At 40.7% G+C, this 72,089-nt stretch overlaps 2 protein-coding genes and 1 non-coding gene across 6 annotated transcripts in view; all 3 read right to left on the bottom strand.

The window, feature by feature from the left end:
• The window catches only part of STOX1 (storkhead box 1), a 51,778-nt gene extending 43,704 nt beyond the window's left edge, over positions 1-8,074 (bottom strand). Inside the window, exon 1 of one of the 2 annotated variants that reach the window (XM_060768884.2) lies at positions 7,599-8,074. In XM_060768884.2, coding sequence (XP_060624867.2) covers positions 7,599-7,923 — 325 coding nt within the window. In that variant the 5' untranslated portion in view covers positions 7,924-8,074. The remainder of the gene's footprint in view (positions 1-7,598) is intronic. The other variant, XM_060768883.2, reaches the window with a different exon arrangement.
• A 19,693-nt stretch (positions 8,075-27,767) lies between these two features.
• Positions 27,768-69,096, bottom strand: CCAR1 (cell division cycle and apoptosis regulator 1). 3 transcript variants are annotated; one of them, XM_060768887.2, is made up of 25 exons: positions 68,968-69,096; positions 65,706-65,818; positions 63,053-63,222; positions 61,549-61,593; positions 60,879-60,911; positions 58,975-59,168; positions 57,195-57,309; positions 56,918-57,110; positions 54,597-54,726; positions 54,204-54,365; positions 53,309-53,534; positions 50,440-50,553; positions 49,906-50,072; positions 49,002-49,212; positions 48,092-48,175; positions 47,226-47,411; positions 44,678-44,869; positions 41,611-41,844; positions 40,171-40,282; positions 39,726-39,808; positions 37,191-37,337; positions 36,283-36,403; positions 34,374-34,559; positions 32,308-32,513; positions 27,768-28,989 (listed from the first exon to the last, which is right to left on the bottom strand). In XM_060768887.2, exons 2-25 carry the CDS (start codon positions 65,776-65,778, stop codon positions 28,930-28,932), a joined length of 3,444 nt encoding a protein of 1,147 aa, XP_060624870.2. In that variant the 5' UTR covers positions 65,779-65,818; positions 68,968-69,096; the 3' UTR covers positions 27,768-28,929. The 3 variants fall into 3 exon arrangements, with proteins under 3 accessions (XP_060624870.2, XP_060624872.2, XP_060624871.2); XM_060768889.2 differs by having other exon boundaries at positions 60,879-60,905; XM_060768888.2 differs by having other exon boundaries at positions 54,597-54,723; positions 68,968-69,095.
• On the bottom strand, positions 50,228-50,290 carry LOC132772462 (small nucleolar RNA SNORD98). The gene has a single exon (XR_009631195.1). It is a non-coding gene; the product is annotated as a small nucleolar RNA SNORD98 (small nucleolar RNA).
• Positions 69,097-72,089: the final 2,993 nt, after the last annotated feature.

Raw genomic sequence — 72,089 nt, 5'->3', positions numbered from 1 at the left:
GGCTTTCATGGCCGGAATCACTGGATTGTTGTCACTGGTTTGTCCTCACAACCTCTGAGGATGCTTGCCACAGATGCAGGCAAAATGTTAGGAGAGAATGCTTCTAGAACATGGCCATACAACCCGAAAAACCTACAACAACCCAGTGAAACATACACACTTGCCACAAGCAGACAAAAGTTCTTTCTCCCAGCCTATACTACTTCGATATATAAACCTAACTTGCCTAGTTTCCAGCAGACTTCACAATCTCTGAGGATTTTTTTTTGTCGTGTCAGGAGCGATTTGAGAAACTGCAAGTCGCTTCTGGTGTGAGAGAACTGGCCGTCTGCAAGGACGTTGCCCAGAGGACGCCCGGATGTTTTGATGTTTTATCATCCTTGTGGGAGGCTTCTCTCATGTCCCCACATGAGGAGCTGGAGCTGATAGAGGGAGCTCATCTGCGCTCTCCCCGGATTTGAACCTGCGACCTGTCCGTCTTCAGTCCTGTCGGCACAGGGGTTTAACCCACTGCGCCACCGGGGGCTCCTTATCTCTGAGGATGCCCAAGGACATCAGACAAGCCCCAACGTTGGCAGTCTTTAGGAAGAGCTTGAAGACCTGGCTGTTCCAGTGTGCCTTTCCAGAACAGGAAACTCCCAGCATCATGTCCCAAACGCACTTTATTAGAGATTTAAGATTGTCTGCACATCGCACCACCCTAAAATCCTTACATTTCACCTGTCATGTCCAGCACTTTTAATTTTATTCATTACATTTGGCCCGGCCCTTAGTTTTTAAATGTGTCATGATGTTATTGTTTAATATTTACTGTTATTGCTTAATGTTTATTGGTTTGCTTTCTGAGTTTTATTGTTGTATTTGTTACACTGTTGTTTTATTGAGGGCCTTGGCCTTTGTAAGCCGCACCGAGTCCTTCGGGAGATGTTAGCGGGGTACAAATAAAGTTAATAATAATAATGCCTGCCATAGATGTGGGCAAAGCGTCAGGAGAGAATGCATCTGCAACATGGCCCTACAGCCCAGAAAACTCACAGCAACCCAATCAGAGAAGTTCCAACAAAGAACTCTGCAATCAATGTCTTAATGTATTCCCAGCACTTGAAACGACTTCCATGCCTTCTTGCAAGAAATTCCAAAGCAGCGAACACTGCATGGATTGTATTAATCCACAGCTGACTTCCAACAACAGTGAGTGCAGACACTCAAGGGTCTCCCACATGGATCCAATTTCAGGATCAAGGAGATAGCTGTTAGGTGAAAATGTACAGCAGTGTTTCTCAAATACTGCTTTTGTAGCCACTTCCTTTAGGTGTTGGCTTTCATGTAAAAAGAACATACCAAGGAAAGTACAATAAAGAAAACGGCTACGTTTATGGAAGCAGTAATTTTTTTTCTACCACATACAGGTGCCACAAAATCCACACAATTTGCAAACCTCAGACAGATTAATATTCAACAAAATGAAAACACATAAAAATAAATATTGAGGGGTCTGCGTTTAAGGTGGAAAAAATAACACAGGAATTCTACTTTTACTAAAACAGCACAAAGACTACTAACATCCCAATGGTCAATATGGACAACGGCATCCTCCTCCAAAGTCTTTTTTGTTAGTTGTTTACTTAGAGGGCATTTGGCTTTCCCCGAGAGGAGATTATTTCTCTCTGGAATAAAAGACCTGGCTCCCTTTTCAATTAAAGAGAAGCATGTTCGCCAGCCCCACACAGGCAGAGAAAAGGAAAAGATTAACCTTTGTAGCACTCTACATTGTACCAGGAATCCTTGTTTACCTTCTCCCTGTCCTTCCATCTCCCCACAAACAATGGGGTGGTCACAAGGTTGTGCCCCACAGCGAAGGCACCCTCAGGGGCAATGAAGAGATTAGGGTCAAAATGACACCCACAGCAAACACTGGAGGATTGAGGCTTTAGTCGGTGAAACCCAGGGAGGATGCATATCCTAGATGCCAATCTCCACTACTTAAAATATGTATGTTTGTGTCTTTTATACACATTGGTCTCATAAGAGGCAACAGCTCACTTGCTCTGTCTTTCTTCACACTACACAAAGGGAGCAGAATTATTTTTATTTTCCTTTATTTTCTTAAAAGAAAACTAATTCCAGATTAAATTTAAAGTTATAATGTTATATTTACGATGCCATGAAACCTTCCAGCAGCATGCAGAAGAATGAGGAAGTACTCCATCAAAGTATCCATTGTCACAAGTGGACGGTGAAGCAGCACCTCACTCTGTGGCCAGAACCAAGCATACCCTCATGAAGCCGGAAAAGCTGGAATGTCAAATTGCCTCTATGTCTGTCAATATAATATTGGATAATATTATGTTATACAATATAATGCTACTAAATAATAACATTATAATTATATATTTTATATTAAATGTAATATTACAGAATAATGTTATAGTACAATGTGATATATAATATTAATATTGTGCTATGGTAATCATATGATATATTGTATTTACTTGTTACTTGTAAGCCACTCTGAGTCCCCTTCGGGGTGAGAAGGGCGGCATATAAATGTCCTAAATAAATAAATAATACACACACTTCATCACACTAGAGAATGAATCCACTTTACATCTGGTTGCAGAATTGTGGGGTTTGTAGTTTAGGGAGGCTGTTAAAGCAGGCAAATGTTAGTGTGCTGGAAGAAGCAAAAACCACCAGCACTGAAGCCATGGTCCTCCGCCATCACCTCCACTGGACCGGCCACGTTGTCCGGATGCCCGACCACCGTTTCCCAAAGCAGTTGCTATACTCCAAATTCAAGAACAGAAAAGGGAATGTTGGTGGGCAGGAAAAGAGATTTAAAGATGGGCTCAAAGCCAACCTTAAAAACTCTGGCATAGACACCGAGAACTGGAAAGCCCTGACCGTTGAGTGCTCCAGCTGGAGGTCAGCTGTGACCAGCAGTGCTGCAGAATTTGAAGAGGCACGAATGGAGGGCAATAGAGAGAATCGTGACAAGAGGAAGGCGCGTCAACCCAACCCCGACCGGGACCACCTTTCACCTGGAAACCAATGCCCTCACTGTGGGAGAAGATGCAGATCAAGAATTGGGCTCCACAGTCACCTACGGACCCACCGCCAGTATACCAAACTTGGAGGACAATCCTACTCGGACAATGAGGGATCGCCTAAGTAAGTAATTAATTAAGTACCAGAATGCCTCATTTGGCATGACACAAACCAGTCAGTTTCACAAGTTCTGACTCTGTCTCATGAAATCCAGATCAAAACCCACAGCAAACCTGGCACCTGTGACAAAGGCACCCTCGAGAAAATCTTCGTATGGGGCTAACATTCAAATAAGTAGGAACAGGTTGGTGTATCCCTTACTCAAAATTCTTGGGACCAGAAGCTTAAGTAGCTGAGGGGGAAAAGGAAAGGCCTTGAGGCTGTTAGGAATTGGGTGAGACGAAGTCCAAATCACTTGAAGGGCCTGGTCTACACTGTGGAATGAATGCAGTTTGATACCACATTAACTACCGTGGCTCAATGCTATGAAACGGGTTTCTAATTTGGCCAGACACCAACCTTCTTTGGCGGAGGAGGCTAAACACCTTGTCAAAGGAGAACTCCCACAACTCCTTGAGCAGCGGCAATTACAGTGGTGTCAAGCTACACCCTCAAATCGCTTAGGATCATAAAAATTAGAAGGGACACCAGTTGTTGGTCATCCTGAGGAACCATAGAATGATAGAATCCTAGAGTTGGAAGAGACCTCATGGGCCATCCAGTCCAACCCCATTCTGCCATGAAGTAGGAATATTGCATTCGAATCACCCCTGACAGATGGCCATCCAGCCTCTGTTTAAAATCTTGCAAAGAAGAAGCCTCCAGCACACTCCGAGGCAGAGAGTTCCACTGCTGAACGGCTCTCACAGTCAGGAAGTTCTTCCTCATGTTCAGATGGAATCTCCTTTCTTGTACTTTGAAGCCATTGTTCCATTGCGTCCTACTCTCCAGGGAGGCAGAAAACAAGCTTGCTCCCTCCTCCCTGTGACTTCCTCTCACATAATTATGCATGGCTATCATATCTCCTCTCACCCTTCTCTTCTTCAGGCTAAACATACCCAGCTCTTTAAGCCGCTCCTCATAGGGCTTGTTCTCCAAACCCTTCATCATTTTAGTCACCCTCCTCTGGACACATTCCAGCTTGTCAACATCTCCCTTCAATTGTGGTGCCCAGAATTGGACACAGTATTCCAGGTGTGGTCTATTTATTTATTATTATTGACAATATTTATATACTGCTTTTCTCACCCCTAGGGGGACTAACCAAGGCAGAATAGAGAATGGGTAGCATGACTTCCCTGGATCTAGACACTAGAGTTTTTTTTCATATTTAAATATTTTGGCTTTCAGTAAGTGTGATTGCCATGAACAGTATGGATTGCGGCTTCCTAATTGGGACTATTCTAGGGTAATGACCAAATAAATGGCTTGCAGATTACATTCTGTTTGCGATCCCAAGCGTTAAACAAGCTGCACCCAAATGCTTAGACCAAAATGCACTAATGGTAAGAATGTCGCCGGTGGAACATTACAGGCCAAAGTACATTTGCCACAGTTTCTAGAACTTGGCATGTCAGTCCAATCTACTTATAAGCAGGAATTCTAGATTCCTCCCTTCTCATTGTTTTTTTTTCCAAAATGATTTTTATTGGTGATTTTCCAAGAAAACATAAAATAACATAGCAATGTTTTTTAAAAAAGAAAAGAAACCATCATCCATCATTTATCTACTCTCTATCACACATAAGGCTATCAATCTGTCTCCATATACAAAAGAAAAAAGAGAGGAGAAAAAAGAGAGAAAAAGAAAGAAAAAGATAGTAAATTAAACTTGGTGACTTCCGTCCTTCTTCCATTACCTTTTCTCTACTTTGATTCTAGTTCTCTATTTCCTCTCTCTACAGGAACAGCATCAAATACAGATAGGGATAGAGATTTTTTTTAACATCCATTTTTCCCTCCAATCTTCTAGTTTCCCTGTTGATCTCATATTTATTCAATATTCCTTTTTCCAATAGTTCTCTAAAACTTTCCAGTCTGTTCTTTTCATTCCTTTCCCATTGCTATATCTAAGCCAAAATGTCAATTCATCCATATCCTTAATTTCCATTATCTTATCCAGCCATTGCATCTTCGAAGGAGTTTGTTCTTGTTTCCATACCTTAGCAAATGCAATTCTGGCCGTTGTTGCAAAGAAAATAAACAATTTTTCTGTGTTAATATCTTTAAATGTCTCTGATTCGAACATATCCAATAAGTAACATTCTGGATTCATAGGGAAGTCAATCTTTAGCAGTGTTTCTCAACCTGGGGGTCGGGACCGCTGGAGGGGCCGTTAGAGGGTATCAGAGGGGTTGTCAAAGACCATCAGAAAACAAAGTATTTTCTGTTGGTCATGGAGGTTCTATGTGGGAAGTTTGGCCCAATTTGGTCATTGGTGGGGCTCAGGATTTTCTTTGATTGTAGGTGTACTATAAATCCCAGCCACTACAACTCCAAAATGCCAAGGTCTATTTTTCCCAAACTCCACCAGTGTTCATATTTGGGCATATTGAGTAGCCGTGTCAAGTTTGGTCCAGATCCATCATTATTTGAGTACACTATGCTCTCTGGATGTAGGTGAACTACAACTCCAAAATTCAAGGTCAATGCCCACCCACCAAACCTTTCCAGTATTTCCTGTTGGTCATGGGAGTTCTGTGTGCCAAGTTCGGTTCAACTCCATCCTTGGTGGAGTTCAGAATCCTCTTTGCTTGTAGGTGAACTTAAATCCCAGGAATCACTACTCCCAAACGACAAAATGGACAAAATGCACACACACACACACACACACACCCCGAACCCAGCAGTGTTCAAATTTGGATGTAGTGGGTATTTGTGTCAAATTTGGTCCAGTGAATGAAAATACACCCAGCATACCAGATATTTACATGACGATTCATAACAGTAGCAAAATTACAGTTAGGAAATAGCAACGAATGTTATGGTTGGGGGTCACCATCCCATGAGGAAACTGTATTAAGGGGTTGAGAAACACTGCTCTAGACTCCTATTGATGCAGGCCAGGAATGACCAGCCACTGCCAAAAGGGACAGAGAGTTTCATCTATGCTGATGATCGTGCCATTACTGCTCAAGCAGGGAGCTTTGAGATGGTTGAAAAGAAGCTCTCCGAAGCTCTAGGTGCTCTAACTGCCTATTACAGGAAAACCAACTGATCCCTAATCCATCTAAAACACAGACATGTGCCTTTCACCTTAAGAACAGACAAGCATCCCGAGCTCTGAGGATTACCTGGGAAGGAATCCCACTGGAGCATTGCAACACACCCAAATACCTGGGAGTCACTTTGGACCGTGCTCTGACCTACAAGAAGCACTGCCTGAACATCAAACAAAAAGTGGGCGCTAGCAACAACATCATACGAAAGCTGACTGGCACAACCTGGGGATCACAACCAGACACAGTGAAGACATCTGCCCTTGTGCTATGCTACTCTGCTGCTGAGTATGCATGCCCAGTGTGGAACACATCTCACCACACTAAAACAGTAGATGTGGCTCTTAATGAGACATGCTGCATTATCACAGGGTGTCTGCGCCCCACACCACTGGAGAAAATACACTGCTTAGCCGGTATTGCACCACCTGACATCCTCCGGGAAGTAGCAGCCAATAGTGAAAGGACCAAGGCAGAGACATCTCCAGCTCATCCCCTGTTTAGGTATCAGCCAGCATGTCAACGACTTAAATCAAGACATAGTTTTCTTAGATCTACAGAGACACTCGCTGGAACACCCCAGCAAGCGAGAGTCCAAAAGTGGCAGGCCCAAACCCAGCACCTCAATTCATGGGTGATACCAGATGAGAGACTCCCCCCTGGGCACACAGAAGGCTGGGCGACTTGGAAGGCGCTGAACAGACTGCGCTCTGGCAACACGAGATGCAGAGCCAATCTTAAAAAATGGGGCCACAAAGTGGAATCCTCGGCATGCGAGTGTGGAGAAGAGCAAACCACTGACCACCTGCTGCAATGCACCCTGAGCCCTGCCACATGCACAATGGAGGACCTTCTTGCGGCCACCCCAGAGGCACTCCAAGTGGCCAGATACTGGTCAAAGGACATTTAACCAAATACCAAATTTGCAAAATCTGTGTGTTTTTTTTCCTTTTCTTTTTAATCTGTGTGTTTGTTTTGCTCTGTTAGAATTGTAACACAATGGTTGCTGAAGACACGATAAATAACATAAGGCCAGGGAGGATGACTCTCTGCACATTCTCAGGAACACTTGGGATGAATTTTGCATTCAAATCTGACCAAGACAAAGCTGAGGTGGACGTGTGCGTGCGTGCAAGGGATGAATCTGGCCAAATTGGAGGCAGGCGTCACCCACGGCGCTTGGGATGAATTCTGCACATGCTCAGGAACTAAGTAATTAAAGAAAAGGGCTAAACCTGAGTAAAGTGGGTCTGGGTGTGTGTGTGCGCGCGCGAGAGGGGCTGGTGAATGGCGCGCGATGCGAGCCCTCCTCTCTCAGGCGGACTGACTCACCGACGGCGCGGATGAGGAAGCCTTCTGGCGGGCGCAGCGCCCTCCGGAGCCAGGCCTGGCGCAGCCTGTGGAGGGGCCCCGCGGGGCCCTGGAGGAGCAGCACGCCGCCCCGCAGCCAGCCCTGCAGCCGCACCCGCCCCACCGCCCGCGACACAGCCGCGTCCCAGTAGCAGGCGCCGTTGGCCCGCACGAACGCCGCGAACACGGCCGCGCCCGCCTCATCCTCGTCGCCCTCACGCTCTCCTCCGCGGGGCCTCTGCTTGAGGCGGCGCAGCACGAGCGCCAGCGACCTCGGGGCCAGCTGCACCAAAGAGCCCGGCGCCATCCTCCCCTTCCCGCCCAGCGCCTCAGAGCCGCTGCGCCTGCTGCTCCTGTGCGGCTGCCAAGGGAACCAAAGGGCGGGGCCAAATAGGAAAAGGGGAGGGGCTATATTCTCCTGCCGCTGTTGTGCGGCTGCCGAGGACCCGAGGGGGCGTGGACAAGGGAAAGGGGGCGGGTAACGGGGAGGAACCACCTGCTGCTGCTGTGTGGCTGCCAAGGAAACCAAAGGGCGGGGCCAAATAAAAAAGGGGAGGGGCAATTTGCTCCTGCCGCTGTTGTGTGGCTGCCGAGGACCCGAGGGGGGCGTGGGCAAGGGAAAAGAGGCGGGCAAAGGGGAGGAACCACCTGCTGCTGCTCCTCTGTGGCTGCCAAGGGAACCGAGGGGGCGGGGCCAAGGGAAGAGCCAGTTGTCGCTGCTACTGCAGCTGCTGTGTGTGCCAAGGGAACCAAGGAGGCGGGGCCAAGGAAGGGGGCGAGGCCAAGGGTGGAGCCATCTCCTGCTGGCTATTTATTTATTTGTCGTGTCAGAGCAACCAGTCAATTATATTACATTTCTAACAGAACAAAGCAAACAAACAGACAAAATACAAAATTTGGGAGTTTGGTAGTTGATTAGACGTCCAGCCACATGCACAATGGGGGACCTTCTTGCAGCAACACCAGAAGCACTCCAAGTGGCCAGCTACTGGTCAAAGGACATTTAATCAACTACCAAACTCACACATTTTGTATTTTCTCTGTTTGTTTGCTTTGTTCTGTTAGAAATGTAATATAATTGACTGGCTACCCTGACACGAGAAATAAATAGATGTCCTTGACCAGTATCTGGCCACTTGGAGTGCTTCTGGTGTTATTTATTTATTTTATTTATTATTTATTTACCTTACTTATATACTGCTGTTCTCAGCCCGAAGGCGACTCACAGCGGTTCACAACAAATACGAACAGCAAAAATTCAGTGCTACAGTATAGAAACAGTTAACAACCTAACACATTACACAATTAATAAACAGTTACTACAATACCCATTCACTGTCGTCTCGTCATCAAAAACATGTTCCAGATTCGTCATCCATTGTTCCATTCCAGTGTTCATTAAGCAATCATTGCACTAATTATTGGAACACCTGCTCAAACAGCCAGGTCTTCACCTTTTTGCGGAATACCATTAGAGATGGTGCTAGTCTAATGTCCGTAGGAAGGGCGTTCCACAGCCAAGGAGCCACCACCGAGAAGGCCCTATCTCTCATTCCCGCCAGCCGAGCTTGAGAAGCAGGCGGGATCGAGAGCAGGGTCTCCCCGGAAGATCTCAAAGTCCTGGTGGGTTCATAGGCAGAGATGCGGTCGGATAGGTAGCTTGGGCCCGAACCGTTTAGGGCTTTAAAGGCCAACGCCAGCACTTTGAATTCAGCCCAGTAGCAGATCGGTAGCCAGTGGAGTTGGGGCAACAGGGGGGTTGTATGCTCCCTGCGCTCTGCTCCTGTTAAAATCATGGCTGCTGAGCGTTGGACTAGTTGGAGCTTCCGAGCTATCTTCAAAGGCAACCCCACGTAGAGAGCGTTGCAGTAGTCTAAACGGGATGTAACCAGAGCGTGGACTACCGTGGTTACTATAAGGTCCTCCATCGTGCATGTAGCAGGGCTCAGGTCGCATTGCAGCAGGTGGTCTGTGGTTTGCTCTTCTCCACACTCGCATGTCGCATGTCGAGGATTCCACTTTGTAGCCCCATTTCTGAAGGTTGGCTCTGCATCTCGTGGTGCCAGAGCGCAGTCTGTTCAGCGCCTTCCAAGTCGCCCAGTCCTCTGTGTGCCCAGGGGGGAGTCTCTCATTTGGTATCAGCCATTGATTGAGGTTCTGGGTTTGAGCCTGCCACTTTTGGACTCTCGCTTGCTGAGATGTTCCAGTGAGTGTCTCTGTAGATCTTAGAAAACTATTTCTTGATTTAAGTCAATGACGTGCTGGCTGATACCCAAACAGGGGATGAGCTGGAGATGTCACTGCCTTGGTCCAGGCATGTAGCCGGGGGGGGGGGGGGGGGGGCTTGAGGGGCTTCTCATGGTGGTTCGCGAAAAGGCCTTACTGGTGCATTATTTAAACTGTTATGTTTATTCATATCATGATCTGATCACCATACTCAATATATCCCATATGCATGATGGGGTATTAGGGTAATGATACAAAAGGTTTGCTAGGCTAGACTCTCTTTCACTCAGACTCAGCCCCCCCAAAACTCACCCCCCCCCCAAAATCCCCCCTGAAAAAAATTCAGCCCCCCCCCCCCCTGAAACGAAATCCTGGCTACGGGCCTGCCTTGGTCCTTTCACTATTGGCTGCTACTTCCCAGCAGATGTCAGGTGGCACGATACCTTGCCATATTTGGTTCAATTCCATCATTGGTAGAGTTCAGAATGCTCTTTGATTTTAGGTGAACTAAACATCCCAGTAACTACAACTCACCTATGTCAAGGTCTATTTTTCCCCAAGAGTGCCTCAAGAACGCCCCTAGGCAAAATCTATACTGCAAATGCTTACTTTGCGTAATGGGTTGAGCCGCCCGTCTGTGCTGATGATCGTGCCATTACCTGCTCAAGCAGGGAGCTTTGAGATGGGAGAACAGAAGCTCTCCAAAGCTCTAGGTGCTCTTACTGCCTACTACAGGGAAAACCAGCTGATCTCTAATCCATATAAAACACAGACATGTGCTTTTCATCTCAAGAACCCACCAGGACTTTGAGATCTTCTGGGGAGACCCTGCTCTCGATCCCGCCTGCTTCTCAAGCTCGGCTGGCGGAGACGAGAGATAGGGCCTTCTCAGTGGTGGCTCCTCGGCTGTGGAACGCCCTTCCTACAGACATTAGACTAGCACCATCTCTAATGGTATTCCGCAAAAAGGTGAAGACCTGGATGTTTGTGCAGGCATTTGAGTAATTTAGTGCAATCTGGTAATGGAACATAGGAATGGAACAATGGACGACGAACCTGGACTACGCTTGGATGATGAGAAGATTGGGTACGGTTGTTTTTTGTAATAATTGTGCATTGCAATTGCTTATTGGTAATTTATGGATAATGTGTTAAGTCAATTGTTATATGTTGTATGGAACCACTGCTGTTTCTACTGTTTGTGAACCGCTGTGAGTCGCCTTCGGGCTTGAGATACAGCGGTATATAAGCAAAGTAAATAAATAAATAAATAAGAACAGACAAGCATCCCGAGCTCTGAGGATTACCTGGGAAGGAATCCCACTGGAGCATTGCAACACACCCAAATACCTGGGAGTCACTCTGTACCGTGCTCTGACCTACAAGAAGCACTGCCTGAATATCAAGCAAAAAGTGGGTGCTAGAAACAATATCATACAAAAGCTGACTGGCACAACCTGGGGATCTCAACCAGACACAGTGAAGACATCTGCCCTTGCGCTATTTATTTATTTATTTCAAGCATTTCTACCCCGCCCTTCTCAACCCCCAAAGGGGGACTCAGGGTGGCTTACAAAAGGCACAATTCGATGCCAGCAATACACATAGTAAGATAAAATACATAGCAGCAACAATTATAAAATAATGAAAACAATCCAGTTATACAATACAACTAATAAAAAACTCTGCTGCTGAGTATGCATGCCCAGTGTGGAACACATCTCACCACACTAAAACAGTGGATGTGGCTCTTAATGAGACATGCCACATTATCATGGGATGTCTGCACCCTACGCTACTGGAGAAATTACACTGCTTAGCCAGCATTGCACCACCTGACATCCGCCGGGAAGTAGCAGCCAATAGTGAAAGGACCAAGGCAGAGACATCTCCAGCCCATTCCCTGTTTGGGTATCAGCTAGCACGTCAGCTACTTAAATCAAGAAATAGTTTTCTAAGATCTACAGAAACATTCGCTGGAACACCTCAGCAAGCGAGAGTCCAAAAGTGGCAGGCTCAAACCCAGAGCCTCAATCAATGGCTGATACCCCCTGGGCAACTTGGAAGGCGCTGAACAGACTGCGCTCTGGCACCACAAGATGCAGAACCAATCTTAAGAAATGGGGCTACAGAGTGGAATCCACAACATGTGAGCGTGGAGAAGAGCAAACCACTGACCACCTGCTGCAATGTGACCTGAGCCCTGCCACATGCACAATGGAGGACCTTCTTGCAGCAACACCAGAGGCACTCCAAGTGGCCAGATACTGGTCAAAGGACATTTAATTAACTACCAAGCTTGCAAACTCTGTGTCTTTTGTATGTTTGTTTGTTTGTTCTGTCAAAAATGTAATACAACTGTTCGGTTGCCTGAATAGAGAGTTGGAAGACCAAGAGCAAGATGGATGGATGATATCCTTGAAGTGACTGGATTGACTCTGAAGGAGTTGGGGGTGGTGACGGCCAACAGGGAGCTCTGGCGTGGGCTGGTCCATGAAGTCATGAAGAGTCGAAAACGACTGAACGAATGAACAACAAAACGTGCTTGCTGATAGGATAATAGGCATATTACATGGGCAGTTCAAAAAAAGAGTGGCTATCATCATTTGTTATGACACCATTATTATAACATGCATGCGTCCATATTTAATATTCCACTCTTCCTTGCTATTAGTTCTGTATAACTTAATCACTTCAAATTGGCACCCAGATTTCACTGCTTTACAGAACACTTAACCGAATTTAACCTGAACATCATCTTCTGAAGATGACAGGCTTTTTAAAAGCACATTTTACTTACTATAGGCATACATAAATGCTATTTTTACAGTGATGGCTATATAAAACGTAGCTGCGGCTTATTTCTATCCAACTAAAGATTATGGACTTGCAATGTACATTACTGCATTGTAGCTTCCATTAAACTAATCTTCTTTTAGAAATCTATTGACGTAATATATAGGATCTGAAATCTGTTTTAGATGGATTTACGTTCTTATGGAATAAGAATGTTGAGCCTTTACTTAAACAATAAATTTAGTGCACTAAATTGTGGCACAAAGTTGTGTTTATTTTGAAATTATGTATGCAAATAACAGTTTCCAAGGGCAAAGTGTTTTGTGCAAAGAGTGTAGTTTTTCTGCAGAAAAGACAATTTTTGTACAAAATATATGTTTCTGAAATCAGTGCAGGAAAGCCTTGCATGTAAAATATTTTCACCAATAATAATAATAATAATAATAATAATAATAATAATAGAAATTGAATTGAAAAGTCGACAACAGATCCCTAATGTAGACTCTGCAAGGAAGCAGATGAAACAATAGATCACATCCTCAGCTGCTGCAAGAAGATCGTGCAGACAGACTACAAGCAGAGGCATAACACCGTTGCTCAGATGATTCATTGGAACTTGTGCCACAAATACCATCTGCCTGCGACAAAGAACTGGTGGGATCACAAGCCTGAAAAAGTTACAGAGAACGAACACACCAAACTCCTCTGGGACTTCCGGATTCAGACAGACAGAGTTTTGGAGCACAATACTCCTGACCTCACAATCGTGTTAAAAACAAAGTATGGATCATCAATATTGCAATCCCAGGTGACAGCAGGATTGCAGAGAAACAACTGGAAAAGCTGACACAATATGAGGATTTAAAAATTGAACTGCAAAGACTCTGGCACAAACCAGTCAAGGTGGTCCCAGTGGTGATCGGCACACTGGGTGCAGTGCCTAAAGACCTTGGCCTGCACTTAAACACAATCGGCGCTGACAAAATTACCATCTGCCAGTTGCAGAAGGCCACCTTACTGGGATCTGCACGCATTATTCACTGATACATCACACAGTTCTAGATACTTGGGAAGTGTCCGACGTGTGATCCAATTCAACAGCCAGCAGAGTGTCTGCTGTGGACTCATCTTGCTGTGTTTCAAATAATAATAATAATAATAAGCCTAGAGAAGACAATGATGCTGAGGAAAGTGGAAGGTAAAAGGAAGAGGGGCCGACCAAGGGCAAGATGGATGGATGGAATCCTTGAAGTGACTGGACTGACCTTGAAGGAGCTGGGGGTGGTGACGGCCGACAGGGAGCTCTGGCGTGGGCTGGTCCATGAGGTCACGAAGAGTCGGAGACGACTGAACAAATGAACAACAACAACAACAACAACAACAATAATAATACACTTTATTTGTATCCTTCCCCATCTCCTCAATGGGGACTCAGGGCGGTTAAGAACATACATACTTAACCGTGGTCCAAGCTCTTGTTACATCCCGGATAGATTACTGCAATGCACTCTACATGGGGCTGCCTTTGAAGACTGATGAACCAACCTGGACACAGCATATTATTTGATAACACAGAAATGCTGGACCACTTAGTTCAACAGGCTGTAGCCAGATTTCTAACTGGAGTGCCATACAGGGAACATACCACCCACTTGTTGTGTCAGCTCCACTGGCTGCCAGTCCACTTCTGAACCCAATTCAAAGTGCTGGTTTTGACCTATAAAGCCCTTTATGGTTCTGGCCGAGCTTACTTGTCCGAACGCATCTCCCTCTATGTCCTGCCTTGCAGTTTAAGATCATCCAGGGAGGTCCTGCTCTCGCTCCTGCCAGCGTCGCAAATGCATCAGGGATGAGAGACAGGGCCTTCTTGGCTGTAGCCCCCCACCTGTGGAACTCGCTTCCCACTGAGGTAAGATTGGCATCATCCCTCCTGTCTTTTAGGAATAAATTGAAATTGTGGTTCTGGAACCAGGCTTTCAGAAAGCATGAATAAATAGCACTTTGGTTGTGCAATTTGACTGGATTGGTGATACAGCTGTTAATATTGTTTTTATAGTTTTTAATTCATTGTTCTATTTGTTGTTTTTAACTGTTGTTATATTGCTTTGTTATATGCAGTGGCATTGAATTGTTGCCAAATGTAAGCCGTCCTGAGTCCCCCTCCAGGAGTTGAGAAGGACAGGATAGAAATACTAGAAATAAATAAATAAATACTAGAAACATATAGCAGCAAACATTCAATACCAATAAGGTGCAAGCAACAAATAATCAGACTAGCATAAATTAAATAATAACATCCCACACCACCCTAAATTTATATCCTAATACCACGAGTTGTGTGAATGACAAGCAAAAACAAGTATTTTCCCCAGATTGGGAGAAAATTACATACATTATTTGTCCTTGCATGGGAGTGTGAACTGAAGATGTACATTCCTTGAAGGAGCAAATGAATTGTTGCCCAAATAAGTGTTGTTTTTGCCCTTTTTAAAACCATAAGATCATTAAGTAAAACAGAAAAAGAATAAACCATTGTGTTTTCTCCTTCCCCCAAGGAATCTATTGTTAGCTCACTGAGAGTGCGGCTACACTGTAGCATTAATGTAGTCTGACACCACTTTAACTGTGATGGCTCAATGCTATGGAGTCATGGGAGTTAGTTTGCAAGGCCTTTAGCCTTCTCTGTCAAGAGTGCTGGTGCCTTGTTGTTTTTGTAGTAGCTCTTTGTGACCTCATGGACCAGTTCACGCCAGAGCTCCCTGTCAGCCGTGGCCACCCCCAGCTCCTTCAGAGTCAATCCAGTCACTTCAAGGATATCATCCATCCATCTTGTCCTTGGTCGGCCCCTCTTCCTTTTTCCTTCCATTTTCCCCAGCAACATTGTCTTCTCTAAGCTTTCCTGTCTTCTCATGATGTGGCCAAAGTAATTCATCTTGGCCTCTACTATCCTTCCCTCCAATGAGCAGTCGGGCTTTATTTCGTGAAGTATGGACTGGTTGGATCTTCTTGTTGGCCAAGGCACTCTCAGAATTTTCCCCCAACACCACAGTTCAAAAGCATCTATCTTCCTTCGTTCAGTCTTCCTTATGGTCCAGCTCTCACATCCATAGGTGACTATGTGGAATACCGTTGTTTTAACTATGCGGGTCTTCGTTGCCAGTGTGATGTTTCTATTCTTCACTATTTTATCAAGATTGGACACTGCTCTCCTCCCAAGAAGTAAGAGTCTCCTGATTTTCTGGCTGCAATCTGTGTCTGCAGTAATCTTTTCGCCTAGAAATACAAAGTCTGTCACTACCTCCACGTTTTCTCCCTCTATTTGTCAGTTATCAATCAGTCCGGTTGCCAGAATCTTGGGTTTTTTATGTTAAATTGCAACCCAGCTTTTTCACTTTTTTCTTTCACCTTGATTAGAAGGCTCCTCAGCTCCTCCCTGCTTTCAGCCATCAAAGTGGTGTCATCTGCATATCTAAGGTTGTTAATGTTTCTTCCAGCAATTTTCACCCCAGCCTTGCATTCGTCAAGCCCCGCACATTGCATGATGTGTTCTGCATACAAGCTGAATAGGTTGGGTGAGAGTATACCTCACCAAAATACAAATCCCAGGATTCCATAGCATTGAAGTAGAGTCAAACTATATATATTCTGCAGTGTAGATGCCCAGCGATTCTGCTAATTTATGCAAATCTGAATGAGAATAAATCCCACTGACGTTCCCAGTAAGAATGGCCATTCAATCACAGCTAGCCTACCCAATATTAAGAAGTGGTAGGAAAGTAGTCCTTCAGCATCTGGAGGACTAAAGGTTTCCTGGCTCTCGTATACAATTGTGCTGTATGTCCATACCCTTTACCACATTTATAACGACTAAGTCCTATTCAATTCAGTAGGATTTATTCTCAAGCAAACATGCTTACTTTGGGTTTATAGCCACCATGAAAAAACGAGTTACAACCAGAAGGGAAGAATCTAGATACAGTAGGAATTCCTGCTTATAAGTAGAACTGACCATGGAACAACATACTGGTTCAAGATTGGAAAAGGCGTACGGCAGGATTGTATACTCTTGCCCAAACCTATTCAACTTGTATGAAGAACATAACATGTGATGTTCACGGCTTGATGAATGCAAGGCTGGGGTTAAAATTGCTGGAAGATACATTAGCAACCTTAGATATGCAGATGATACCACTTTGTTGACCAAAAGCGAGGAGGAGCTGAGGAGCCTTCTAATCAAGGTGAAAGAATTAAGTGCAAAAGCCGGGTTGCAGTTAAACATAAAAAACCAAGATTCTGGCAACCGGACTGATTGATAAATGGCAAATAGAGGGAGAAAATGTGGAGGCTGTGACAGACTTTGTATTTCTAAGTGCAAAGATTACTGCAGATGCAGACTGCAGCCAGGAAATCAGAAATCTTGGGAGGAGAGCAATGACCAATCTTGATAAAATAGTGAAGAGTAGAAACATCACACTGGCAACGAAGATCCGCATAGTTAAAGCAATGGTATTCCCTGTAGTAACCTATGGATGTGAGAGCTGGACTATAGGGAAGACTGAGCGAAGGAAGAGAAATGCCTTTGAACTGTGGTGTTGAAGGAAAGTTCTGAGAGTGCCTTGGCCCACAAGAAGATCCAACCAGTCCATCCTCCAGGAAATAAAGCCCGACTGCTCACTGGAGGGAAGGATATTAGAGGCCAAGATGAAGTACTTTGGCCACATCATGAGGAGACAGCAAAGCTTGGAGAAAATAATGACACTGGGGGAAATGGAAGGAAAAAGGAAGAGGGGCTGATCAGGGGCAAGATGGATGGATGGCATCCTTGAAGTGACTGGATTGACCTTGAAGGAGCTGGGGGTGGTGATGGCCGACAGGGAGCTCTGGCGTGGGCTGGTCCATGAGGTCACGAAGAATCGGAAGCGATTCAACGAATAAACAACAAAAGTAGATTGGCCTGACATGCCAGGTTCTAGAAACTGTGGCAAATGTACTTTGGCCTATAATGTTTCACCGGCGACATGCTTACCATTAGTGCGTTTTGGCCTAAGCACTCGGCTACAGCTTGTTCAACGCTTGGGATCTCAAACAGAATGTAATCCTCAAGCCATTTATTCGGTGATTACACTAGAATGGTCACAATTAGGAAGCAGCAATCCATACTGTTCATGGCAATCATACTTGCTATGAGCATTATTGCTTATTGCTGAAAGCAAAAATATTTAAATATGAAAAAAAAATGTCTCAAAACCTACGCAACTATGTAGATCTATACTGTAAAGATATGATGTTCAATAGTGTCACAACCACATTCTACTTCTGTTTTGCCATTTTCCACCACAAATGCCATTGTACGAGTAAGTGGCCGATCAACTGCTTGTACATAATTTGAATTGGCACAAACATCCCAGTCCTGAAATGCACTCAGTTGAAAACAAGCTCCATGGTGTTGGAATATATAACGTTTGCAATTAGGGGAATATACACTGAATAACAGAATGCTGAAAGATGGAGATCACAGAGGGAATGTTTTGCATGGACTATCACTCTTTTGTGAGTCTGTTTCTTTATGTCAGTGGCCAGTGTGGGTAAGGCACGATTGTGAAAAACTAATAGCTAAATTTGTGGCATGATGTCAACATCTTGTTTGCACTCCCAATTGCTACGCTGATAGATAAAGCTCCACTGCAGAAGCAAAAGGCGCTTCCTGTGGGTTACTTTAACCCCTATGCCCATCCGCACGACAAAATGGCTCAGACACAATTTAGCTTGCTGTGGAGCTTGTTCTACGCCTGGCACATTCCACATACAATGTATGCATTTGTGTGAGACAATTGCCTATATGGGTCAGATGTGGGCATATATTTAATGACCTACTCCACAATGAAAGAGGTTTTTTGTTTCGTAAGAAAAGTATTGTTGGGTCCCTTTCTTTTTCCTTTCCTAAGTATTTCCATTCTAATCAAGACCTAGCCGAAATGAATTGAAACGTTTTGTTTTCTTTTTCCCGTTGCCCTACTTAAAAATGCTATACTATGACATTATTTCTTCCATCCTATCAAAAGCGATTGAGGTATCCTTTCTATTCCGGTCATGCACCATACATATTAGTTAACTGTTTTTTTGGTTTTTTTGTTTTTGTCATGTCAGGAGTGACTTGAGAAACTGCAAGTCGCTTCTGGTACGAGAGAATTGGCCGTCGGCAAGGACGTTGCCCAGGGGACGCTCGGATGATTTTTTTGATGTTTTTATCATCCTTGTGGGAGGCTTCTCTCATGTCCCCGCATGAGGAGCTGGAGCTGATAGAGGGAGCTCATCTGCCTCTCCCCGGACTTGAACCTGCGACCTGTTGGTCTTGCCAGCATAGGGGTTTAACCCACTGCACCACCGGGGGCTCCTAGTTAACTGGTGATATATCATCATCATCATCATCATTTAATTACTTATTAATCACCCTCCATCCAAGATGTTCCAGGCGATTTACAAGCCAAATTGCAAAGGATAAAAATACATACATACAGATATTGATAAAATTAACATAGATCAAATGCTCTAGTAAAAAGCCAGGTCTTAAGTGCTAGAGTAAAAGGCTCTAACTCACGCATGGCTCTCATATAGGGCAGCAAAGAATTCCACAAGGCAGGGGCAGAAATAGAAAAAGCCCTGTGTCTGGTCCTTTCCAAGTGGACCTCTCTAGGATATAAAGTAAGTCATGTTGGGATGGTCATTGTGACCTCCGATGATGGGAGAAGGAGAGACGGTCCCTAAGATACGATGGGCCCTGGCCGTAAAGGATCTTAAAGGCCAGAACTAGCATTTTATATAGACCATGGTAATCAGTTGGAAGCCAATGCAAATTTATTTATTTATTTAATTTATTTGGAAGATTTCTATACCGGCCTTCTCACCTCAACAGAGGGACTCAGGTCGGTTTACAGCATATATGCAATTACAAAATATACAAATACAACCGAGTACAACATCATTAAGGATTAAAACAACACAGTAAAATACAATAAACATCATCATTACAATTACCCAGGCCAAAACGTCAATACAATCACAGTCGTAGTCGTAGTCACAGTCCATTAAAAGATTCAGTCCTCAAAAGCCACATTCCAGAGCCAGGTCTTTAGTAATTTCCTGAAAGTCAGGAGGGAGGGGGCAGATCGAATCTCCAGTGGAAGGGAGTTCCACTGGAGATTCGAGATTCAAATGCCGCAACACTGGTGTTATATGGCATTTCATGGGTGTTCTTTTGAGTAGCCTGGCTGCCGCATTCTGAACGATACGGAGCTTTCGGGTCGTAGACATCGGAAGGCCAACATTCAGGGCGTTGCAATAGTCCAGCCTAGATGTGACCGTGGCATGGATGACTGTTGCCAGAGCCTCATCAGATAGATAGGGTGCTAATTGCCTCGCTTGTCGTAGATGGAAAAAAGCCTGTTTGCTGGCAGCAGCGACCTGAGCTTCCATTGTCAGCTGCGAATCCAAAACGACACCCAAGCTCAGTAGACGAAGGAGATAGGGCAGCACCATCGAAGGTGGGTAGCAAATGGGTCAGACCAATCGATAATATATAATTATCGGTGACTTATATTTTGGGTAATGGGTCAAGTCCATATGCAGAAAGGCAATGTTGTGTCAACGAACGTAGAGTGAAAATGTGTGGCAACAAACTGGGCTTTGATATGCAAATGGCTGTGGGCCAATCTTTCTCAAAGGAGAGGAGTATTGCGGAGAATAATTTGTAAAATGAGTGTCTTATGTATATGCAGATGCACTGGATGCCAAAAATGGGGAAGGCGGCAGAGCTGGTGGATACAAATACAACCAAGACTGGTGCTGATGTATGCATTAAATATGGTTTTTTTGTGTGTGTGTCAGGAGCAACTTGAGAAACTACAAGTCGCTTCTGGTGTGAGAGAATTGGTCATCTGCAAGGATGTTGCCCAGGGGATGCCCAAATATTTTACCATCCTGTGGGAGACTTCTCTCATGTCTCCGCATGGGAAGCTGGAGCTGACAGATGGGAGCTCACCCCACTTCCCGGATATTTATTTATTTATCGTGTCAGGAGCAAACCAAACAGTTGTATTGCATTTTTAAACAAACAAACAAACCAAACACAAAGTTTGCAAGCTTGGTCATTGATTAAATGTCCTTTGACTAGTATCTGGCCACTTGGAGTGCTTCTGGTGTTGCCGCAAGGAGGTCCTCCATTGTGCATGTAGCAGGGCTCAGGTTGCATTGCAGCAGGTGATCTGTAGTTTGCTCCTCTCCACACTCGAATATTGTGGATTCCACTTTGTAGCCCCATTTCTTAAGGTTGGCTCTGCATCTCGTGGTGCCAGAGCGCAGTCTGTTCAGCACCTTCCAAGTCGCCCAGTTTTCTGTGTGCCCAGCGGGGAGTCTCTCATTTGGTATCAGCCATTGATTGAGGTTCTGGGTTTGAGCTTGCCACTTTTGGACTCTTGCTTGCTGAGGTGTTCCAACGAGTGTCTCTGTAGATCTTAGAAAACTATTTCTTGATTTAAGTTGTGGATGTGCCGGTTGATACTCAAACAGAGGATGAGCTGGAGATGTCACTGCCTTGGTCCTTTCACTGTTGGCTGCTACGTCCTGGCAGATGTCAGGTGGTGCAATACTTCCCGGATGCAAACCACTGACCTTTCAGTTAGCAGTTCAGCTGGCAAAAGGGTTTAACCCATTGAACCACTGGGGGCTCCTACTAAATGGGGTGAAGGACTGCATACTCATGCCCCTTTCAAGGTCAGCAACCACTGACTTTAAAAAAAAAGAGCAAGGTAAGGCTAGCAAGCCCACAACTTTGGTTAGCACTGCTTTCAGTTCTACTGGGAATCCAAGGGAGATGGGATGGAGAATGGCACAAACCATCCTTGGCAGAACATGGGACTCTTCTTTTGCAGTTGAAGAGATCAGAGAAAATATGGCAAGAAGAACTGGCCTTGGAGGAGTGTCTCTGAGCCCACATTCACTCCATTGTGCTGAAAAGATTATTTCAACTGGATGTATATGATGACAGAAACTGGTCTGTTTTTAATGCCTTTAAAAGACAAATTTCACAAACCTATTCCACAAGGCACCAATTGAACTTCATATGGCAACCTAAAGGAACCTAAAATATTCTCCTGCCACAGCAACATGGAAAACCCCGTTATCATCAGGGAACTGAGAAACTTACTACAAACCTGAATTTGCAATTCTGCTAAGTATTTTACCATATTGTCACACTTCAGGGACAATCAATGTCATAAAAGTCTAAAAGGCACCTGCATTTGCTTACAGATGCTAAAAAAAAATGCTTTGATGTGACTATCAGTCTTCTCAGTATCACATTTCACTCTGATCACATCTCCTCAAACAATGTAACTGCCTTTATACCTGAGGATTGAAAACATCACACTCCATCAGTGTATTTGAGGAACCAAAATTCACTCTGAAAAGCTTGTGCTAAAATAATGATGCGGCGAAACTCTTCTATCCTTTTCTTTATTTGTATTCCGAACTAGGCTAATATGACTGTTTCTTTGAAAACTGAAAACCAAAAGCATGGCTAATGTGTTTTCTGCTATAGTATAAACAGCAAAGTGAAATACTATTTTTTGCAGTTCAACATGGGGTTATTCACTATTTTTGGATACACAAACTCTGCTTTCATGTATATTTGAAATTGTCATTGCCAATCAATTGGGTAATGTATCCCAAGTCCCCTTTGGGAGAGATAAAGCATGATAGAATAATAATAATAATAATAATAATTATTATTATTATTATTATTATTATTATTATTATTAGGACAAATGATATCAAAGCCAGAATAACAACAAACTTCTATACAACTTGGATTGATTACAAAAAAATTTGACTCACTGCCACATTGTTGGATTATCAAATGTCTAGATGTCATCGGTGTTTGTGAAAATATTAGAAAATTCACCTAAGATGCAATGAAATAATGGAAAATTGAGTTGTTCGTGGGCAACGAAAGCTATGGAACTGTTAACATCAAGAGAGGAATTTTCCAGGGTGACTCACTGTCACCACTACTGTTCATCATTGCAATGATCCCACTGTCAGTAATTCTACAAAAACAAACCTAGGCTACCAAACAGCAAGAAATTCACCAAAAATTTCCCACTTGCTGTACATGGATGATCTAAAGCTTTATGGAAAATCAGAAACTGAAATCCAGTCATTGACCAACACAGTCAGAATCTTCAGCACTGACTTCAGTATGGAGTTCGGCCTAGACAAATGAGGCATTAAAGAAAGGGAGAATGATTGTAGGTGAACTATAAATCCCAGCAACTGCAACTCCCAAATGTCAAGGTCTATTTCCCCCAAACTCCACCAGTGTTCATGTATGGGCATATTGAGTATCCATGCCAAGTTTGGTCCAGATCCATCATTGCTTGAGTCCACAGTGCTCTCTGGATGTAGGTGAACTACAACTCCCAAACTCAAGGTCAATGTCCACCAAACCCTTCTAGTGTTTTCTGTTTGTCATGGGAGTCCTGTGTGCCAAGATTGGTTCAATTCCATTGTTGGTGGGGTTCAGAACGCTCTGATTGTAGGTGAACTATAAATCCCAGCAACTACAACTCCCAAATGTCAAAGTCTATTTTCCCCAAACTTCACCAGTGTTCATGTATGGGCATATTGGGTATCCATGCCAAGTTTGGTCCAGATCCATCATTGTTTGAGTCCACAGTGCTCTCTGGATGTAGGTGAACTACAATTCTCAAACTCAAGGTCAATAGCCACCAAACCCTTCCAGTATTTTCTGTTGGTCAGGGGAGTTCTGTGTGCCACATTTGGTTCAATTCTATTGTCGGTGGAGTTCTGAATGCTCTTTGATTGTAGGTGAACTTTTTGTTGTGTCAGGAGCAACCGCTCCTGTTGTGAGAGAATTGGCCGTCTGCAAGGACGTTGCCCAGGGGACGCCTGGATGATTTTTGATGTTTTATCCTTGTGGGAGGCTTCTCTCATGTCCCCGGATGAGGAGCTGGAGCTAATAGAGGGAGCTCATCTGCCTCTCCCTGGATTCGAACCTGCAACCTGTCGGTCTTCAGTCCTGCTGGCACAGTGCTTTAATCCACTTTAACCCACTGCGCCACCGGGGGCTCCTTGTAGGTGAACTATAAATCCTAGAAACTACAACTCCCAAATTACAAACAAAACAAAACAAAAAAAAAAACCCTCCCAAGACCAATATTCAAATGTGGGCGTATTGGGTATTTGTGTCAAATTTGGTCCAGTGAATGAAAATACATCATGCATTTCAGATATTTACACGATGTTTCCTAACAGTAGCAAAATGACAGTTATGAAATAGCAACGAAAATAATTTTATGGTTGGGGCTCAACACAACCTGAGGAACTGTATTAAGGGGTCGCGGGATTGGAAAGGTTGGGAACCACTGCTCTAGACCATGGCCATATAGCCTGAAAAAACCTACAACAACCCAAACAAGTATGTTCGTTTTTATGGTGCCACCAGGCTAGATTGTTCTTGCTGCAAGTGACTTCCCAATTTATAAACTGCATATGAACAAAATTAATCCCTAGGAAGCACAGCAGGCCTATGTTATGGAGACAATTTTAGGGGGACAATAGAGGAATTATGAAAGGTTGCAGATTGCAGTCTCTTGCTCTCCCATCCTCCTCCCCCTTATTTTTCATTTGTTTGCTGCAGATGTAGCAGACCTTTTATTTAGGTCAGGCACAAAAGCCTCTGACTGTGCTTCAGACATATAATTCCGGGAAAGAAATTAGGCCAATGAGTAAAATTAATTCTGTCCAAACCAAAGTGATGAAGAATGAAGAAAGCATCCCTAGCCAGGTCCCATTTTCTGTCCATAGTGTTATCTTTGCAAATATTTGCAACAAGTGTCATTGGACCATGAAGCAAAGGACAATTCATATCCATATCAATAGTTTTACACTGGAAGAGGCAAACACATGCTCTGAATATTGCAAGGCTCCAAATTCTTTCTGTTTTGTGTTTGATTATGTTCTGATTTCAAAGTAGCTTTAAAGCTTAAAAGGAGGCTGCTGTATATTAGCAATTAAAATGAATGGCACTGAAGTGCTATGCCGTTCTGCTCTGTGATTTTGCACCATTTATGCCATCAATGTAGCCTTTGTTTGGTGGGCCAATGCAACTACCACGCGCAGCTTGCAGGTAGGAAGACAGTCTTCACAAGGGCACTCTGTGTTGCAACTCGCAATAGGCCAGCCTCAATCTATCACTCCACAACCTGCTTCTATTTCAGGCAGCTGCTGTCTAATCTTCGTTTTTTTACACTGTAATCTCTGTCCTGACACTTCTTCAATATCTCAATTCCACCCCCTCCTTTTACAAATGTTTTTTTTCCCCCAGAAATCTTGCCCTATTTTTTCCTCATCAGTTTGAAGGATTCTACTCCCCTCTCTGATCAAGTTTCACCAGGCAACTTCCCTCTTCAATATGTTTCTGAACATGCTCTGTTGCTTTCATTTACAGTGGGGGGGGGGGGGGGAAGTATTTAGTCAAATACCAATTGTACAAGTTCTCCCACTTAAAAAGATGAGAGGCCTGTAATTGACATCGTAGGTAGACCTCAACTATGAGAGACAACTTGAGAAAGCACATCCAGAAAATCACATTGTCTGATTTCTAATGAATTTATTTCCAAGTGATGGTGGAAAATCAGTATTTGATCACCTACAAACAAGCAAGATTTCTGGGTCTCACAGATCTGTAACTTCTTCTTGAAGAGGCTTCTCTGTCCTGCACTCATTACCTGTAGTAATGGCACCTATTTGAACTTGTTAAAAGTATAAAAGGCACCTCTCCACAACCTCAAGCAGTCCAAACTCCACTATGGTGAAGGCCAAAGAGCTGTCGAAGGACACTAGAAATAAAGAGGAGCCCCCGGTGGCGCAGTGGGTTAAAGCACTGTGCCAGCAGGTCTGAAGACCGACAGGTTGCAGGTTCGAATCCGGGGAGAGGCGGATGAGCTCCCTCTATCAGCTCCAGCTCCTCATGTGGGGACATGAGAGAAGCCTCCCACAAGGATGATAAAACATCAAAAATCATCCAGGCGTCCCCTGGGCAACGTCCTTGCAGATGGCCAATTCTCTCACAACAGGAGCGGTTGCTCCTGACACGACAAAATAAATAAATAAATAAATACATACATACATACATACATACATAAATAAAAATTTCCTCATGTTGTGGTGACCCCCAGCCATAACATTATTTTCGTTGCTACTCCATAACTGTCGTTTTGCTACAGTTATGAATCTGAATGCAGGATGCATATGCAGGATGCATTTTCATTCAATGGACCAAATTTGGCACAAATACCCAATACACCCAAATTTGAATCCTGGTGGGGTTGGGAGGGGGGGGGGTTGATTTTGTCATTTGGGAGTTATAGTTGCTGGGATTTATAGTTCACCTACAATCAAAGAGCATTCTGAACTCCACCAACGATGGAATTGAACCATCTTGACACACAGAACTCTCATGACCAACAAAAAACACTGGAAGGGTTTGGTGGGCATTGACCTTGAGTTTTGGAGTTGTAGTTCACCTACATCCAGAGCGCACTGTGAACTCAGACAATGATGGATATGGACCAAAGTTTGCACAAATACGCAATATGCCCAAATGTGAACACTGACATGACAAAAAAATAAATTGCTGTATATATCAGTGTGACATGTCTGGGGCGAGTTTTTAGCTCCTGGGAACTTCTGCATGATGTAAAAAAAAAATCCAAAAAAGCGTACTTTACACCCGATTTAAGAAACAATTGTTTTTTGGGTTTTTTTTAATGTTAGCTTACTGCAACTTACTTAAAAAAGTGAATTATCTTTCTTGAAGACTTCCAGGGCCAGCAACACAGCCCGCATTTGGTCAGGAAAAGGGCAAGCTTGGGCCAAAACAACGAGGCCAGTACCTGCATACTACTCCAGCATACATCCAGAGGTTCTGTGCTTGAGAGACTGTAATTGGGTCAGATCCCTCATTTACTTATGTGCATTCATTTTCTCCATACTGGCACAGATGGCAGCGAAACACTCTCAATGAAAACTGCTGGGGGGTGGGCACTGTAAGCGGGCCAGATTGCACACACAGCTGCAAGCATTTTTAACATGTAGGTTTATGTGAAACCTTCCATTATACGAAACTGAAAGGCTGCACCAGTTATCGTATTTCACTGCATAATAGTCACCACAGTTGAATAGTTGCAGCCCCTGTTTTGGCCCCCCAAATCGGTATTTTGTCTCGTGTAATCAGCTCAATAGAACTCTCTGGGTTTCTCTCCTCTTCCTCTTCCACAAAGGTTATAATTTGAAAAAGAAATACAAACGGAGCTCAGTCTGGGATTTTCCCTCTCTTACGTCCAAGGAGGTAGGAAGGAGAAGACCCAGCCTACTCTGTATATGAAAAAACTGTCTTACCTCCAAGGAGGCTGAGTCTGGGCCTCTCCTTTTTCCCGCTTCAAAAGTAAGAGATGGAAAGCCACAGACCCAGTCAGCTCTACACAATTCTTTTTCTTTGCGCAATGGTAGCACCCTCCGAAGGGATAAAAATGTGGTTATTACACAGGGATAAAATGTGGCTATTACACAGTTATTTACGCTATATTTCAGGGGTCCTCAAACTAAGGCCCGGGGGCCGGATGTGGCCCTCCAAGGTCATTTACCCGGCCCTCGCTCAGGGTCAACCTAAGTCTGAAATGACTTGAAAGCACACAACAATAACAACAATCCTCTCATCAGCCAAAAGTAGGCCCACACTTTCCCACTGAAATACTAATAATTTTATTTTTGTTGAAATTGTTCTTCATTTTAATTATTGTATTGTTTTTAAGTGTTTTTTGCACTACAAATAAGATATGTGCAGTGTGCATAGGAATTCATTCATTTTTTTTCCCAATTATAATCCGGCCCTCCAACATACATACAGTTTGAGGGACTGTGACCTGGCCCTCTGCTTAAAAAGTTTGAAGACCCCTGCTATATTTGATCCATTTGGGCTCTTTCAATTTGTGTTCTGCTGGAGCGCTAACCACTTCATGGATGAAGTTGACAATAATGTACAGTGTTCAGTGTGGTTGGAATGGGAAGAATTTATTCAAGATGCATTCACAAAGTATGTTAGAGATATTTGGCTTCAAATAGTCAATGAAAAGAATTAAGTGTACTTTTGAACCATTTCAAACATTTTAGGGTTCCTGCTGTTAAGAGTCTGACACCACATCTTATGGCACTCTGGTAGCTACATAATTAAATCTAATACAGGAGCTTGTGTTTTATTTCTGATTCTAAGCTCCTATTGGAACTTTGCTACCAAAAAACCATACATAGCAAAATATAGTTCTATTACAAAAAATTCTATGTCACCACTTAAATTGGGATCTTTTATGAGCCAGGTGAAATGCATGTAATATTTGAGGTTACTTTTGAATTAAATAGCCAATTTAATGAAAGCTGATATAAACTTAGTAGCGATTTCTCCAAGTAAAGCAGTATACTGACATCTACTGGCCTCATATCAACAGTCAACAAAATATTTTCCATTCATACACTGCTTCTGAAAAGTAGCTAATATATTAATGAAGGGATAGACCATTTCAAGGAATATAAAATATGTATAATAAATTACTATTTTCATATAAATCCCAAGTTATCAATGAGTGGGTAAGTTCCTCACCATTTTCCTTAATTTCAATATTGTGCATCGGAACAGGAACTTGTTTCGGGAGAAAAGTCATGACTTAAAGGGAAAAAAATTGTGACAAGAAATTCAAAGTTTTCTTTAAAAGTTTTTACTTGCAAAATTAAGCAGCATGCTATGATTTATTTCCAAATTTAAAAAGACTAATTAGATTGAAATAAAAACCTAAGAATGGCGTTTATTAAATAATGAAAAAAAATGTTTCCACTAGACTTTGAAGGAAAACATTTTGTAATTAAATACTTTGCTACTTCCCATTGAGTTGAAGTTTGTTAGCATTGAAACTATAACAAAGTTTACCCTAAAACATTTTGCAATGCAAAATTATTTTCACTTAAGGAGTGTCTAATAAATTGAGGGCTATGAATTACAAGCAATCTTTGAAGCAGGCTCACACATTTATAAAACTTTATACACCCTTGCTTGGACTGAAGTATTTATACTACTAAAATCAAACATGCACCACTTCCATACACTCCAGTTTCATGATTTATATTACATTATATAACATTGTATTTTGCAGCAGCAAGTTTGTCATACATTTGCTCCATTCTCTTTGGATTTTTGATCTTTATCTTCACTCTTCACAATATCCTGTGGAAAATGGAAGAATCCATCAGTGAGGGACAGCAATAGCATAATTCCCAACACATGGGTTGGCAGTTTGGTTACTATACCAGAATCAAGATATACTGTATATACTCGAGTATAAACCTAGTTTTCACCCCTATTTTAGGCTGGAAAAGCCCCTCCTTCGACTTATACTCAGGTGATGGTCCGGGTGGGAAGATGTGGGGCTGAAAGAAGGGCTTCTTTCAGCCCCATATCTTCCTTCCACAACCCTTTCCACACAGCAACCCATCTCTCCTACCTCTCTTGTGCAGTATGCACCTTCCTCTCCTACTTTCTCATGCAGCACACTTTCCTCTCCTCCTCTCTCGGCACCAGTCTTTCCCACTTGTCTGTATTCATATACACACAGCATTTTCCCCAAAACATATAGTTAAAATAAACTATGGGACATGAGAGAAGCCTCCCACAAGGATGATAAAAACATCAATTCATCCGGGCGTCCCCTGGGCAACATCCTTGCAGACGGCCAATTTTATCACACCAGAAGCAACTTGCTGTTTCTCAAGTCGCTCCTAACACAACAAAAAACAACAACAACAAACTATGGTGATTATTGAAAAGATACGTAACTACATTTACATTGAAGAAGCTTAGAATAATGATTTAATAAGAGTTGGACAATCTTATCTTAAATTACATTTTAATGTAAATACTAGCTGTCCCCTGCCACGCGTTGCTGTGGCCCAGTCTGTGTATGTGTTTTGTATGCATATATGTGTGTGTGTGTGTATTTGTGAATATGTGTGTTTGTGTGTTTGTGTGTGTGTGTGTGTGTGTGTGTGTGTGTGTATATATATATATATATATATATATATATATATATATGGTTTGTGCGTGTATTATAATGTATTTTTTGTTTTTTGGCTTTTAAAGTCTCTTCTGTTGTGTTTTTCAGTGTTTTTGTGAGTGATGGTCACTCATTGGCCTGATAGGTGTGTTGTGTCCAAATTTGGTGTCAATTTGCCCAGTGGTTTTTGAGTTATGTTAATCCCATAAACGAACATTACATTTTTATTTATATAGATTCAAAAACATTTAACCTACTGATGCCTCAATTAATGTAATTTTATTGGTATTTATTTATTTATTTATGACATTTATATGCCGCCCTTCTCACCCCGAAGGGGACTCAGAGTGGCTTACAAGATATATATATATATATATATATATATATATATATATATATATATAGATAGATAGATAGAGAGAGAGAATATATTATATTATTAGCATAGTAAAGGTAAAGGTACGTCTGACTCTGGGGTGTGGTGCTCATCTCCATTTCTAAGCCGAAGAGCCAGCGTTGTCTGTAGACACCTCCAAGGTCATGTGGCCAGCATGACTGCATGGAGCGCCATTACCTTCCTGCCAGAGCGGTACTATTGATCTAGTCACATTTGCATGTATAACAAATAAATACAGGTAAAATGCAGATTAAAATTATCGATAAAATGCATGTTACAATTTGTAAGTTAAAACTGACTGGATAGGCCTGCCAGAAGAGATGGGTCTTCAACAGCATCTTAAATACCAACAGTTCATTTATCTGTTGGCTCTCTTTTGGCAGGTCATTCCACAATCTCGGGGCAGCCAAAGAAAAGGGTAATATTTGCCAGGCGAGTTTTAGCTGTCGAGTGTGTTCCCAATTTTTTGAATCGGTGTTGGCAGTTGATTATAATGAAATAAAGAACCATATCAATTATAAGGGCTCGACACTTATAATTGATACTAACACTTAATAAGATTTTCCCATATGAGCCTGGCCCAGAGTCTGGGAGAAGGCTTTCTCTATAGCAGTGTTTCTCAACCTGGGGGTCGGGACCCCTGGAGGGGTCGCGAGGGGGTGTCAGAGGGGTCACCAAAGACCACCAGAAAACACAGTATTTTCTGTTGGTCATGAAGTTTCTGTGTGGGAAGTTTGGCCCAATTCAATTGTTGGTAGGGTTCAGAATGCTCTTTGTTTGTAGATGAACTATAAATCCCAGCAACTGCAACTCCCAAATGTCAAGGTCTATTTTCCCAAACCCCACATTTGGGGGGAGAATTCATGCCAAGTTTGGTCCAGATTTATCATTGTTTGAGTCCACAGTGCTCTCTTGATGTAGGTGAACTACAACTCCTAAAACTCAAGATCAATGCCCACCAAACCCTTCCAGTATTTTCTGTTGGTCATGGGAGAACTGTGTGCCAAGTTTGATTCAATTCCATCGTTGGTGGAGTTCAGAATGCTCTTTGATTGTAGGTGAACTATAAATCCCAGCAATTACAACTCCCACAGGACAAAATCAATACCCTCCCCCAATCCCACCCGTATTCAGATTTGGGTGTATTGGGTATTTGTGCCAAATTTGGTCCAGTGTATGAAAATACATCCTGCATATCAGATATAAATAATAATAATAATAATAATAATAATAATAAACTTTATTTATGCCCCACATCCATCCCTCCAAGTAGACTCGAAGTAGCTTACATAAGGCCACGCCCATCAATACAGTAAACACAATATAAACACAAAAAACACAACAGATGATCAAAAAATAAATTACATAAAACGCTAAACCATATTTGCATTACTATTCATAACAGCAAGAAATTGACAGTTATGAAGTAGCAATGAAAATAATTTTATGGTTGGGGGTCACCATAACATGAGGAAGCGTATTAAGGGGTCGTGGCATTAGGAAGGTTGAGAACCACTGCTCTATAGCTTCCTCCTACATTTTGGAATTTCCTCTCTGCGTAAGATAAGAGTGGCCCCTTCTTTGTTGTCCTTTAGGCAGCAAGTTAATTTTTTTTCTTGTCTAGCGAGTTTTCGGAAACTGACTTCAACAAAAGGGCAAATTTTAGATTTTGTAAAAAGATGGTTAAATTTGTAAATTTACAACCAGTTTTAAGGGAAAATGAAACTTTTCAATGTGGCCTGAACATATGCAGAGGCCACAGAATGCTGAGCATGAAGACAGAAAACAAAAATGAGCAATTGGGTTGAGAGGGTAGATGGAATGACATATTTTGAAAGGCAGCCTAGCTAACAGGCATACTTTTAACAGTAGCGATTCTGTTTTCTAATATTCACTGGTTGCACGTCATATCTTATTTGGGGTCTGGGGGAGCACAAAATGTCCTGCTTAATTCCACACCAAAATTACATAGCTCTGAGTGGAGCCCTTAAGATACAGACCAATACATCTTCCCCTGTTAACAAAACGAGATGGTTTGTTCTACCATCCTTCCTCTTTACAGACAATTTCCCAGAATTGAAAAATCTGTTTTTACCTTTTTAAGAACAGTGTGTATTTCATCCATAACTGTAGCCAAAGTTTTGATTGTCTTATTCAGTTGACTCTCAAATTGTACATTCGTCTCTTCTGATGACTTCAAATTTTCTTGCACTTGGCCAAGATCTTTTTTTACTTCCTTAATATCTACAGTCAGGCCTTTATTCAAATTCTCCAAATTCAAGATGGTTTTTTCATCTTCATCTGAAGAAGAAACACATTCAACAACTTTGAAACAACCTGTGTTTTAAAAAATTAGTGAACATATTACGTTGTTACAGATTATCTGTCTGGCATCTAACTCTGGCAGTTGTTTTGCAGAAAAAGTAAAAGGCATTGATGATTAGGGGAAAAAAAATAAAGGTTTTCCCCTGACATGAAGTCCTGTCGTGTCCGACTCGGGTGTGGTGCTCATCTCCATTTCTAAGCCAAAGAGCCAGCGTTGTCCGTAGACACCTCCAAGGTCATGTGGCTGGCATGACTGCATGGAGCGCCCTTACCTTCCCGCTGGAGCAGTACCTATTGATCTACTCACATTTGCATATTTTCGAACTAAGTTGATAGAAGCTGGGGCTGACAGCTGAAGCTCACGTCACTCCCCGGATTCGAATATGTGACCTTTCGGTCAACAAGCTCAGCAGCTCAGTGCTTTAACCCACTGAGACATTGGGGGCTCCTGCATTACTTAAGCCTTTTTATTTAGGCTTGCAAGGAAAGACAATTGAAAAGCTTTGTGTAATTTGAAATGCCAATTGGATAACTGGACTGAGTTTAACGAAGTTGAGTAATAACTATGTTGAATAAACAGCACTGGCCCCACATTAGATTTTAGGCAAGATCAATAATGGTTTTGACCAAAATGGTTTGAGGCCTAACGGTTCAGATCCAAAACTATCTCTGTAGAAACTAGCATAATCAGATGGGTCAGCATACACAATACAAAGGGAACAGATTGGAAGGGAAACAAAAAGGGAAGTCGTCTTGCCATGACTGGAAATCTGAGCACACAACACTGGAGGCAGAGCATTTTTCCATTGGATACAGTAATGTTCTATTTTGATGACCCCATGCATTTAGCAAAATACTCCTTTTATTCAGATCTCTAGCTATTTACATTATTCTGTATAGTGCAATTCCATGTTTCCAGTCCCCAGTTGTTCCTAAATGACATCTCCTGGTATTCTTTACCACTGGCCTTTCAGGCTGGGGCTATGGGAGATCATGTATACCAGGTCTCTTCAACCTTTGTGCCCTCAGGTGTTTGGAACCCCAACACCCAGAAGCCCCAGCCAGCTTGTTCAAAGGTTAGGAATTCTGGGAGCTAAAGTCCAAAACACCTGGAGGGTTACAGGTCATGCAGGCCTGATTGTTCTTGCATCACAAAGTTTGGGAGGCCTGGCACAGCAACACCTTCTGGGTATGACCCTCCACTGCAGAACAGTACCTCCAAGACCCATCCCCGCAAGGCACCCCAGAAGGATACCGTGGTCTACGGTATCGAAGGCCGCTGAGAGGTCCAGGAGAACCAACAGGGACACACTCCCCCTGTCGAGCTCTCTACGGAGATTGTCCACTAAGGTGACCATAGCTGTCTCAATATGATAACTAGAGATGCAAATGTCATATCCTTTTCATGCCTCTGGCACAGTGGTTTTCAACCTGAGGGTCCCCAGGTGTTTTGGCCTACAGCTTCCAGAAATCCCAGCCAGTGTACCAGCTATTAGGATTTCTGGGAGCGGTTGGCCAAAACATCTGGGGACCCACAGGATGAGAATCGCTGCTGTAGCATAACTTGAACTTGAGCATTTGGTGAGAAAGGGGACACACCAGCTCTTCCCCATGGACATCTATATAACAAAAGGACAAAAAAGCCTGAATCACTTGCATATCTGCTGCTGGTGCCACTACTACCAACATACTCATCTGAAATGACATGATTTTTGAATAGAAACCAATGTACATCCATGAAAATGTATCATGATTTCTTCACTTTTCAAATCCAGCACTATTTAACTTCCAAGTGTTTGCTATTGTGATAAAAGTTTCTGAGTGTCATCTGGTCACCTGTCTTTTCTTCCAGTGACTGAAGCTTTTGTTCCATTTCAGCCCGTGCCTTTTCACTCTTCTCTAGCTTCTGCAAGAGACTCCCGACATCCACCATAGCTCCATTGTAAACAATGAGACCAACGTTTTCTTCTGCGCCTTTGGATTCTTGCATTGTAGCAGGTGATGGCAGCAACATCTTGTTTCCTATAATGGATCGGGAAACTTTATTCATTCATTTATTTATTTGCTACATTTGTATACCACCCCTCTCAGCCTGCAGGCCACTTGAGGCGGTTAACAAGGCAACAATTCAATGCCAATAACATCATAAAAACATTAAAAAGCATTAACACATCAATAAAAACCATGACAATAATAAAAACAATCACTTTGTCTCCTAGAAAAAAACATAATCCAATTTCATAATCCAATTGTTCCGTGATCCTAAGTCTAATTACACTGCCTTTTCAAAATGCCTGCTCGAATAGCCAGGTTTTGACTTTTTTTTTCGGAAAGTCAAAAGGGAGGGGGCTGATCTTATGTCCCTAGGAAGGGTGTTCCATAGGCGAGGGGCCAACACTGAGAAGGCCCTGTCTCTCATCCCCGTCAAACGTATTTGTGACACAGACGGGGTCGAGAGCAGGAATTAATATAATTAATATTAATGTAATTAATATAATTTCCCGCTGCTACAAAATGTTTATAATGAATGCTATTACTCAGGATCTAAACTGGAAGAAGAATGAGCAACTTCATTCATCCAATGCAGATACCTTGTAAACTAACAAGCAGTTCTTCTCTTGCCCCTTTCAAACTAAAATGTAAATAAACCTTTAAATATTCAAGTCAGCTTAATCAGATGCAGAGGTGCTGGGAAAGTAAAAATTTTTCACCACTCTCATGGAATAGATTTTAATAAAGAATCATATAGTTGAAGAGACACAAAGGACACAATTTTTGCCGGAATTGTAAGCTTCCTTGAGTTCCTTTGGGTGAGAAAGGCGGGATAGAAATGAAGTAAGTAAGTTTTTTCTTGTCATGTCAGGAGTGACTCCTGGTGTGAGAGAATTGGCCGTCTGCAAGGACGTTGCCCAGGGGACGCCTGGATGATTTGATGTAAGTAAGTAAGTAAGGTAAAGGTTTTCCCCTGACATTAAGTCCAGTCGTGTCCGACTCTGGGGTGTGGTGCTCATCTCCATTTCTAAGCCAAAGAGCTGGCGTTGTCCGCAGACACCTCCAAGATCATGTGGCTGGCATGACTGCATGGAGTGCCATTGCCTTCTTGCCGGAGTGGTACCTATTGATCTACTCACATTTGTATGTTTTCGAACTGCTAGGTTGGCAGAAGCTGGGGCTGACAGTGGAAGCTCACGCCGCTCCCCGGATTTGAACCTGCTACCTTTTGGTCAACAAGCTCAACAGCTTAGCGCTTTAACTCATTGCACCACCAGGGGCTCCAAGTAAGTAAGTAAGTAAACAAATAGTCCAACCTCCTACCATGCGGGAAAAGCACAATCGAAGCACCTGTGACAGATAGCCATCTAGCCTCTGTTTAAAAGCTTCCAAGGAAGGAGCCTCCAGCACACTCTGAGGCAGAGAGTCCCACGGCTGAACAGCTCTTACAGTCAGGACATTCTTCCTAATTTTCAAGTGGAATCTCTCTTTCCAAGTCCTAATATGAGAAGGCCTAGTTTATGCTGCATCATACAAGTCAAAAGTCTATTATGATTACCTGTGTTTTCTTCACTTCAGGCCACCCAAGGGGCAAAACAAGTCAACATTTAATGACAAGGGAACAAAGCATCTCCCTTCACCCATTCCAAAAATCACACAATTTATGCTTTTGGACTTCCATGAGACAAATATGACTGTGGATTGCTTCCCTGCAATGTGTGGGTGTATATATATGTATATTTAAAATATATACCTAGCATTTCCTCCTGTGGAGGTTCCGTTTCTTCTGGACTTTCTTCATCTTTAGAAGCATCTGTTAGTTTTCTATAAAAGCAGGATTCACGAAGAACTACTTTATTCAAAATCTTCTTAACCTAAAATAACAAAAGAAGTCCAAATATATACAAACATAATTTTCAGAGAAAATAATACATTTACAATATAGTTACTGTATATACGAGTATAAGCCGACCTGAATATAAGCTGAGACACCTAATTTTACCACAAAAAACTGGGAAAATGTATTGACTCGAGTATAAGCCAAGGGTGAGAAATGCAGCTGCTACTGGTAAGTTTCAAAATAGAAATAGATACCAATAAAATTACATTAATTGAGGCATCAGTAAATATTCAAAAATATTTACATAAAATTTAAGACAAAGCTGTCCAACTCTGATTAAACCATTATTCTAACCTTCTTCAATGTAAATGTGCTTACATATCCTTCCAATAATAATAAAGGGAGTAAAACAATAAATGTAATAAAAATAATAATAGAGTAAAATAATGGAAATGTAATAACAGTAATAAGAGAGTAACATAATAAATGTAATAATAACAATAGAGTAAAATAATAAATGTTGTAATAATAAAGAGTAAAATAATAAATGTAATAACAATAATACAGTAAAATAATAAATTTTATAATAACAATAAAGAGTAAAATAATAAATGTAATAATAATAATAAATAGAGTAAAATAATAAATGCAATAAAAATAATACTAATAAAAGAGTAAAATAGTAAATAACATTGACTCAAGTATACGCCGAGGGGAGATTTTTCAGCCTAAAAAAGGGGCTGAAAAACTAGGCTTATACTCGAGTATATACAGTAATTCACAAAAACATTAATTACGATATAGTAACTTGAGAAACGAACCTGAGCTCGTGAGAGATGCAGTCCAAGCGTGTAGAGTATCTCTTCCAAGTCCTTTTCCAGAAGGTACCCACAATGGCATTGATCAAAGTACACAAAGGCCATTAACAGATCACGGTTAATGGTTATCATCTGGATTTTGTCTTTCTCCTAAACACATTTTAGGATCAATACATTAGCCATTTGTGAATTGTTTTTAGATTAAAAAAAGATCATTTCTAACACTATTCAATAATTATTTATTTTAATGTCACCATAGTCAGTTTTTAAAATGCCAGTACATTTTTGATGCAAGAATTTTGAAATGGATTACAATACTACATATTTTCATAAAAAGCTAGGAAAGTTCCAATCAATTTGCTTCAATATTTGCAATAGTGCCAGTTCAAAACGTTTTGCTTCACTGTGTAGGAAAATAACTACATCGGTATCTGGCATTAAATTGTTATCAAAGTTAGTTATTATACTAATTGCAAAGTGGAATGATTTGTATACAGTGCAAATGTTTTTTTTTATTTCCACTCCAAATTTTTACATTATCTTCGATAGGAATTCAATTTTGCAGAATTAGAAAACGTTCAAAGATATGATTTTCCAAGTTTCTTCTTACTTGGAAAGCAAGACTTCATTTGCTAAATAATAGGTTCCTTCATCTGTGGTCAATTTAACTACAAATCAGATCTAGACTGCAATCAAATATACAATTGTTTGAGAATAAGAACAACTAAATTCAAAATCACACTACTGCTCTTACGATGCCAGAGTAATAAATGGGAGTTACTTCTATTTGCAAGTATGGTTCACATGACTAGGTGTAGTAATAGTCAATAACTTCGCACTGGATACATTAGTGATCAATAGCTTCACATTTATGGGAATAGTCTAGTTTGGGCCCAAAGCCCAAACTAATGTAATACTGCAAAATTCTTATATGTTGATATACCCTTTTGATACCAGCTTCAGGAAATACAGGGTGTGGCAGCATAACTTCCTTTTTTTTAAATGCGCGCCATTCAGTCAGTTGAAGACGTAGCAGAGCGAAAGTGGTCTCGTTCGAGAGGCAGGACTATAAAGTTTTGTCCTGACACAGTTCGGTCACCATCATGCGTTGGAACAGTGAGGAGCATGCTTTGGCCGTTGAGGTCTACTTTTCGAGCGGATGTTCTGTGATCGCAACCCAGTGCGCCTTTCAGAATTGCTTTAATTTACCCCCATTGGCCCCTGTCCCGGACCGGAAATCAATTGTGACATGGGTCACTACATTCAGAAAAAAACTGCAAGTGCGACAAGACGAAGAACTGGAGTCCCTCTGTCCATTAGATCACCTGAACATTGAGGCAATGTTGCGATCACTACGGCGTTCTGTGCGCAAACATGCGTCTGCCCTTGGACTTTCCAATCATTCTGTGAGGAGAATTCTTCATGATGATCTTCATTTCCATCCTTACAAGATGGCGATTGTGCAGGAACTTTCTAAACGTGACTTCAATTCTCAGAGGAATGCATGTGAGGTTCTTCTCGAAGTCGTTCCTGAGGACGCTATTGTTTTTTTTAGTGATGAAGCCCATTTTCATTTGTGTGGATCCGTCAAAAAACAAAATATGCGCTACTGGGCTGACAACAATCCTTGAGAATTGCATCAAAGGCCTTTGCATTCACCTAAAATCACAGTGTGGTATGCAATTTCCTCAGCTGGAATTATTGGTCCCTGGTTCTTTGAGGAAAATGAAGTTGCAGCGACAGTGAATTCGGACCGGTATGTAAACATGTTACAGGAATTTTTTTCCCCACAGCTAAATGGGTTGGACTTAGGAGACACCTGGTTCCAACAAGACGGTGCAATTGCATACACTTCAAGAGCACCGATGGCTGTTTTGAGGGAACACTTCCCAGAGCACCTTATCTCAATTAGGGAGGATTTGGAGTGGCTGGCCCGCTCTCCAGATTTGGCCCCTTGTGATTTTTTTCTATGGGGTTTTTTGAAATCCTGTGTTTTTGTGAACTGTCCAAGGACCCTACAAGATTTGAAGACCAACATCCAGGAAGAAATTGCCAATGTAACGCCTGCTATGCTGGCAAGAGTCATGACAAACAACAGAAATCGGTTTACTCAGCGTATGGAGAATGGGGGACGTCACCTACCTAATTTGATCTTCAAAACAACGTAAAACAAAACTTTAGGTATGTGCCTAATTAAAAAAAAATCTGATTCATACAATGGGTTTTATTAAGTTTTGAAAAAAGGAAGTTATGCTGCTGCACCCTGTACATCATACGCATTTAGAGCCGAAAATGTCAACATGATTCCAATAAATATTTACAAAAAGGCTGCTGTCTTCAGAGCCTTCTTCTCCCACCCAGGTGGTTTACAGCATGTATGGGCAAACTTTGGCCCTCCAGATGCTTTGGACTACAACTCCCACAATTCCTAGGCTCTTAGGAATTGAGGGAGTTGCAGTCTAAAACACTCTTGTGGGGGTTGCAGTCTAAAAAGACATAAAAAGGGATATCTAGGCAGTTCGAATGAAATTATTGTACCTTATCTTTAGAAGCTCTCTCTTTGCAATGGCGACTTCCTTCTCTTCTGTCATCTCGCCTATTCATTTCCTCATCATCTCTATCTATGGAAACAGAACACAGTGCATTAGAGCTGTGTGTTTCTGCTATAAATGTCTTTGACAGAAAATATACACGTTTTCCAATGAGGTACCAACAACTTGTAACTTAACGAGACCATAGAGAAGTTCTACCAACAACCACATACAAAAAATAAAGATAAATTATCTTCAGAAGAATTGCCATCTTACAAACAGGACTTTCATATCAAAAGATACAAGAAATGGGATATGTACTCTACTAAAGATTTTCATTCTACTGTGTCAAAAGAATGTAAAGACATCAGAAGGTTATAGACCTTTGTTCTTGTGAAGCAAGAGTCTACACCTGCTTTGAACAAGATCACCCCCTTCCGCCCCCAATGTACCATCGTCTTCATCCTCAGCATCTTCAGCTTCCATTGGATCATATTCCTCCTGGTTATTCTCATCTTCCATTTCATCGTCATCTTTCAAATCATCTTTTCTCTTATCGTCTCTCTATAATTAATTATTAGATAATAACATGATGCAAAGCTTAACAAAAATCAGGAAAGAAATGCAAAGACAGGTTTATGCAAAAAAGGCCTGACACCCTCAAAGACTAGGAACTCTGCTCTTACTCCCCCTCCCCCCTTCCCATTGTAAGAGAAACGAATTAAGGGAGAAATATGATTTCTAAACTTGCCCAGGTCTTCAAGTGGGTGCTGTTCTTATTTAAGCTTGTTTTAAAGTAAGCAGATAATTATGGAGAATATTTAATTTTAAGACATGCTTTAGTTGAGATATATATTTCTAATAAACCTACAGGAATTCAAAAGTTTGAACCCTTTTTAAAAACGTGAAGGGGAGGGCAGGGGACAGTTCCACCTTGTCTCCTGCATATGTGATCAGTTGGGGACCCCTTCCCCCAGCACCACCTGCCGCTCTGGGCCAGAGTGAAGAGGGGGGGACAGGGGACAGTTCCAGCTTGTCTCCTGTGCTATGCTAATAATATAATATAATATAATATAATATAATATAATATAATATAATATAATATAATATAATATAATATAATATAATGTATATACATAAAATATTTATATTATAATACAATACAATATAATATTAATAATATAATTATATATTTTATATTACACATAATATTACTAGTAATATTACAATATAATGGTATAGTACATTATAGTAATATATAATACTGATATTGTAGGTAAAGGTTGTCCCCTGACATTAAGTCCAGTCATGTCTGACTCTGGGGTGTGGTGCTCATCTCCATTTCTAAGCCGAAGAGCCAGCGTTGTCCATAGACACCTCCAAGGTCATGTGGCCGGCATGACTGCATGGAGCGCCATTACCTTCCCGCCGAAGCAATACCTATTGATCTACTCATATTTGCATGTTTTTGAACTGCTAGGTTGGCAGAAGCTAGGGCTGACAGCGGAAGCTCACGCCACTCCCCAGAATTGAACCTGCGATCTTTAGGTCAACAAGCTCAGCAACTCAGTGCTTTAACCCACTGCGCCACCGGGGACTCCACTAATATTGTACTATGCTAATAATATAATATATTGTATGCATATATACCTTGTAAGCCGCTCTGAGTCCCCTTCGAGGTGAGAAGGGCGGCATATAAATGTTGTAAATAAATAAAATAAAAAAAGAAAGAACACAACTGCAGAATCACTACCACTGGTGTTCTGAAAATATTGACATCAACATAACAAATAAGCCCATCTTGGATGATATGTGATAAAACTTCATAAGCAGTTCCTTCTCCGACTATTTTTAATCTTATAATTGACTGAATTTTTGAAATGACCACTAACCTTTCTGTCATCTCTCTCATCTTTTTTATCCTTCTCATCTCCAGATTTTCTTCTCTTAGGCTTTGGATCATCATTTTCATCATCTCGCTCTTCCTTTTTCTCTTTTTTCTCATCTTTTTTGTTCTTTTTATCTTTTTTATCTTCTTTTTCCGGAAGAGACAAGAGTGATCGGTAGATCCGAACACCGAAGTCCCTTTGAAGCATTTCATTGAAAAGTTCAGCAAACAATGAAACCTGCAAAAGGAATATCGAGAGGAGTTGGCAATCCTTTTATGTACCGGCAGTATTGCTCCTAATTTGAAACATACATTTGAAATAATGAAACATTAATAAACAAAATAGAATTAACAAGACATATGAACAGCCCGAAACAATGACATTATTAAATTTCAAGAGAAGCAATAAAATCAAATTCCTGTCGTTAAAATTACGAGCAAATAAAATGATAAAAAGCCGCTCTGGGTCCCCTTCAGGGTGAGAAAGGAGGCATATAAATGCAGTAAATAAATAAATAAACTCTGTAATTTGAAACTTATCAGCATTACAATCTTTCTTCAAACAAAAATCCAGTAAAGGAGACTGCCATTACAGTGGGCTCTTAGGATCAACTGGGCTTTGGTTCTAGGATCCCTTGTGGATAATGGAGCCACTTACACAAAATGGCAAAACCAAAAGTTTGCTATTTTCAAATGTTTGAGGGAATATTTTCATACTTTGTATGACTGAATTCCAGGATGCAGACAACCGACTGTACTCTAATTTTAGGAAAAGGAGAAGCTTAAGCAGAGAAATAGGCATCATCACCCAACTCTATGGCAAACTTAAACTTTCCAATAAAATAGGCTCTACTTGGAAGATAAGTACTAAAAGCAATATTTATGGATACTGGGCTTGGAAGATCTATAACACAATACAGAGCAGGCATAGAATTTTCACAATTGCCCAAAGGAGAAGGTGAACAATTCTCCCAGGAAAAGCAGAGAAGCCAACTGTCCGAACTCATCTCCCTCTACGTCCCGCCTCGGAGTTTAAGATCTTTTGGGGAGGCCCTGCTCTCGGCCCCACCTCTATCACAAGTGAGGTTGGTGGGGACGAGGAACAGGGCCTTCTCGGTGGTGGCCCCTCACCTGTGGAATTCACTCCCCGGGGAAATTAGGTCATCGACATCCCTCCTCTCTTTTAGAAGGAAATTAAAAACATGGATATGGGACCAGGTTTTTGGGTAAGCTGGCAGATAGACAAAGGACAATGACGACTAGAATTGATAGGATTTGACAATGTGGAATGAATTTACAGACTCTGAGCTGGCGAACGTTGAGCATTAGATTGATTTTATTGATTATGATGTATAATTGATTGTTTTGTTTATAATCACTGTTTATATATGTTTTATCTTATTGTTTGTGTTGGCATCGAATTGTGCCTTTTGTAAGCCGCCCTGAATCCCCCCTTGGGGGTTGAAATGCGCGAAATAAATAAATAAATAAAAGTTGTGCAAATCAAGGGAGAGTGCAAGGGAGAGAGCCTTCTCCTCTGTGGCTCCCCAACTTTGGAACTCTTTACCTGGAGAGATAAGGAAAGCCCCTTCACTAGAAATGTTTAAAAAGAACCTTAAAACCTGGTTCTTCCGCTGCGCCTTTGGTGATTAGGTGCACACCATGACATTTTGCACCCCTCAACATTTTTGCTACTGGAGCTCGCGCCCCCCAAATGGGAAATTTAGCCTCCCAACTTTATGTATTTTATGAGTTCCCCGTAAATGTCCTGCTCCTATTCAATCTCATTTCAGTCTTTTAATTGTTTTTATCTTGTATATGTGGTTTTCCCATTGTTATTGTTATCGTGATTGTGTTATTAGAATGTTATTTTATGACTGGGGTTTTTTAATGTAATTTTGATGATGTTGTTATTTGTTGTTTATGTTTTGATTTTATTGCTTTGATATGTTGTCTGGGCTTGGCCCCATGTAAGCCGCCCCGAGTCCCCACAGGGGAGATGGTGGTGGGATATAAATAGTTTATTATTATTATTATTATTATTATTATTATTATTATTATTATATAAATTCAAAAATCCAATTCAAACGCAGCAGTGCTACTTGGTGTAATTGTGCTACTAGGTGAAATACATTTTTTTTCATCACAAAGTGAAACTGTGGCATAAAACTGAAAGATCAAAGCTACGTTCAGCAAAAGACAAGAGGGATCCTTTTACCTCTGCAGGAGTTTACCTTATAATATGCAACTGTGGACAAGTGTACATAGCGACCACCAAAAGCAGAACCCAAACACAAATCAAGGAACATGAAAGTCACTACAGACTAAGTCAACCAGAGAAGTCAGCTATAGCCGAGCACTTGATGAACCAACCTGGACACAGCATATTATTTCAAAACATGGAAATGCTGGACCACTCTAACAACTACCATGTCAAGTCTTGTTGATTTCCTTGTTGAAGTTCCAGAACGGTTTTGACTTACTGGCTAGTCACAAAGAGAAGCCACTGAAATCCACAAGCATGTGGACAATTTCAACAGAAAGGGGGCAACCATGAACATTAACAAAATCTGGCTACCAGTTTTTAAAAACTCTAAAATCAGAACAGTAAAGAAAGAGCAACACTTTAAAAAAACCCCAGGGGAATTCCAGACAAGAATCAATCAGTGCCAGCTAACACCTCCAAAGGATCCTCCAGGCAGCAATCAGCCAGACCTTGAAGCTGCAAGGCCATTAAATGCTAATCAAGGTGGCCAACTGCAACATTCACACTTGCCTCAAGCAGACAATAGTTCTTTCTCCCATTCTGGACATTCCACAGATATAAAAACCTCCTCGTTCCCTCGTCTGTTGGAAACTTACCTCGTTTCCAACAGACTTCACAACCTCTGATGATGCCTGCCATAGATGTGGGCGAAACGCCAGGAGACAATGCTTCTGGAGCCCAGAAAACTCACCGCAACCCATCAAAGTTGATCACTCATATCCAATGCAATACAAATCCAAGGCCCTCACATAACCTCCAAAAATACTGAATGATTTTGCGGATATGCGATACATAAAATGATTACCTCAAAAGAATGTTCTTTGTTATCCTCCAGTCTGTAATCCAAAAGTACACTAAGGGACATAATACTACAGTCAAACTTTCCACTTTTGGCTGCCCAGTTAGGGTGCACAATGATTGCTGGTTCATCAGGCAAGATGTAGCGTCTCTCTCGACGCTGGCGCTCCACTTCCTCTAAACGTTTCCTTTCTTCCTCCTGCAAATGTGAGAAAACGTGTGAAGACAATTATATATTGGACTTTTTGGTCTCTTCCTCAATGCAGAGAACGTCATATTGAAGTGAGGCATGTCATACCGACTAGAGAACAGAGTCTGGAATTACTTTATTCCAAATCTTTAGTCATAACACATTAATCCTAATACCGTTAATAGAATTGTTGACAAAGACAAGGAAGAGAACCATGTACTTAGTTCCCTGGAAAAGAAATGACACAAAAAGAACCTTAAAGGATTGGAGACACAAGTCATAAGGCATTTAGGTGAAGTGGGAAAAGGCCCTTTTCTACAAAGAGAAGGTCTTGCAGAGGATTTGAAATGGGGCATGTCAATAGCTAGGAAATTTGTTTAACTACGGCATGATCATCATTTGGGGCAACAATGCTCACTGCAACAAAAGGAGTGAACAAAGAAATAAGGAAAGTAGAGGATTGTGGCTATTCAGTTTATGGGCCCCTTGGTGGAGCAGTGGGTTAAACCACTGAGCTGCTGAACTTGCTGACCGAAAAGTTGGTGGTTCAAATCCAGGGAGCGGGGTGAGCCCCCACTGTTAGGCCCAGCTTCTGCCAACGTAGCAGTTCGAAAACATGCAAATGTGAATAGATCAATAGGAACCGCATCAGCGGGAAGGTAACAGTGCTCCATGCAGTCATACTGGCCACATGACCTTGGAGGCATCTATGGACAATGCTGGCTCTTAAGCAGATGAACGCCACCTCCCCACAGTTGGACAGGACTAGACTTAATGTCAGGGGAAACCACCTTTTTTAGTTTATGGCTATCTTCTCACACTCATTTTTTTAAGTATAAGTCTGCCCCAAAAAGCATACGGTAATATCTGTGAGGACTAGCCAAATCTAATAAACTAGGTAACCATTTTTTAATGGAATGGATTTTAGGGGGTTAGATTTAATTTTTTAAAATGTTTTTATTATTATTATAAAATAATGATACATAACCATAATTACCATGTATTATGTACTTTTTCATTCCCTTCTCCCTCCCCACTCCCACCCCTCCCTCTTCCCCGTTGACAATGTAATCCTTTTTTTCCTGTTACATGAGCCTTTTTTCGATTCAGTCCAATTTTTTCTTCCAGCTTTCATCATCAATCTTCTCGCATTCATAAAGTGAACAGAGTGAAGAGAGAGGGGAGCAGAAGACAGTTCCATCTTGTCTCCTGCCTATATCATCAGGTGGGAGCCCACCCACCGCCCGGCACCAACTGCTGCTCTGGCTGGAGTGAAGGGGGGAGAACACAGTTCCATCTTGTCTCCTATGCTTTACTAATCATATAATATATTGTATATACATATAATATCTATAATATTAAAATGTAATACAATATAATACTACTACTAATAATGCAATATTATAATTATATATTTTATATTACATGTACTATTACTAATAATATTACAATACAATGGTATAGTACAATATAGTAATATATAATACTGATTTTGTACTATGCTAATAACATAATATATTGTATATATCTTGTAAGCCGCTCTGAGTCCCCTTCGGGGTGAGAAGGGCAGAATATAAATGTCGCAACTAAATAAATAAACAGATAGAGAGATATTGACAAGCTGGAATATGTCCAGAGGAGGGCGACTAAAATGATCACGGGCCTGGAGAACAAGCCCTATGAAGAACGGCTTAAAGAGCTGGGCATGTTTAGCCTGAAGAAGAGAAGGCTGAGAGGAAATATGATAGCCATGTATAAATATGTGAGAGGAAGTCAGAGGGAGGAGGAAGCAAGCTTGTTTTCTGCTTCCCTGGAGACTAGGACATGCAACAATGGCTTCGAACTACAAGAAAGGAGATTCCATCTGAACATCAGGAAGAACTTCCTGACTGTTCAGCAGTGGAACTCTCTGCCCCGCAGTGTGGTGGAGGCTCCTTCTTTGGAAGCTTTTAAACAGAGGCTGGATAGCCATCTGTCAGGGGTGCTTTGAATGCAATATTCCTGCTTCTTGGCAGGGGGTTGGACTGGATGGCCCATGAGGTCTCTTCCAACTCTTTAATTCTATCATTCTATGATTCTAAGAAACCTACTTTTACATTTCAAGTTTGTACCTAAAATAAGGAAATAATAATCACATCATACCTCACATTTGTATAGAGCACTCAACTAAAGTAGATAAAGCATTTTGAACATATAATATAAACGCATTATGCAAACCAAAAACATGCTGAAAACTGGTATTCCCGATGAATATCAACTGATACTCATGAGACAGGATGCACACAATTTAAATCAACTACTTAAACGAATGAATCAAATACTTTCTAAATGCTTTGTATTTAGTCAAAGATATTAAGATATACACCTCTTTGTCATCTTCCGATTTCCTCTCTTCTTCCTCCTCATCTTCCTTTTCAGACTTTTCCAGTTCTTTCTGTTCTTCTTTTTGTTCTTCCACTTTTAACTGTTTTGTCAGGCGGGCTATCAACTGGGATTTCAGGCCCTTTGAGCTGAGAGTTCGGCTTTCTAACTCCTTTCGCAGGTCATTAACCTAGTAAATATTTCAGCCAATGCTTTAAGATTTACAAAACCAAATGAACATAGCTATATATCCTTGTCAATTACTGGAACATAAGGCAAGCAAAATTAGTAGATAATCATAAACATAAACATCTTTCTTTATAAAGTAGCATCCCATGATACAATTAAAGACTTCTCTTAGCAAGATGAAGAGGCAGCATTTTTTTCCAAATAAAATACGGGATCATATCCAGAAGTGAACAAAGGAAAAAAAAACATACTACACTATCTAATCCAGGGGTCCTCAAACTAAGGCCCGGGGGCCGGATGCGGCCGTCCAAGATCATTTACCCAGCCCTCGCTCAGGGTCAACCTAAGTCTGAAATGGCTTGAAAGCACACAACAACAGCAACAACAATAATCCTATCTCATCAGCCAAAAGTAGGCCCACACTTCTCATTGAAATACTAATAAGTTTATATTTGTTAAAATTGTTCTTCATTTTAATTATTGTATTGTTTTTAAGTGTCTTTTGCACTACAAATAAGTTATTCATTCATGTTTTTTTCAAATTATAATCCGGCCCTCCAACACTCTGAGGGACTGTGACCTCTGTTTAAAAAGTTTAAAGGTTTAAAAATCTAATCAAACCTTTAAAAATAGGACTTTGTAATGGAACCTAAACATTCTGAGGTCTGCAGCTGTGGTTACCTTCATTGCCTTTGGATCAAGTTTAGACCAATGGGTAGGAGTAGAAATCTCTTTGGCCTCCCCATCATCCTTTTCCTCTTCATCCTAAAGAATGAAATACCAACATCATTCTTCAAAACGTTTAAAAGCAAAGCTTCTTTGTTTCTTAAATTCTGCAGCTGATCTGGGCAAGGTCACAACTGTTCATCAGACAGTCTTCTCCTAAAGTTATCATTTCAACAAAGCCACATACACACATTCTACTACTTTATAATGGTCAGTGTCGCTCTCACGAGCCAATAAAGAGCCATCTCTGTGAAACACAAAAGGGTGATAAAAAACAACAACACAAAGAACAACAGGGACACGCAGACACTGTTGGCCGCCACTAACCACACAGTGTGTGATATCCCTCCCCCAATTTTCAAACCACTCAAAATAGTCCTCATTTTGTTAGACATTTTACATTTGCCGAAATGCCAATCAGCCACATAGTTTAAAAAAAAACTATGTTATTTCAATATTTTGCCTATTTTTAGAGGCTAACATACAAGAGAAACCTTGACAGGTTTTTTTTTTTTTTGGTAAAATAGCAAAATGCTTAACACAACATTTAAAACTGAATGAATCTCACTCAACAACTGGTCCCAGATTCCAGCAACTAATTCTAGGAGTACAGAGATTTGTATATTGGATGAACAGTTTTAAATTCATTTGTTGTATCAGCACACACTTGTAAGTTAGTACACTAGATGCAATTAAATAAATCAAGATAAAAAGATGCTACACTGCTGAAAGCTGGTTTACCAGTCATTGTTACCAGTTGTGTTCCTCCTAGGTATGTTTGTGGTGTAGTGTGTGCTATGCATTTGTGCCTGTGTTCCTGTGCCTGTGAGAAGCAGAAATAGAAAAAGGGATTAGCGTTCAGTGCCTGTTCTCCATCAGCCTCCTTGCGTTCCCCCTGAAGCTTCTCGGCCAGCTGCTGCTTGTATCCTCGGGAAAGGGTTTCCCACTCTGAGCGGGTGGGAAGGCAATGCCAAACATCCGGGAAAAATAAAACCACTGTCTCCACATGAGCTGGAACCGTACGCCCCTTGTGGGTCTCCTCAGGGCGATGGTAGCGAATCTCTGCAAAACGGTACCTGTTGCAAGGGAAGAAGCATGTTGGAAAGAAAATTCTACAATGCATTTCACAGAGCCTAGATCACTGTCGCACATCAAGTAAAGAAACTTTGCTGCGACAACCTGAATTTCTTCTAAAGAAAAAAATATATATGAAAGCCATATGTTCTCTTTGAAAACGTGTCCAAGTTTTTCCAAGAATCTGTGAAGGAACACATCTAATATCAATTGCCAAGTGGCAATGTATTTTCTTGCACTGAGCTTAAATTGTGGTCCCAATCTGAAAAAAGGGGAATTTCTTTTTAAATTTTCTTTATGACAAAACGGACAATATCTGATTTAACACAGAAGTAGCAAATCCACCAAGAGAAAATATGGCTGCCCCCAAACATCTAATTATTTATAACACGAGAATAATGAAATGAAGTTTTCTTGACGATCTCCTCCAGCTACACGTGAAATGAAAAATATTTGAACATTTAAGCACTGCAAAGGTCACACAACAAAGGCATAATTTTCAAATTCATTGTTCATCAAACTTCTTGGCACCAAATCACTTTTGTATTAACTAGGGCATCACTCTGAGTAGTTTACCTGCGCAGCTGCTGGGTGCTGATAAAGAAAGAAAAACACTGGTTGTATCAAAATAAATTTCAAGGGAACCATAAGCATGCTTTGATTTCTCCAAAAAAAATTGAGAATACAGTACTTACCATTGCGTGCATACACTTAAATCTATCCCTGTTAGAGCCCTGCAACAACGGATAGCAGTTTTAATCAGCACAGACGGGTCTTTTTCTGGGTCAGGTCCATCCAGTGAAGGAGACCAATGTCCACCAATAGCCATCGCTTCATCTTTACCCTTCATGCCCACTAAAAACTAGAAAATAGAGGGCATTTAATTTTAAAACGCTTCTCCAAACTGTAAAGGCATACTGTCTAAAAAAGTTACTGAACATAATATTACTTTTATATTTCAATATATAAGTAATAATTGTAACAATTTATTTTATGTGAATTGTCTTGCATAGGAATGAGTTCAGTTTTTGTTTTCCTCAGTATATTTCAGTAATGGAATAGGTTGAAGCATCATTACTCATTCATTTTGCAAGAGCTCTGTGCAAGGTTTGTCATCTTACAAAAATTCAGTATGCCACAAACAATAACGTTCTATTCTAAGAAATTAGGATATTTACTTTTCAAAAAGGTTCCTTGTAGAAAACATTGATAGAAACTGGAGCTTTTACCTTAATAAGTCTAGCGGGGTGTTGAAAACCATCGCGGACCTCTTGGGGATCTTCAGCAAGGGCACAAGATTTATGGTATAGATCTTCCATGCTAGGACTGGCCATAAGCATCACCTGTTAAAACACCAAGTGAAATAACTAATAAGATAGGGTGCGGAAGCTATTAAACAAAACCAGATATTTTGTAAGGATTTTCTGAATTCAAAGCAGTCTTGATCAAGGTGCGAAGTTGAAAATAACCAATAAGTTTGGGGAGTTTGATAATGAATATTGCAAGTTAAGAAGAGCCATGCTGGATCAGTTCAAGGTAAATCTGGTTGTGTTTTGTAATCAATCCATTGTCTATGACAGTAGTTCTCAACCTGTGGGTCCCCAGGTGTTTTGGCCTAAAACTCCCAGAAATCCCAGCCAGTTTACCAGCTGTTAGAATTTCTATGAGTTGAATGAATGAAAGGTTTTAATGAGATACATTACAATACATATGTCCATATCTTTTATAAGGGGTTGGTTTAATATCTGGTTTGCTAGAACTGAATTAGTGTATCGTGAAATGCTGCATGTCTAAGGTGGGTCACCAACATGAAATGTTTGGATAAATCTGCTCTAAATATTTCAGCCCAAATATCCTTTCAGGACATGACATAGATGCCATCTAACCATTTGAACTGCAGTTAGACATTCAACCATGTTACCAAATGCTTACAGAGCATCATGAAAAAACACTGGGATGTAATGTAACATATCCAGCTTATGAGAACAAGTCCCAGTTTTTTTATTGTCTTCCATTGTATGAAGTTTCCTCTCATTATGGCTTTACTTGCCTCCTAAAATGTAAATAGCTATATCTCTGGTTTATCGTTTGTTTCAAAGAACTCGTTTAATAATTTCCTATTTCTTTCTATATCTAAAAAGGGAAGACCCTTTTTAAGAGGTTTCCATCTCCTTGTTTTTTCTGTTAGTTTAATCTCTAGATTCATCGGGCAGTGATCAGAATCAATTCTCGGCAAAATTTGTATTTTTGTTACATTTATTTGTAGTGATGTTGAGATCCAGATCATATCTATTCTTGACCTTTTTGATGCCTGGCTAAATAATACATACAATCTTTCGTGGTCTCATTTTTAATTCTCCAAATATCTTCTAAATTTAACTCTCGCTTCATATTTATCATAGATTTTGGCAGATCCCCCTTTTCATTATTTTTCTTTCCTGCTTCCTTTTTTGTCCCGTATCTATCTAGATCCTTGTTCATCACACCATTAAAGTCCCCTAATATTATTAATTGGTCGAATTCTTGCTCTTCTATGTTTTTTTTTTCATTTCTCTACAAATTTTGTTTTATATTTATTTAGTGCATATATATTGCAAATTAGTATTCTTTTATTTTGTAATTGAATATTCACCCCTAAGAATCTTCCTTCTTCATCTTTAAATGCCAGATTAGCCGGAATATTTTTGTTTATATATGTCACTACCCCTCTCTTCTTTTCTTGTGCTGCTGCATAAACTGCTTGCCCAAGGTTTTTATTTTCCAAGTGTTTGGTATGTCTACTCATAATATGTGTTTCTTCTAATGCCACAATATATCCTTTTTCTTTTAAACTATTAAAAAATATTTCTTTTATTCGAGTTCAAGCCATTTGTATTGTTAGAAAATATTCTCAAGTCCTTTGACATATTTTCCTTCTTCCTCCTCTTCTTCTAACACGAGCACAAACTGCTGGAAATGCAAAGAAAAAGAAGATTCATATTTCCACATATGGTGGACCTGTGATAAAGCCAAGAAATATTGGAAAGAAGTATAGAAAGAATTGCAAGAAATATTGAAGATAAATATCCCATGGAAAGCAGAACTGTTTTTATTAGGAATGCACGACCTAGAAATAGAGAAAAACACGGATAAACTTTTATTTCTAATGACAATGGCAGCAAGGATTTGCTATGCAAGAAGATGGAAACAAAATGAAACACCAGATGAAGATGAGCAATAAACGAAAATATTGGAGATTAAAAATATGGATAGGCTTACTTTTCTTATGTCAAGGAACAAAGGAATAAACATGAAAGAACCAAATTGGGAAAAGGTTACTGAATACTTAAAACAAAGAAATAAAAAGATTTTGATTCAGTAAAGAAGGATTAGATAAATATAAAAAAGAAGCTAAGTTGAGAGGAGAAGAGGACAGGAAGAAGAGGTTGGAGGGGAGGAAGAGGAAAGAAAGAAAAGAAATTTGGCCCCTAGAAGATACCAGGAAGTCAAAACAACTCTCTATTTTTTATTTTGTTTTCTCTCTTATCTTTTCTTTCTCCTTCCTTCTGTTTTTTTCTCTTTCTTGCTCTTCTCTATTATTTTAATTGTAAATGAAATATTTAATAAAGATTTTTTAAAAGTCCCAGTTTTTGTTTTGAAATATCAGGGACATGTAAGACATGCTGACAAGATGCGAATCGAAGCAGTGCAAATAGACATCGACTGCAGGTTAACATGCAGACTTATGCTAAACCATATACCCACTCCCCAATAACTTAATGTAAAAGCTTCTGAAGCCTCTCTTCGCTGATGTCATTATTTCACACCTGGCTCTTGCTTGTGTGAAATAAGCATAAAGTATGAAATGGCTGTGTGGGAGGGCTTTAGATACTGTTCAGTAAATGGGGGTGGAGGTGGATAGCTGCTGAGCCAGGAGGAAGGGGGGTAGCAGCACTTATAGTGCTTAAAGAAGTACATACGTACACATGGATAAGGGACATTTACACGTGAACATGCCCCCTACAAGATGTCATACAATCAAGCAACAATTGTACCTATGAAACATCAACTATATTGAAGGTGTGGATGTCTCTATGATATTTAGAAAGTTATACACACCTTTGCACTATAAAGATGATCTGCATCTGGGGGGTCCAGTACAGCTATGTTCTTATCCAAAGGATCCACCTCTCTATGCATTACATAGAAGTTGCAATAGTTTCCCAGCTGAAATGGTCTCGACATGGGAAAAGCATCCACCCAGGTAAACTGAGCATCAAAGAAGTCGCTTGGTATGTACAAGTTCTGGTATCGTCGTCTCAATTCCATCATATCACAACTAAGACTTTAAACAGTAAGAACACATACTTCACAATGGTAAAAGGATTTGGAGCTTCAACAGTTCAACACCAGCATTAATAAAACTAGAACTTTCAGCATTACTAAAAAGCAACTCTATTTTAGCAAGCTTGGCTCTGTCTTTTATGCTTTAATACTGTATATTGCAGTTTGAATAGAAGGGATAAAATGTTCCTACTACGAAGACCAGAAATATGCAAAATCATTGTAAAAATGCATTATACAAGAATCAATTTAAAAAAACCAGAAACATAATCTCCTTACTGTAAAGATTTTTTGGTGTGTGGGGAAAAAATTCATATGAAAAAGCATATGTAATTGCATATAATTATTTCAACAATCATACTGATGGGATAGAGAAAATCTGAAGTAAGCAGAAAATAATTTTTACAAGGACTGACTGTATATTCTAGTACATTTTAAACTCAAACAGGAATTCTTGGGTTTCTTTATTTGTGTATGCCTTTTGTTGGTTGATTACAGAATTCTAGTAAAAAAAACAAAGTAAAACCAACATTTGTGGCCATCCAGGTCTTAAAGTCAAAGAAACTTAGGACTCTGTCTCTTTGATTTATCAAGTAGATACTTACGTTTAGGCTATAAGATTCTTTCCATAAACAGAAATAAAATGGAGTGTGACATCCAAGCAACATACCAGTCTAGTGAGAACTTGGAAAACTGGACCGTATAACGGGGAACAACACGCCGTGGCCTTCGAGGTGACCGTTCCCTTTCTCGGCGAGGAGATCTCTCTCTAGAACGTTTTCTCTGTGGTGATCTTTCCCGTGACCTACGTCTTTCACGCTCCCTTTCACGACTTAAACATACATGAAATATAAATGTTTCATTTTAGCTTGGCATTAAGAATGTATTTTAGATGACAAACACGTTACGCTAGAAGTTACAGTGAGACACTCCAATTAATACAAAACCACCCTTTTGAAAGCACCAAATCTGCACATTATTTATATCCAAACTTTTAAAAAAATTAAATTATGAATTCTCTCTAATATGCCAGGAAGATTTGAGTAGAGTTATTGTATCACACCTTCTATCATCTTTTCTGTTAGCCATGGGGTCTCCTCTGTCATTTCGCCCCGAAAATCTGGGTGGTGGATCTAATCTTCGTGCTGGCTGAGGCTGTGAAACTATTCGAACAGGAGGCTGTAGCAAACCTGCTAGGGGGGAAAATCCCACATGTTTTTAATTCTTTTCATATCCATAAGAGTGTTAAAAAACAAATGGTAATGTATTCATCAAATGACCAGTTTAATACTCTTTTAGCAATGGAAAAGTTTACTATAGCTACTGGATTTTTATTATTTTAAATATTAACAATACATTTTTCCACTAAGCAATGCAAGAGAATGATATTCTGTGTTCCAGCAAATATCCAAAGACGTGTCACAAATGAATACACATACATAAAATGTTTCTATTAACTGTGCAATCCAAAGTTATCTGGCAGCCTTAAGAAAAGGGTCTAGATTACAGTGGAAAGGCAACGAATATATTCAAGAGCATATTTACCAAAACAGATAACAGCATGCAAAAGCATTAAGAGTCCTATAAAATCAACTCCAAACCATGTGAACAAAAAAAGAAATCAAATATGATGCAAAATATAGGTCAGTGACACCATCACTTTACTTTTATTCTTTACGAATTTTAACATCTTTTTCTTGACGAAGAAGCCAGTAAAGCTTTGAAAGTGTTTTATGCATTTTGGTTGGACAATCATTGTTTTGTGGATTTTATTTGATTATGAGGAACCACAGAGAAAAAGAAAACACCATTCCCCCCAGACAACAGCTGCTTCACTGCTGCTTAAAAGGCAGATAATCGATATGATCAGGAATAATTTTCTTAAAGAACCAATTAAATTTCATAACAAGTGGAGGAATTCTACAGCACCATTTCAATTTGTCCAAAACAATGCATCCAAAGTCTTTTTGGAACCATTAACATTTAAACAAATTTGTCTGGGAACTTCCTAAAGCTTACTGTGTTATTAATGCTTGATTTTATATTGTTGTGTCGTATATTATATTGTCTTTGCATTTTATGTATTTTGTTTGGTTCTTTTAGGTTTCTGTGTTATATTGTATTGTATTGATGGGCGTGGCCTCATGTAAGTCGCACCGAGTCCCCTTGGGGGAGATGGAACGGAGTATAAATAAAGATTATTATTATTATTATTATTACTACTACTACTACTACTACTACTACTACTACTACTACTGTGACCAGGATTCTGAAGGTATACCTGGTTCCTAATGGATACTCTTTAGAAGGGCTTGACTGTATCCTTCAGAAGAGGTAAAGTATGGGAACTGACTATAAGTGGTCAATGTTTTGTATGCAAACTAAAGCATTGCCCAATAATCTGTAAAAATTTCATTCAAGTCTGGAAACCATGCAGCTTTTGAGGTGGTTTTTTTTTTTTGTTCGTGTCAGGAGCGACTTGAGAAACTGCAAGTCGCTGCTGGTATGAGAGAATTGGCTATCTGCAAGGACGTTGCCTAGGGGACGCCTGGATGAATTGAGGTTTTTATCATCCTTGTGGGAGGCTTCTTTCATGTCCCTGCATGAAGAGCTGGAGCTGATAGAGGGAGCTCATCCGCCTCTCCCCGGATTCAAACCTGCGACCTGTCGGTCTTCAGTCCTGCCGGCACAGGGATTTAACTGACTGCGCCACCGGGGGCTCCAGCTTTTGAGGTAATATTAACCAACATAGGATGCTTCCCAATATGTATATCAGGCTGCACAAACTCCACTGAATCCGCAACAGAATAATGGGGGGAGGGGAGGGTAAGAGAACACATCTCAATGTAAAACTTCCTTTATTTGTTTAGGTCCTATTGAAAAGTTTTGTTTTCTTTCTGAACATGTTCATATACAGTTTAACTGTTGCTTTATTAGTATTATTAGGCTACATTGCAGTGAGCTTATGAGTCTCTTTTCCTTCACATATAAACATCCAAAGATTCTATTCAGATTTTGTAATAGACCAGTGTATCATCTGATCTAAACGAAAACAAGCTATGTTAAGTGAAACCCCAAATAAACCTAACTGAATCTGGTTATCCAACTATGGTTTATACAAACTGTAGTTGCCCGTGTGTGAACAAAGCTGGAAATTGTGACTAGAAGATTCAGGTCTCCTCTCCTGGCCAAGGGAATGCACAAGCTCAAAGCATGGTTTTCTGTAATTTCTGAATACAGCCTCGCTGTCTCAATACAGCTATGAAGTGAGCTGAAGATAATACAGCTTTCCTACCCTTCAGCCAGCAAATTCTTCAACATTAAAATAAGGTCAAAATCTATTGTTAAATGCAAAAGAAGAAATGTCATATTCTGAAAGAATACCTTTCTGCTGTGGCTGTTGTAACAAAGGCTGTGGCTGCGTCTGAAGCAAAGGTGTAATAGAAGCGGCTGTTATTTGTGCCTGCAACAGCGACTGTGGCTGCGGTTGTGCCTGAACACTGAATGCAGTCTGCTGTGCAATGGGCTGAAGTACAGGTGGAGGAGTCTTGAGTAAAGGCTGGGTTTGAGTCTGGTTCTAATGAGGGGAAAAGGGAACGCCTTGTAAATGGGCTTTATGCCAAGCATGTCAACAATAGTCACAGTAAATATTCAAACATACTTGATTTGGTAGGGTCTGAATCCGTTGTGCATTCCATTTGAAAGGCATATTAGGATTATATGTTGCTTCTACTAGAACTCTGTCTCCCACTTGAGGAGTCTTCCCTTTAACAGCACTAAAAATAATAATCACATTATCAGATCTTATGCTTACAAAGAAGATATTCGGTTTAACATTCTAGATATTTTTTATGAAACAGGTCTCCAAATTGCGATGGAGTTTTTTTATTTTTGTTATGCTAAATCAAGGAAATGTTACCAGCTTACTACATTTTTCAATATTCTAATACAGGCAGCACCTGAGTTGCAAACACTAAACTTATGCCACACCTCAGAGTAGACTCACCTTGCTTCAGACACCAAACAGCACACAAGCAATAGTCTTTATGGTTTATTAAAGTAAAAGATAACAAGTTCAAAAAAAGGGAAAAGTATAGTCCAAAGATCAATATAAGATAACACTGGAAAACAGGATCCACGAAGACACAAGCAAGGCAAAGTCCCATGAGAACATGACAAAAGTCCTGAAACCATGAACATGAAAAATGCAAGGTAAATCCTAAGTCTTTTGGCTGAAGCGAGAAGTTGCTCTGACACTGGGGTATTTTCAAACAGCCTGTTTAATACCCTTTGGAAAACATGAAGGCGTTCCTCTGGCCCTTGGCCTTCATCTCTCTCTTGCCAGCGATTCTCACACTTCTTTGAACCTTAAATTCCAAGCTATCAGCTCGATCTAAAGCTCTGGCCTAATCAAGGTCCATTAGTGTTTTCTTGCTCATTATCTGGCTGAGAACAACCGTCCTCCCTTCCTGAATCGAAAAGCACCTGGCTCTCAGTAGTTTCACTATTAACAGCATGATCCCTTACTGTGGGAAACAACTGAACTTCTGTACCCTGTTCTTCCTCGTCTGTCATAGGGACATCGCTTTGCACCTGACTGTGAATCTGAATCCCATCATCCTCATCAGAATCATTGACACTATCACTCTGAGATTCCAGCTGAGTCACAACAACTTATATGAGACTCCTAGTTACAAATGAGGGTGAAACAAAAGGAAGTGAGAGAAATATACTTCTTGGAAGGGAAATTCACTCCTGTAAGAGTTATAATGGGGAAAAGGTGTCTTTACTGAAGCTTTATCACCATTCCTTGTTACCACAATAAGCCAAAATTATCAAGATCCAATTGTCACAGGGACAGAAAGTGAGGTGACATCTTCTGGACAGGGGAAAGTGAGGTGATATCTTCTGAACAGATAACAAAAACAATATCACTGAGTTGTATACACTTCCCTATGAAATTCAAAACTCTAAAAAATGGTTGGAGTTACCCTTAAAATGTACCTGTTCTGACTTACATACAAATTCAACTTTAGAACAAACCTACAGAACCAATCTTGTTCACAACCCAGGGACTGCCTGTAATATAAATGTTCCTTATAGGCTTCTAATAGGTATGACCAACATGAACACCTTTGAGAAATTAAGAAAAAACACTGAAGATTTTTTTGATCTACCCAAGCTTGTGATACACTTATAATGGGCTCCATTAAAATTAAGTTGCAAATATATGAGACACACCATATTTCATTGATTCTAAGATACACACAAATTTTAGTACCACCAACAGAAAAAGCTTTATTTATATATTAAAATACTTGCAATTATAAGAGCATCTGGTTTTTCAAGATGTTTATGGGGAAAAGTGCATTTTAGAATTGATAAAATACAGGAATTTAACTACTATCACAAACTATTCAACAGCAGCAGAATTAACTTACTTGAGCTGAAAGAATACATCTTCATCCACAAAACCAAACGTATCATGTAGCTTGGTAACTACCCCAGTGAAGACACGCTGCTTTTGAGGTTGGGTCTGCTGTTGACTTGACCGCGGTGCTGGATAAGAAACAGTAATCTGTGCTGCTGGTTGAGGAGTAGATAAACTGAGGCTAGTTGGAAGTGCTACAGGTGGCTGAATGGAAAATTATGAAAGAGATTATGGAAACATTCCTCTCCTTCTAAACCATATAAATGTACTGATACAAAGATAAAATTCATTACTCCGAAGGAAGAGAATCTATCAGCAGAATCCCACCTCATCCCATAAACCCACTCTTTCTCTAAAATCTACACAGAAGAGTCTGAAACCACCATTAGGGGAGGCACAATGGGTTGGAAAAAGCAGGAAAAAATGGAAATACATCTGAACATTAGGAAGAACTTCCTGACTGTGAGAGCCGTTCAGCAGTGGAACTCTCTGCCCCGGAGTGTGGTGGAGGCTCCTTCTTTTGAAGCTTTTAAGCAGAGGCTGAATGGCCATTTGTTAGGGGTGATTTGAATGCAATATTCCTGCTTCTTGGCAGGGGGTTGGACTGGATGGCCCAAGAGGTCTCTTCCAACTCTTTGATTCTATGATTCTATACTGCACAAAGAAATTAGTTTGTGCAACGCTGGATTTCATCCAAAATAGTTTCTCAAAAAATTAATTACTAAAAATACATAAAAGTTACACTATTGAAAAGTGTGGCAAATGGTTTTTTATCTACAAACCACACTTTTAGAAACATCACCTGCTTGCCATAGCAGAACTAATTCAAGAAACAACTGCTTTTTCTATGTGTGAAATATACACACATGTATAATATATGTGTGAAATATACACACATAAGCATCTCAGTTAACCAAGTGATGTGTTTCTGGACATCACTTCTTTAACAGAACATCTAGTGCTAAAGACAGAAACAACAATAAAAATTGGGATAGCTTCCTGCACCACAAAAAACAGCCATTCAATAGGTTGCAGAAAACTTTTTATTAAAACCAACAATATGCAGAAGGGGCTGAACACCCTAAAGTCACCAAATCCAGTCTGATTTTGGAGGCTTAGCGGTGTTAGTATTTAGATGGGAGACTGCCAATGAGGTGGGCTATACTTCAAAGGATGAAATTAGCAAGACCACCTGCATGTATCCCTTCGCTGAAAAAAATCCTATGACATCTATATAAATAAAAATGTAATGTTTGTTTGTGGGATTAACATAACTCAAAAACCACTAGGCAAATTGACACCAAATTTGGACACCATACACCCATCAGGCCAACAAGTGACCATCACTCATAAAAACACAACACAGCAGAAGAGACTTTAAAAGCCAAAAAACCCACATTACAATGCATGTGCAAACCACACACACACATATATACACATATACACAAATATACATGCACACAAAACACAGACTGGGCCACAGCAACGCGTGGCAGGAGACAGCTAGTTAATTATACTCTCAATGGGTGCCTATTAAGATGCTTATGGATGGAACACACACTGTTAGACAATGCTCAAGAAGACTAACTCTTGGAAGTCTTTTTGTGTTCACAGATGCTAGTTTAGATATAAAGTTCCTCAACTGATGAGATGGTATTCTTAGTGGATATAACTGGCTAAGTTATACTGTTTAAGATGGTGATATTTTTCTCTATGTGAACTATATTAAAAGTCTGCTAATAAGAAAAGCCTGAATATACAAATAGGTGTTTTTGTTTACTTAGAGAAGTCTGAAATAAGCTGTGCAGCATTAAGCCCACACATTGTATAATAAGCCACACACAACACACATTTGTATTTTTAAAAAAACCCACATAATATTTATACAGTGGTAATAATAAAAGGCAAACTAACCTGGGTCAAAAGTGTTTGCTGAGGCTGCTGCAACTTAAAAAGATAAATAGCATGAATTAGGTTTTTGCAAAATGTTTGTGACTTACACTAGTTTGCTACTTATCTATGCAATAATAACACTGCAGTTTTTCTCAAGTTTTATTCTACAAGTTTACTTTCTTAGAGGTAAGAATCAACTTGCTTTACATCAGTAACAGGCAAATTGTACAATCCAAACTTGGCAAAATCATCCCGTTTCCAATACTCCAATTACTTACCATATCAACTTATTCTAGCTTACAATGCCATTCCACTTGCTACTAAAATGCCCTAACCACTGCGGCTCAAAAAATAAGTTTAATACAAAGGAATTGCCTTCCAATAGCAAAAATGTTCTCAATAAAGTCCATGTCATCAACTTACAGTCAAGTAAATGGTATATGTACCTGTTTTCTGTTAGGTAAGTAAGTACCTTGGCCTAATAGTTTTACATGCTGCATATGCTAAGTTATCAATAATTTTCTTATCTAACTATATATACATGTAGAAGGAATCATACATTTCAAAGAGATCACTTGGACCATCTAGCCCAACTTCCTGTTTTATCCAGAACTAGAAGATTTAGTTTTATTCAGTCACAATAACAAAACATTACAGAAGGAAAACAATGTCCACAAAGAATTACACAAACCTGTTGCTGTACACTATAGAGGGTCTGCTGAGGCTGTGAATATTGCTGAAAAACATACAAAAATCAAAATAACTAGGAAGCATTCTTTGAAAAATAAGAAATGTCCATAATATATTCCAGGAAATTGTAAGGAAAATGCAAACCAAACCATACCAATGAAAGTCAAGTCAAAAAGCATTATAATTATTTTTTACTAACTGAACAAAAATTGATACACAAATCAAAAAACACAGCTACTTACAAAAGACAACTTTGTTTCTCAGAAGACAAATGGATGCAACAAGTACTACTGTAAAATATTCTAAGAAAGTACAAATGAATTGGACAGGAACTGGAGAGGAACCCAATTTTCCAGTAGGTTATGTCAATTTCCCACTGAACATTCGTTCACCAGGACACCCTAATATAACTAATTCAGGTTATACAATTGAAGAGACAATGGTGTAATCATTTTACTAATGCTGAGACAACATTGGGTGGAGGGAAGTCCTTTTGCTGTCTATGAAAAGAGCCCAAACTTCCTGATGTGGCGACACCATTCTCTGAAAAGATATAGGTGCTGAAGGGAAGAAGGATCCCAAGTCAACATTCCTTTGCCAAGATCTAGTTGCAATGAGAGATCGGCAGCAGAATGTACCAAGTAATACATACACACAAGTGTATGTCATTGAAAAGGACAGTGTAAACAAATGGCACCTTGCATCAGCATGATGTGCATGTAGATGCACATTCTCATTTAAATTCAGTTAACTGTAACTCTACCCAGGTAGTACTAGACCAGGGCAAAAAATGTACTACATAGCACTGATGGGCACAATATCGATAGGAAATGAAATCACAGGTATAGTGTGCTGGAACACTGAGAAACAGACTTGATGCCTTTAACTTTCATTCAGAGTGAGAAAAATGCAATGTTATGGAAGAGGATATGATCACAAAACAGAGTGCAGCCAATAAGTTTTCACATGATACATAATGCACAAAAAAACTAGAGTTTTTTGTGCATCATGTAAAAAGTTCTAAAAATGGCACCGCAGCATATCATAGCCATGGGAAAACAGTAAGGCCCTGTATGAAAGTCATAGGGACTTTGCACATTCCTTATCTCCTCCAAGATGTTCCAAGTATGAACATTTGGTAGAACAACAGCATTATAGTTCTCCATATTTCTCTTCTTTGTTTTACTATTTAATTTCTCTTACATTCTTGCCACTCTGCAAACCCATGATAAGAAAAAGCAAAATAAAAGAAATCTGTATCCTATATTGCCAGATTAATGGGCTTACACTACATCTGAGAATAATAAAGAAGTTTAATAGTAACCTAAATGACTATGAAGACATTCCTAGACACAGAGGACTACTAATATCACAGCTGCATAGTTTGTTATTAAAACAACAGGAAGGTCACTTCATAGAAATATTTCAAGCAGGTTAAGTTTATGTGAACTCAGTGCAACATTTCATGTTGCTAATGGTACCAACAGAAATGTAGTTTTTATTACCTGTTGTAATGCGGCAGCGGCAGCAGCAGCTTGCTGTTGTAAAGCAGCTGTCTGGGAGAGTTGATAGTTTGTTGGTGCCTGAGTACTGAGGCCTGCTGCCAATGCAGTTTGCTGTGTATATATTGTGGGGGATGCTCCAAGTAAAGACGGCTGCTGAACACCAAGTGCAGCTGAAAGTGTAAGAGCTGAACATTAGTATGCCTTAATTTGGAATCACAGAATATCACCATGGATTATCACAAATCTCAACAATATTACACATTTCTTCATTGAAGTCAACAATTGTGATTAAATTATTTTAATATACAGCACTCATGCTTTTGACTAAGAGCTGCTGTTTGAACATGTAATATTTTGGCTTTGATGTAGCCAGAAGCAAAAATAATCTTGCAGCACATTTACATATAAAGAGCTGACAAGAAAGGTAATTTTACTAAATCATCTGGTCCTGCAACTGGTGCTCATAAACATAATTAGGGTTTGTTTCTGTTCCACATAATTATAATCTCAAACACTAGGTTCTCAAAATGGTATGTATTATGCCAGGGGTCCTCAAACTAAGGCCCAAGGACATTTACCTGGCCTTGCTCAGGATCAACCTAAGTCTGAAACTACTTGAAAGCACACAACAACAACAATCCTATTTTATCAACCAAAAGCAGGTCGACACTTCCCACTGAAATAAGTTTATAATAAGTTTATATTTGTTAAAATTGTTCTTCGTTTTAATTATTGTATTGTTTTTAAGTGTTTTTGCAGTACAAATAAGATATGTGCGGTGTGCATAGGAATTCATTTTTTTTCAATTATAATCCGGCTCTCCAACAGTTTGAGGGACTGTGTCTGGCCCTCTGTTTAACAAAGTTTTAGGATCTCGTATTATGCAAATGAAATCTGAAGAAGTAAATGACTCAAGCTTGCATCACATATAATGTTGGTCTGTGACTTAATGGACCAAAATTCTAGTACTGTCTAATCCAGCAGTTATATTCTCTTAGTCTGAATTATCTGATAGGGTCATTGTGAGGTGAAGACAAAGTTGACAGGAGGACAGCTATATACATCACTCTGATCTCAAGGTAGAATATGTGTATGACTATTTAAAAATACAAAACATGGGTTTTTAATGGTTTCTATACAGTTTTGGAAATTTAGATGGCTGAATTCAAATTCATAAATTAATTTTAAATAAATTATATATTTTTGCTTTTACTCAAGTTTTGAATTGTTTTTATCTTTCAAAAATATGTTGTTAACTACTTTACAATTATCAGGAGAAAGATGGGATAAAAATAAAACGACCTGTTTTTATTTTGAATGTGAATTGTGGTATTTGGAAACTACTTTGATTTCCCTAACTAAAGTTAGATAAAATGTTTTAAATAAATGTATGAGATTGTATTCAAATATCATCATGGTAGGCTCTTTGATCCAGAAATGGGGCAGAAACACTAACTAAATGACCCTTGGGACTGAATGCATCAATAACTGGTTCCAGATATGATTGGTTACATTCACTGGATAAACACAAATCGATCAAAATGCTTCCACTTTAAAAAAGCTTTCTTAAAAAACCCACAACATTAATGAATTATAATTACAGGCCACTTGAAAGTACAAAGAGGAAGGCACACAAGCACCAACACAACACAATTGCTCTTCCATCCATTGTACTAGTAATTTGTACCTCTAGAATTTTAGATCAGTTTCATTTTATCTTCACCAGGGACAAAAACAAGAGCAAACATCTCATTTGTAAAGTGGCAAGCTACTAAAACAGGCAGATCAAGCCGTAACTTCTTTAGTCAAATCACTAACATTCTAATCAGTAGCATATAACTTTTCAAACAGAGACTGGATGGCCATCTTTTGGGAGTGCTTTGATTGTGAATTCCTGCGTGGCAGGAGGTTGAACTGGGTGGCCATTGGTGTCTCATCTAACGCTTATGATTCTATAAAAACCCTGTTACACAAATAAATATTTAAACTGAGTAAAATGATTGAAAATGCCTAGCTTAACTGGATGCTTAATTCTTAAAAAATACATAGGCTACTCTGGAAAAACGAACTCTTTGAATCAAGAAAAAAAGGTCTAAGAATAAATATGTAAATAAATTTAATAAATCCTGTTGTCTGGTAAGTTAGGACTGGGGAATGTTTGTGGTCTTTACTATTCCCTAAACTAGTGAATATGTAGAGATTGTGAAAATGAACTTATCATGAACTCTCTTAGTGAGCTCCAGCCAATGCATCTAACGTAGAGAACTTGTACTGAAAAGATGATGCCCTCTCTTACATTTGAGACATATTGCAAACCATAAGTTGCAGTATACAGAATTAATCTTAATAAAGTGATGAGTATGTGTATAACTCTTAATAAATGTACAAAGTTTTATAATTTTTTAAAAATTCTACATGAGAGATGCGTATGTTGTAATCCATTTTAGTATTCCCCCCCATAAATCTGCATCTGTGTTACTAAAAAAAAACACAGTTAAATCTCACAAAAGTATCTTTCTAGTCAGACAAAGTTACTATGTTTCAAAACTATTCAATTTACTTGTTTTATTTCAGTTTTGGAAAAGAGAAACAGTGATATGATAGACTGAAGCTGAATGAGCAGTTAACTGTTAAAGAGAAATTAAAAGCTGACCTGGCTGAGAAACAGCAGTGGCTGTAAACTGGGTAGCCCATGGGGGATTCTTCTGTCCTCCAAACTGAGCCATAGCGAATATGTTTGCTACTCGAATCTTCTACTAGTGTGATCTGTTTAAAAAGATGAATGAAAGTTATGCCAACACCCGAGTCATATAACAAATAGTCCCGTTTTCCATATGTAACACAGAGTTCTGACAATTGATATTACTGAAAGAACAAGAACATGTGCCTTGACAAAACAAATGTAACAATTAAATGACACAGTAAATGAAAAATGTAAGTAAACTGATTGGTTTTGAGGATTTTTTTTTCAAATAAACTCATGGGAAAGTAAATGCTTAAGAAAGCTTGGCATGTGATAAAAATATAAAGAAGTAGCCAAAACTCCAAAAAGTAATATGAAGTCAAGAAGTTTGGGAAATTAATATTTTATCACACACAATTGTCAAAACTAAAGCAGAAATTCAACTCACGAAAATAAAGCTAGCTTTCATATTTTAAAAATGGTTCTGCAATTAAAGAATATGCCAACTGTAAACAACAAAGATTCTAGGTGCAGGATGCAAACAGATGGGATTAAACAACAGTTTGGACAGGAAAAAGGAATACACACAGAGTTGTAACAGCCTCAGAAACTAAGCACTGGAACATGATGTTTATTAATAAGGATGAAACTCCTATTCAGCTCCAATATCAGTCCATAAAAGGAATGCTTTCTCTTTAAAAGTCTTTAAAATTTCCTTTTGTTTTCTAAAAATTCACCATCAAAGGCAAGGTCCACTGGATATTTATATGTTGTAGAGCTTGAATTCAAAAAATCAATTCATTATTTTCTCTGGTGTCTAACTGAAATCTAGCATTTCCTTCACTTATGAAGATATGCAATAAATTATAGAAGTATTCATTTCATATCACATGACAGTTGCTTGAAAAATCGCTTACACTCATCTATATAGTACTTTCAAATTACAGTAGTTGTTAACCCAAGGTGATCACAGTCCTGCTGTGTTCACACTATTGTGCGGCATGCTGATGTTGAATGTCACAAAACTATCTGCAACTACATGCTGAGAAAGGGTCTATGGTTTTCACCTGTCTGGTGAAGGGGAACCAAAAAAGTTAAGAACCTCTGTTGTAGAGGAAACACAGAGGGGGCTGCAGTGTTTGACAGCCAGCATTGCTGAACTTACACGGTTCCACAACTTCAGCATTATCAATACAGGTCAAGTACTTCTCATGTGAAATGTTTGGGACCAGAAGTATTTTACATTCTTGAATATTTGGATTTACGCAGAAATCTTGGGAGATGGGCCCAAGTCTAAACATGGAATTTTCTTACATTTCGTCCACACAGCTTGAAACTAACTTTATACATTTGTTTTAACACTGCAATTGTGTGCATGAAACAAAGTTGTTCACCACAGGCCCAGGTTACTTGAGACACTGTGATATAGACCAGGTAAATCTTTAAGACATTGGTTTTCAACCTGTGGGTCCCTAGGTGTTTTGGCCTACAACTCCCAGAAATCTCAGTCAGTTTACCAATTATTTATTTATTATTTACTATACTTATATACCGTCCCTCTCAGCCCAGAGGCAACTCGAGGCGGTTTACATTTGGCAATCAATGCCCCAAAAGTCAAAAACAATTATATATAGTATAAACCATATAAAAACAATAAACAATTAAAATCATAAAATACAGTTCTCAGCCCCTCATCATTAAAATCACTTTCCATTGCATCGTCCTGTCGTTCCATGAGTCTCAATCAGTTATACTGTGTCTGCAAATGCCTGCTCAAACAGCCAGGTCTTAACTCTCTTTCGAAATGTCAGGAGGGAGAGGGCCAATCTAATGTCCCTGGGGAGGGCATTCCATAGCGGGGGGGGGGGGGGGACCACTGAGAAGGCCCTGTCTCTCATTACTGCCAATCAGATTTGCAAAGAAGGCAGGACTGAGAACAGGGCCTCTCCAGACAATCTTAAACACCTAGATGGTTCATAGGAAGAGATGCGTTCAGACAGGTAAATTGGGCCAGAACCCTTTAGAGCTTTGAAGGCTAAAGCCAGCAAACTTGTAGCCAGTGGAGCTGGAGCAACAGAGGAGTTGTGCGCTTCCTGAGTGCCGCTCCTGTTAACAATCTGGCTGCTCTCCGTTGGACCAATTGAAGCTTCCGAACAGTCTTCAAAGGCAGCCCCATGTAGAGAGCATTACAGTAGTATATACAGAATGTAACCAGAGCGTGGACTACCGTGGCCAAGTTAGACTTCCCAAGGTACGGGCGCAGGTGGCGCACAAGTTTTAACTGTGCAAATGCTCCCCTGGTCACCGCCAAAACCTGGGGTTCCAAGCTCAGCAATGAGTCCATGATCACACCCAAGCTGTGAACCTGGATTTAGGATTTCTGGGAGTTGAAGGCCACTACATCTTGGGACCCACAGGTTGAGAACCACTGCTTTAAGGTCTATTAAGGAGACCCTTATTTCCACTCAATTGAAGGTCAACGTGCATTTAAAAACCACCAGAGAAGGGCGGCTCTTCAGCCCCATCTACACAGAGCATTTAATGCAGTTTCAAACCAGTACTGAAGAAACTGCATTCGGGGTGCAGATGATTCCATAAGATATCCTCCCAGGTGGTGATGACTTTGGGCCCTTCCACAAGCCATATAACCCGGAACATATCAAGGCAGATAATCCACAATATCTGCTTTGAATTGGGTTTTCTGAGTCCACACTGCCATATAATCCAGTCCAATGTGGATTGTATACAGCTGTGTGGAAGGGGCCCCAAAGAACTGATGGGCATTAAGGGCTTTCTTTCGCGCGCTTTTGGTAGTTTGTTGTCTGCCTGCGGCAGTTGGAAGCTAACTTCAAGATGCATTAAATGGCCAGCGTAGAAGGGGCCTAACGCGCCACTGTATTTGCGGGCTGGAAAGAGAAAGTACCGGCGAATAAGGCCTGAAGACAGAGGCGAAAAGAAAAGGGGGTGAAGGAAGAGGAAGAGTGGAACAAAGGAGAAAACTCTCCTGTTTACTCCGCCTCAGAAATAAACTGCTGGAGTGTTTGGGGGAGGAGGGGGCCGCCGCGTGGGGAAGGAGGCGCTGAGGGCCGAGAGAGGCCTACCTTCCGCCGCCTCAAAGGCGACCTCGCTCGCTCCCCGCGGCGGGAACAAAGAGGGCCCAAGGCCGCCCTGACGCCCACGGAGAGGCCTCTCAGGCAAGCAGCACCCCGGCCCTTAATCCGTCTGCGCTTACCTGAAACCACAGGCCGAACGGAGGCTCCCCGCAGCCATTTCCAAGCACTCCTTCGGCGCACTGCCCGACCCTGAGCGACGGAGACCTCCTCGGCGCATGCGTGGGAAAGAGAGTGAGCGCGAGGTCGGCGAGGCTCGAGCGCAGCTCCGTCTCGCGCGCTCTGATGACGCTCCGCTAGCGCGAGCCCTCCCTCCCGTCCCGCACGTGCTGCGGAAAGACAAAACAATGAAGGCGCCGGCCGTGCGCATGCGCCAAAGGAAGCGCTTGCTGTCTCGCGCTTGCCTAGAGGGGAAGCGAGGCCAATTTGCGTTCTGTCTCCTTCCACAATCGTCTCGTTTGCCTGCAGGCCGCATTGGCGCCATTTTACTTTCGGGCAGCAGCCCTGAAACCCAAACTTCAGCAAGACGTGTACGTTCCAAGGGGTAGATTTCTCTCACTTCCTCTTGTCTCACCCCCATTCTTAACTAGGAGTCGTATTCAAGTCGGATGTATGTAACTCAGGGATTGCCTGTACATGATCTGAAGTAGTTAGGCCATTATATCCTCTTTCTGAGCCATTTGCAGTTGAATAGAGGTGGTGTGAACTGCACTTGGAATTACCTACTGGATCAATCTGGAAACCACATCTCACAAGAGGTGTGCTATATTTCACAGTACGATTATACATTATACTGGGGAAAATGGAAGGAAAAAAAGAAGAGGGGCCGACCAAGGGCAAGATGGATGGATGGTCAGTCGTAAGGCCGAACAGGGTATAGGGTTACAGCCTGTGCTGGATGGGGTTACACTCCCCCTGAAGACGCAGGTTCGCCGCTTGGGAGTGATCCTGGACTCATCGCTGAGCCTGGAACCCCAGGTCTCAGCGGTGGCCAGGAGAGCTTTTGCGCAATTAAAACTTGTGCACCAGTTGCGCCCGTACCTCGGGAAGTCTGATCTGGCCACGGTGGTCCACGCTCTTGTTACATCCCGAATAGACTACTGCAATGCTCTCTACGTGGGGTTGCCCTTGAAGACTGTTCAGAAACTTCAACTAGTCCAGCGAGCGGCAGCCAGACTGCTCACCGGAGCGACATACAGGGAGCATACCACCCCCTGCTGTGCCAGCTCCACTGGCTGCCGGTTCAGTTCAGAGCACAATTCAAGGTGCTGGTGTTGACCTACAAAACCCTGTACGGTTCCGGTCCAGTGTATCTGTCTGAACGTATCTCCCTCTACGTCCCACCTCGGAGTCTGAGATCATCTGGGGAGGCCCTGCTCTTGACCCCACTGCTATCACAAGTGAGGCTGGTGGGGACGAGGAGCAGGGCCTTCTCAGTGGTGGCCCCCCACCTGTGGAACTCACTCCCGGGGGAAATCAGGACATCATTATCCCTCCTCTCCTTCAGGAGGAGGGTGAAGATGTGGCTATGGGACCAGGCCTTTGGGCACTCTGGCAATTAAATAAGACATTCAGGCGAGTAAGACCAACAAGATTGACGAAGTGGAACGGAAAATTAGAACTATGAGTTAGCGAACGCTGACCATGTAGGAGGGGGAATTGGGTTTGTATTGGTTTTATTGATTTTATGGGTATAATGCTTGAATCGTTGTTACCTGTGAATTGATGTAATTTTGTGTTGATTGTTCTGTGATGCAGGCATCAAATTGTGCCTTTGTTTTTGTAAGCCGCCCTGAGTCCCCTTCGGGGTGAGAAGGGCGGGGTAAAAGAACCCCGAAATAAATAAATGAATAAATGGTATCCTTCAAGTGACTGGCTTAACTTTGAAGGAGCTGGGGGTGGTGATGGCTGACAAGGAGCTCAGGCGTGGGCTGGTCCATGAGGTCACGAAGAATCGGAAGCAACTGAACGAATAAACAACAACGATTATACAAGTTGAAAGCCACCACAGGGACCATCAAGTCCATCCCATTCTGCCATGCAGGAACACACAATCAAAGCACTCCCGAAGGATAGTCTTCCAGCCTCTGGCATCTGCTTTTTGTTCTTTTTGACAGGGCCAGAGTAAGACACTGAGGCCCTCAGCAATATCAGCTTTAAAACCTCCTAATATTACCAACCATGCATTCTAATAATTACTGACGTGCGATGTTTAAATTTTAATACTTTGCATTTTCAGGGATTCCACATAAATGGAAGGTCCTAAACCAGTGTTTCTCAAACTGTGCTGCTCCAGATGTTTTGGATTTCACCTCCCACAATTCCTAACAGCTGCTAAACTGACTGGGATTTCTGGGAGCTGAAGTCTAAAACACCTGGAGGAGCACATAATAATAAGGTAAAGGTAGTCTCCTGACATTAAGTCCAGTCATGTCTGACTCTGGGGTGTGGTGCTTATCTCCATTTCTAAGCCGAAGAGCCAGCGTCTGTAGACACCTCCAAGGTTATGTGGCCGGCATGACTGCATGGAGCGCCGTTACCTTCCCGCCGGAGCGGTACCTATTGATCTACTCACATTTGCATGTTTCAAACTGCTAGGTTGGCAGAAGCTAGGGCTGAAAGAGGAAGCTCACGCTGCTCCCCGGAATTGAACCTGCAACCTTTCGATCAACAAGCTCAGCAGCTCAGTGCTTTAACCCACTGCGCCACCGGGGGCTCCTTAATAATAATAATAATAATAATCTTTTCAATTTTTTCTTTCTGATTTGTGGAAAGGAAAAAAAAGTCTGGATTATTGATGTTGCCATACCAGGTGACAGACGCATTGAGGAAAAACAACAGGAAAAACTCTGCCGTTATCAAGACCTCAAAATCGAACTGCAAAGGCTCTGGGATAAACCAATACAGGTGGTCCCAGTGGTCATTGGCGCACTGGGTGCCGTGCCAAAAGATCTCAGCTGGCATTTGGAAACAATAAACACTGACAAACTCACGATCTGTCAACTGCAAAAGGCCATCTTACTTGGATCTGCACGCATGATTCGAAAATACCTTTCACAGTCCTAGACGCTTGGGAAGTGTTCGGCTTATGATTTTTTAAATACGAAATCCAGCATATAGATCTTGTTTGTTGTGACATACTGTGCTTTTGTGTCAGTAATAATAATAAACTTTATATATACCCCACCACCATCTCCCCAAAGGGGACTCGGGGCGGCTAACATGAGGCAGTTGATTATCCAGT

The sequence above is a fragment of the Anolis sagrei genome, chromosome 3 (assembly GCF_037176765.1).
Source record: "Anolis sagrei isolate rAnoSag1 chromosome 3, rAnoSag1.mat, whole genome shotgun sequence".
In the NCBI taxonomy this organism is placed as follows: Eukaryota; Metazoa; Chordata; class Lepidosauria; order Squamata; family Dactyloidae; genus Anolis; species Anolis sagrei.
Note: the sequence above shows the minus strand (reverse complement) of the source record. Positions and strands in the feature narration are given on the sequence as shown.

Bases quoted from the DNA above. Each gene is read 5' to 3' on its own strand.
- CCAR1 (XM_060768887.2), bottom strand. From the start codon at position 65,778: ATGGCTCAGTTTGGAGGACAGAAGAATCCCCCATGGGCTACCCAGTTT. The intron at 61,594-63,052 runs GTAATAAAAACT...TATGTTTTTCAG, and splicing joins CCGCTGCCGCATTACAACAG to CAATATTCACAGCCTCAGCA. The intron at 54,727-56,917 runs GTATTCTTTCAG...TTTCCCCCCTAG, and splicing joins ACAACAGCCACAGCAGAAAG to CAGGTTTGCTACAGCCTCCT.